We start from the raw sequence: 72,089 nt of genomic DNA, 5'->3' as shown, positions 1-72,089 counted from the left end.
GGAGACATGGTCTGATTCCCCAGATTCACTCCACTATTTGCCATTTATATTCAGAATGCCAATTCTCTCTGTCTCTGGTCAGCTTCTCAAAGGTGCCATGGTAGACTGAATTTGTAAATCTTCCTGCACCTTCTGTAGTTTGTCTGAGCTCTCATCTCTCCCTGGGTGGCAGAATGCAGGCTAAGGATTTCCTCCTCTGGTCACATTATTCCTGACTCTGTGCCATCTATGTAGAAACAGGGATTTACCTGCCTAACTCCATGCCCATGCCTCTCACCTAATTTGAAATTGAACATCTTCTAGAAAATTCTAGAAGTAAATATTAAAAAACAATGGGTCATCAAAGTTTAATTCTCCACCCGAGGTAAGCTAAATTGCACTGAATCTCCAAATTATGATTATGTTTTTAGTTTTATAATTGTTTCAGCTTAAGCAACTCTGTTCACATCACCAAGCACCCCCTGGGATCATGTGGGCACAGGGGGCACATGAACAGGCCAGTTGAGCCATTTCCAGTGGGAAACCATAACTGTGCCACTGTGACCTGACTACCCTCATCATGACAAAATTATAGTTCACTAAAGAAAGAAGCAGTGGCAGGCAGCACCCCAAGCCAAGAAAGGGGGCTGTTCAAAATCTTAAAATTCAAGCGAAGTAGCCTAATGGAGGAGAACACAGTGTCACAGGCTTGGTTTAGCTGAGTGTTTGGAAGCCTCTGCACTCCAGGGAACGCTGTGAGTTTAAGCTAATGCCCAATCAAGTGCTAACTTTTATGTTGCATTCAACTCTGGACATTAAAATAATATTGTTTGCCTCGACCCCTTTGAGCTGGTAAAGAAAACACTATGACCAGGTCAGGATCAGTGTGCCGTTCAGTTTCCTCTATAGAAAGATCTAGAAATCATTCTTGATTTTCTCCCCATCCTTCCTCCATATTTAATGAAGTCTTATTTTTTCAGTCAGTGTCCTCCTCCAATTTTTCTTCCTGCCCCAGGATGTCCTTGAAAGAAGTAACCCTACCTTAGAGGAGGCTCCTTGGCAAAGCAGCACCAGGGCCGCATGACACTTTTTTCTTTTCAAGTTCCTTAGGGACACGGCTGTTCTCTATCTAGGCCCCTCAAGGGACCTCAGCCTCACTCTGCAATCTGGAGAAGGACCCTCCTCTCCCCCTGTGGACGTCAAGCCCCATAGGGCAGCGATCCTGACTGCCACCGGGTGGGTCCCATGAAACAGGCTGAGAAGCCTCCATGGCCCCACCATAGTGTTTCCACACAATCTAATTGAGACCCACAGCCCATGGGGGCAGGGAATGGAGGCGGGAGAAGAGACATATCATCTTGCCCATTTTGGAAGCCCAGCCAGAACACCCAGGGTTGCTGGTGAGTTTCTTTAATTTGCCTTAAAACTGGAAGAAAAATACCAAAGACTCCTTGGATACTTCAGACTCTTACAAAACAACTGTTTTATGGTGAAGTGTAAATTAATTGGAACATGTGGGTTGGATTTTCCTTAAGATACACAGGGATTTTACAATTAAGTGGAAAATTCTCTTGCAAAATGCATTTTGAATTTGAGTTTTTGCCATGGTCCAAATATTTAAAACTGAGCAAAGATCTCAAAACATATTTTAAAACTGTCGAGAAACTCAAAACAGGTTTTGATTCTGGTATTCTGGTGCTAATAATTCTGCTACCACTGTTTCAGGCCAGGGTACTGAAGTAACATTCAAAAGGGTCTTGTTGCAGTTCATTATGTAATTGAATTATTCATGCATTCATTTAACAAACCGTACCTACCAATCACTACTGTGGATTAGACACTGTGATAAGATTTTTTTTTCTTCCAGATCTATAGTGACATTGCTTCCTAACAGTACTTTGGTATTGGAATTAGTTCTAAAAAGGATCAATCCAAAAGACATTCATTAAATACAAGGACTAAATTCCAGAGAAGTATGGATTATATTGTTTTGAGAAATCTTCAACCTAGTTAATAAAAATCTACCACCTCTGTAAAGTAAGTGTGAGGTTAGAGGTAAGGAAATAGGGAATGAGGGAATGTGCTGTTCATTTTCTTGCTTCTCCACCAGAACTGCACATATGAGTTCTGATATGCAAATGGATAACTTTCTGAGATAAACTGGAAGAACCCCTTTCAAGGGAGTGTTTGGTGCCCAGATGCAAGGAATACGATGAGCTGACACTTTAGCACTCTAGACTTCTTCGGGACCAGCCTCAGGACTGGAGCCAAAGCCATGAGTTATTCTAGGGTCCCTTAGCCAGCGACTGACTAGGCTATATGACCCAAGGGTGTGAGCCATTGAGACAAGGGCCAATGTGGGACTCTTCTGCTGGGCCATCTTTGCTCTGAAGCTCTCCATTGGGTTGGCCAAGACTTTGTCAGGCCCACGGCGCAGTGTGGTAGCTCCTCCTGCCCACTCCTGCTGTTCCTTCTCCTTTCCCAGAATCAGCTGTCTGCAGAACCCAGCCTGCAACACTTCATGACAACAATGGTACTGATGCTAAAGGCTGGAATGATGATGAAACTGTTTTAAAGAAAATGTCATTCCTTACACTGAAAGTTTGCTTTCCTATGTTGGAAAATGAACTATAGATACCTAGGCATCTGCTACAGATTTCTTCTCTATTTTTTGTTTCTCTGACATGGACATTTCAGGACAAGCATTCCAAAAATTCAACACTCAAACTGACAATCACCCCATGGGCATCTCAATAGAGCATAAGAATCAAAGAAGCCTCTCTCCAATTTGTCCAGGGTTTATAGGACAGAGAGAAAAAAGAGAAGGGAGGAGTGAAGAGGGACAGAAAGGAAATAAGAACCAAAGAGAGAAAGGGGGCAGGAAAGGGAGATAACTGGTAGCCAGGGATGCAAGGAATTTATAGTTTTCCTCTGAATTCAATAATAGCTTAGGCTTATTATTTTTCTTTGCTTCTTCTAATTTCCAAAAAAATGAAAAAATATGCACTCTAATTGCAAAATGTTACAAGACAGTTAAACTTTCTGGCTTCTCTGGGACAGGTATTCTATATATGTCTGACATTTTATTTAAATATTAAATGAAAGGAGACCTTTAAAATTGTCTTTTAGTACCCCTCAAATTCATGAAACACAGCAATCACATTTATGCAATTTTGCTCTTCTCATTTGAATTCTCTGGGTATAGCAGGAGCTTGTGAAAGACTGGTGGGAACATTATGACAATCCTCGCTTATCCTGTGTACGCAACAGAAACAGTAAGTAGCTGCAATACTCTTTTTTATTGGCTCTTCGATTTCCCTTATACCAATGCATATGAGAAAGGGTTGAGAGGAGGCATCTTTAAAAAATAAAATAAGAAGCCCAAGAAGGACTTGAATGAACATTTCTCTCCTCCCCCCCAAAAAAAATGTTACAGATGGCCAACAAGTAGGTGAGAAGGTAGTCAACATTATTAGTAATCAGGGAAATGCAAATCAAAACCGCAATGAACTACCACTTCATACCTGCTAAAATATCTACAATTTTTTTTTAAAAGGGAGATAAAATGGCTTGCAAGGATGAGGAGAAATTGGAACCATTGTATGTTGTTAGTAGGAATGTAAAATGATTCAGCACTGTGAAACACAGTCTGATAGTTCCTCAAAAAGTTAAACATAGGATTATCAGATGACGCAGCAATTGCATTCCTGGGTATATACACTTGGAAGTATTCAAAACAGTTACAAGTGCATGTGCACACATGTTCATCAAAGCACTTTTCACAATAGGCAAAAGATTAAAATAGTCCATATGACCATCAACAGATGAAGAGATAAAGAATTATGTTGTATCCATAGAATGGAATATTATTCAGCCATAAAGAAAATTGAAGTAACGATGAATCTCAAAAACATGCTAAATAAAAGAAGTCAGACACAAAAGATGATGTATGATATGAGTCCATTTCTGCAAAATATCCAGAATAGATAAATCCATACTATTGGTTGCTGGAACTAATAAGGGTGGTCTTTGTGAATATACTAAATGCCCCTGAATTACTTGCTTCAAAATTGTCGATTCTGTTATGTGAATTTCATTTTATTTAAAAAGAGGGAGATAAAGAAATCACTTGTAAGGGGGCTGGGGTTGTAGCTCAGTGGTAGAATGCTTGCCTACCTAGCATGCATGAGGCACTGGGTTCAATTCTTAGCACCACATGTCAATGAATAAATATAAAATAAAGATCTATCAACAACTAAAAAAAATTTTTAAAAAACGAAATCATATGTGAGTCTGGTTTCTGTTCCGGATTAAGTAAATAAAAATCTCTTAGTGACCAAGATTCAGTGATTTTTTCAAGTTCTTCTGGTGATTTTATGGTATAGCAAGGATTAAGTTGGGCCTGTAATTTCATCTTTATTAAGATGATAACTTAGATATTAAAAATCTTAGTAGTTTGAATTTTGAAAGTTACTTTTTTGGGGTAATTTATTCAGAAAATTAACAAAGCATTTGCAATGTGCATCAAACTACCTGATATTTTGGATAGATTATTACAAAGTAGGAAAAACAAAGAAAAGTCTAATTTTTGTTGAGAGCTGAAGTAAGTATGAGAGCTTTATCAAATATCTCAATGACTCCCACAATAGCTCCAGGAGATAGATTAGACTCTCCTTACTGATCAGAAAAAGGACATTCAAAGAAGTTTTGTGATTTTATTAGGGTCAACCATCTATTAAGAGACAAAGCAGGGCTCATCATCAGTCTTAAATGGAAACTAGCATCCCGAGGCTCCTGACTGGAAGCGAGGTGCCCACCTAGTCCAGGAGCTGGCCACGTCCACGTGAATTATGCATGAAAGCAGAGGCTTTGGAGCAACATAGACCTCGATTAAATCTCCAAATCTGCCAGTTACTCATCAGGCATTTGATGGAAGTTAAGCAAAATAACACAGCTTTCCTCATCTGTACAATGGGACGATAATTTCTGCTAATTAGTTATCGTAAGAATTACATGAGATAATGTCTACAGTTTGGCATTTGGCCTGGGGAACACCCCATGTAAGCACTTAGTAAATGGTAACCTTTGTTCATTTCTTTCTTTCTCTCTTTCTTTTTAACTAATAGTGCTACTAATATTATCCAGAGAAGGATGAACTCTGACTCACCAGCCATCCCTTTTCAAACTGGGCAGTAAATGTCACCAGGACTGAGCTCCTAACCAGCCCATTTATTTTCCTTAGGGCAGTCTAATACTATTGTTCTCTCCTATTGTTCTATCCAAATGCTAATTTATGAGAGACTTTAAAAAATTTAAATGGCAGAATTTACTGGCACAGTTGATCATAAATTCAACAGACATAGGAACTAAAGACATGCATCTATTTTAGGGATAAACAAACTAATTCTAATTTGTTATATTATTTCAAATTTTGTTTGTTATTATAAGCACACTTTTTTTGATAATGTGAATAGATGGATTTTATTGTAGGATTCAAATTTTCTTTTTCTTTTCTTTTTTTTTTTTTTTTTTTTTGAGATGTGCTAAAGGACACATTCCAAGAAACAAGAGTGTAATTATAGATTTAGCATCTCCTGTATGGCCTGACAGAAGTCTACCATCACTTAGGGAGCCATTACAGCATATATTTAATGTCAGCCAGTAGAAAAAAACACTTTCATAGGTTCTCTTTGATTGACACATTTGAAATGACATCAGTTTCCAGCTTTAAAACCTACTGTTATTAGGTCTCTGTTGCTATTTATGTTAGAAATATGTGCACGTGTGTCAAAACAATATATCAACTTTGCTGATTGGCTGCATCTAGATTCTGTTGCCAAGGGTAACAGAACAATTGCTTTTAATCTTTCCTAAATTGCTTCTTGTTTTTTTTTTTCTTTTTTTTTTTAAATACTTGGGGTTTTCAGGGATTTTTGTTTTATTTTATTTTATTTATCCTAGAGCAAAAATAAAGAAATTTTATTTAGGAAGAAAACAAATACATACTTTCTGTAGGTGCTAAAAGGAAAATTCAATGCAAAAGGTGTAGTTGGTGTATATTGTGAGTTTGAATAACCATCTACCATAAGTACTGTGGTAGTGCTAATTTCTAAGGCTGGGCTGATTAGGAAAAGACCATCTTTACTTCCAAATGATGAAGCACATGGTCATTTGCCCTTCAAGTTAAAGGTCTTCTCTTTTTTGGTGAAAGCCCAACTTCATGCATTCTTCATTGAGGAGTAGCAATATATATGAGAGAAAATAATGTGTCTTCAAAACATTGTGTCAACTTTCCTGCCTCATTAACAGAACACAGCATGGTGAATAAATCCTATGAATCATGAATCCCAATTCCAGCCTTTGAATTTTTAAAAATTGTTATACATACTCATAACTTCTTCTATATAATCAAAACTTCTATGAGTTATGTCTTTCTAGACATAATAGTCCACAATACCACCCAAGGCATCTTTAGCCCAATGAGAGAAGCCAGAAATATTCCCTTAGGAGGTACTATGTCCCCTTACCTGTAAAATTAATAATTAATCAATTAATTTTTTAAAAAACCCTCAAATTTACTCTGCTCCATGGTGTCTTCCTTCAGTTTTACCACAATTTAACATTTTAAGACAATGCAAGTATTCCTGGGAGGTATAACACATCAATCTACCATCTATCATCCTCCCTTGAAATAGTGGAAGTTTTGGTTTGAGGAGGGAGAAAGAGAAAATAGGAGACAACTGCATACCTAATGTAATGGTCTGAATTGTGTTCCCCAAAAATTCAAATATTGAAATCCTAATCCCCAGAACCCAAGAATGGCACCTTATTTGAAAATAAGATCACTGCAGATGTAATTAGTTAAGATGAGGTCATTAGGATGGACCACAATCCAATTTAACTGATGCCTTTATAAAAAGGAGAAATTTAGAAAGAGATATGTCTGTGGGTTGTCACAAGGAGAACATCATCTTCAGCCCAATGAGAGAAGCCTGAAGCAGATCCTTCCCTTACAGCTCCTGGAAGGAACCAAACCTGACTGTACCTGTATTTTTGGACAAGTAACCTCCATAATTGTAAGATAATCAATTTTTAAAAATTAATCAATTCCTGTTGTTTTAGCTACCCAGGTTGTACTATAGCTTTGTTCTAGCCGCTCTAGGAAACTAATACACCTGAGAGCAAGTCACCAGAGGAAGCATGTGGGTAAAGATCAGTGTTTCTAAATACAAACTTCTCCTATGTATACTTGATTCTGTCTGAAGCTATCTTGCTTAATAGGATGAGATAAAAATCAGTATTCCCTATTAAATGTGTTCCTGTCATCCTAGAACTGGAGAGGTTTTTCATTGTCCAGAGGCAATTTCAAAATCATAGCTTCTATAAGTTATGCCTTTCTAGAGGATGATAATAGTCCACAATACCACCCAAGGCATCAAGCTAACATGTTGCTAGCCAGTGTTTTATATAAAAAATAAAACACATTTTTAAAATTTGGTGAAGGAATGTATTTTGTAAAAGAGAAACAACCCCAAACATGAATTGCAGGAACCAGATTCTCATGGGAGACATTTCATTTCGGCAAACAGTGAAATAAATCATTTGGACTTTTCCTAGGTAGCTCTACAGGAATCAAATTTCTTTGAAACCGTTGCTTGCATTGCCACGTCTGTGTTCAATGTTGTCTCGCCTCTGCTTCTACTCCCTTCCCAAAGACATCTGTTAGGGTACAACAAATGGCCCAGAGCTGATGTAATCTCCAAAGCCAAGCGCAGACTGCAACTCATCGGGCATGAACCTGCTCACAGAGGACTTTAGGAAAAGTTTCTTGGAAAAGGGATTGAGTCATGAACTTAAAAAACCAAAAGAGGGTACAGAGTATGTCCAGAAATTTCACCAATGAAGTGACCAATGTGAAAAGCTAAAGGGAAAAGAACTTAAAATTGATGGGCGGATAATAGACAATTCTTGTATCAAATATGTGCTTAAGGCAAAACAGGCAAAAGAGCCACTGTCTGAGACTTTTAGTTACCTAAGAAAATGAAGAAAGCAGCATCATCAGATCAACACGTAAAGAGTGACAATTAAATGTAATAACAATGTGTTCTTTAATTACTAGGGGAGGAAATGAATGAACTAAAGACCTGTTATCTGTTCAGTAGAGTTGTTAAAAAATGTCAAGCTTGGAAGAAAAAGAGAATTTGTCTCATAAAAAGAAGGAAGTGAGGAGGGTGAGAAAGATCCTGAAACATCTGTCCTATTTCACAACCTGAGCGCTGTTCACAGCCTCTTTATTACGATCCCAGATGCAACTTGGGTGTGTGGGGCTCAGGGAAGTGAGTGGCTTCAGCGTTTCACACATTCGCACCACCACTTTCCCACATGACACGAAGTCCCTCAGCAAGAACACGACAAAGCTTCCATTTTTATGCCCACTGCTGAAATGGGAACACGTAAAAGGAATTTGCTTAACCCTTTCCCCCCACAGAATTAATCCCAACCAATCCAATAGGACAAGGCATTTTTACACACCCCCTCCCCAACTTTCAGCAATTACGTTAAAAAAATGGAAACAAAAACAAAATCCAAAAGGAAAAGAAAAACTCCCAAACACCTGGAGACTCTTCCTTGAACAATCAATTTGATTTTGTTGCTCATTATGGCTTATTGTAGAATAAGATCTAAATTATGTTCAGTTGAAACAAGAAGCCAGTTCCGTGCTTCCAATTCTCTTGACTTTATTTCCTTTCCCTGCCTGTCGGTCTCATTTCCTCCCTCTCCTTCTCTCTCCTTCATCCGTTCTCCCAATTTGCTTCCAGATTTTAAATTTACCCAAGTACCCGACATTAGGAAGGACATTTTACTCAGTCTCCAATTTTGTTGCTAAGGGTTACCACATAGAGAACAACATGGCAGAGGGTTAGAAGGAGGGTCGAAATAGATGGAAGATACAGCCAGCAGCACAAAGCTCCCACAGTATCAGCTAGAAGCACATATTTGATACAAGAATTGTCTAATATCCGTCCATCAATTTTAAGTTCTTTTCCTCAGATTCATGTTTTACGATGGCTGCATAGACTTATGGGGAGGCTAGTGAAGATCCCAATGACCAAAGGTGGGAATCAGCTATTAAGGCAGAGAGCACAAGGTCACCAGAATTCATGACACTGAATAGGGGCAGGTATGCAAGTGAGGAAGTGACATCAGGACCTGCTTGGTCAGGGAGATCCCAGAGGGTCTGATGGGCAACACCGTGGTTCTTCCTCATTGGAGATGGAGGAGGAAAAGGAGGCAGCAAACAAGGTGAAGCTTTTCGATAAACTCAGAAGCATTTTCAAAATGAGAGTTGTGTTAAAATAGATTCAACCTAAATGTGACCTTCGAAAAAGGGAATCCAGGGCTTCCTGGAGCCGCCTGCCCTGAGCATAGAGATCAAAGGCTCAGTCACTTTTTTTTCACCTCTGCACCAAGGAATAGCACCACTTCTGCAGGGTGAAGAGGAGCCCCTGACGGAGGCAGATGAAAGCAGAATGTCCCAAATCCATCCACCTTCCTCTGCACCCCTCACCCTGGAGGGCCTACAGCCAGATCACTTTCCTCATTAAATGCGCACATGTCTGTTAATATGTGACTCCAGGTGGGTGCTCGGTATATGCTGTTTGAGTAAGTGAACAAATGCACATCCCTGAGGACCATTATAATAACCCTTTCTCTGTTCTATTCTTCTCCCTACTTTTGGCAAAAATCTAATACAAATTTCCTGGCCCTCTAGCCTCAGTCTAAGGGAAGATGAGCTGTCTTTCCAGTCTCCTTGCCAGTCCCTAGCAAACGCTTGGTTCAGCTCCTAGTTCCACTTTGGGGAACTCCCTAAGCCTTATGCTTCTTCACTGACAAAATGGGAATAGCAACTTCTAAGTGATTCTTTTGAGGGGCAAAAGAAGTATATTTAAATTCTTAGAGCAGTGCTAGAAACACAATAATTACTCAATAAATATAACTGCCCCTCCCTCCATATGTTTGAACATTTATCCCTTTTACCATCTCTCCATTGTGAGAGATGACATATTAGAAAATGCGAGGAAAGGATATTAAGTATTTGACCCCCCATTTTACACTAGAACCTTTGGGGAAGAAAACAATAAAGCCAATTAAATCTATTAGTGCATTGAACATAAAGCATCATATTTTTATATAAATAGATTTGCTCAATTGGAGGAGAAAAAACTTGTACCCAAACACAAAACCAATATTACAAAAACAGTAGCACCCCCAAAGAGGTTACTTACAGATGAATCTAGACACCACCGTTAAACCTTTCACAAAATGAGTCATAGACCGAAGAGTAAAATACAAAACTATAACATTGCTAGAAGATAACTCAGGAGAAAATCTATGTGAGTTTAAATGTGGCAAAGAGTTTTTAGGTACAACACTCCCCCCTACACACACACATACAAAACAATCAATGAAAGTGATAACACTGGACTTTGTTAAAATTTAAAAACTCCTGCTCTATGGATCATTAAAGTGATAAGCCAAGCCACAAACTGGGAGAAGATCTTTGCAAAACAGGTATCTGATAAAGGACTTGTATCCACTATCTAAAGAGTTCAGTTAAACCTTAACAAGAAAATAGCCCAATCAAGAGTGGGCAAAAGATCTAAACAAATAGCTCACCAAAGATACATAGATAGCAAATAAGTAAATGAAAAGATACCCAGCAAAATACACTGTTACAGGATTACAAATTAAAACAAGATACCCCTATATACCTTAGAACAGTAAAAATCCAAAACAGGGACAACACCAAATGCTGGAGATGACGCAGAACCACAGGAGCTCTCAGTCACTGCCGTGTGATGCAAAATGGCACAACAACTTTTAAAGGGAGTTTGGAAGATCTGAAAAAGGTAAACATATAGTCACCATAGGATCCAGGAGTCAGGCTGCCTAGTATTCAATCAAGTGAGTTGGAGACATATCCACACAAAAAACCTGCATGCAAATTTTATTTCACCTTTATTAATAATTGCTAAAAATTGGAAGAAAATGGATGTCCTCTAATAGTGAATGGATTAACAAATTGTGATACATTCATAGTATTAGGATATAATTCAGCAATAAAAATAAATGAGCTATCAAGCAATGAAATGCCATTGAGAAGTCTCACATGCATGTCACCAGGTGAAAAAAAAAAGTCATTCTGATTTCAACTATGTGGCATTATGGAAAGGGCAAGACTGATGGGGAGAAAAAAGAAAATCAGTGGTTGCCAGGGGTTGTGGGGAAGGAACGAGGGCTGAACAGGCAGAGCACAAGGAGATTTTTAAAGCAATGAAACTGTTTTGTATGAAACTAAAATGATGGATACATGACATTATGCTTTTAGCAAAACCCATGGAACTATACAACACAAAGAATGAACCCCCGTGTAAAATGTGGACTTCAGTTAATAATAATATACCAGTAGGTTTATCACTCAATAAATGCAGCACGCTAAGATGTTAATAGTAGGATAGTAGGTAAAATAGGGGGAGGAGAAGAAGGAGTAGATGAGAATCCTCTGTACTTTCTGTTCAATTCTCTGTAAACCTAAAGCTGTATTTAAAGAATAAAATTTATTTGAGAGAGAGAGAGAACTAACTGGAGCCTATAAAGTCTCATTGTTTGCTTACTTTTGCAAAATTTTGATTCTAGATATAAAATATGGTTTGCAACACTTGGAGAGTGTCATGGCTAATTCAAGATTGTCACTCCATAAGTTGCCTAAAAGATAACCAGACGGCCAGACCACTCCCCATGTTATATTAGAACAAATGTCAATATAGGGAGTATATGTAGAGGGCTAGTACAAACCCAAAAAAAGACATTCAGAAGTGGTATAATAATGCTAGCTGAGTCAAAGAGGGAACAAGAGGGGGCCGGGGTTTTGGCTCAGTGGTAGAGTGTTTGCCCAGCATGAGTGAGGCACTGGGTTTGATCCCCAGAACCACATAAAAATAAGCAAATAAGATAAAGATATTGTGTCCATCTACAATTAAAAGATATTTTTTAAAAAGAGGGAACAAGAGAGCAGGGAGTTGGGCCACACAGGGGTCTTCCTGGGGACTTGAGATTCCAGTGAGGTCACTGCTGGACTTCTCTGTCTGTTAGAAGTCTTGGCCTACAGTGGCCAGTGGCTGTCCTGGCAGGGGTGGAGCAAGCCTGGCAAAGATTCACCCTGAGCTTCTCTGAACCCAAAGCCCTTGCACTTTCTGCTCCAGCCCCCTGTTCTCTCTCAACAAATTTTCCTGTTTGGGAAACTATCTTGAGTCCTCTGTGTCTCCTTTACACAAACCTCCAGGTATACAAGTGAGGCCTGCACCCCTCTGCACCTCCCTACTGGGTTTCTAATTTAGTACACATTTATTAAGCAATAACTTTTGCCAAGCACTTCGTTAAGTGTTGGAAATAAAGATTAGATTCAAGGATCGCACAGTCTAGTGACAGAGACGTGCTATTTAGAGTGGAATGAGATATTGAGTGCCATAAACAAAGGTAGGAAAATTTTCTTGGAACTACAATAGCCTAGTACTTTGAATACCACAATGCATTATAAAACCATATTGAAAGTCTACATTGTCAGCTATTTAAAAATACTCCTCTATTTGCCATGTTTCACATGTAAAATTCCTTTTAATTTCTCTTCTTCATATTCTTTTAGTTTTTTACTTCTTCCTTAAGATCACTAACATGCCCTGGGCGTGATGGCCCACGCCTATAATGGGAAGCTTGGGAGGCTAAGGCAGGAGGACCACAAGTTCAAGGTCAGTCTTAGCAACTTAGCAAAGTCCTCAGCAATTTAGTGAGACCCTGTCTCAAAATGAAAAAAATAAATAAATAAATAAGAAGAGCTGGGGATGCGGCTCAGTAGTAAAGCACCCCTGGGTTCAATTGCCAGTACCAAAACAATAAAAAAAAAAAAAATCTAACTTGACAATTTTCCAATTCCATCAAAACAGTTAGGCCAATGTATATATGTTCATCCAAATACCCACTGTGATTCCAACTGAGGAAGGAAGGAAGGAAGGAAGGAAGGAAGAGAGGGAAGGAGAGAGGGAGGGAGGGAGGGGGGAAGTGGCTTTTTTGGAGGCATGGTGTCATGGGGCAGGAGGGTTAGCAACACATCCTCACGGCCATATTTCAAAAGGAGGGTGGTGCCATCCAGAGGGAAATAGTGCTGTGCAGTGCAGACTAAGGAGCAGCTCAGGGCTTCCCAGGGGAAGCACTAAGTGGAACTGAACAGTCAGGGACACCCTGGAGCAATGAGCCTGTGGCAGACAAGAAGGAGAATCAGGTGCTGACAGCTTCTGTCTTCCGCATTGCCAAGGGAAGGCCATTAAACACTCTTGACTTGGCCTTAGGAATAGCCTATCACCCAGTGTCTCCAAAGCCCCTACTTCTCTATATTCCTTTCCAGCCACTGTGGAGATTCCCATTTTACAATTCAGTAATACCACAGGGGGCGAGTGTCACACCCACACTCTGACTTCTGGTTTTCTGCTTCCACCCGTGCTTCTCCTTACCTCCAGGAATCCCTAAACTCTCTTCATCACCTGCCTGAACTTCTACTCAGGCTTCATCTGACCAGGTTCCTGTCTCCAGGAATCTTTCCCCAACCATCCTCAACTCCCAATCTCTTGGCATTGAACTAAATTATCTTCTCTTCCAGTCACCACTGGACTGTGAGCAACTCAAAGTCAGGAGATTCTTGTCTTTCCTCCCTAATGCCAGCACAGTGCCTAGAACTGCCTCCTTCCTATTGTGTAAATTTATGTGTACTTTTAGCATTTGGTTAAAAGTATAGACTTTGGAGCTGTCCTGCCTAGGTCTGAATCCAGACTGTCATTTACAAGTCATTTATTCTGATTTCGGGGTAGGGGGTGCTGTACTTAATATTCTAGTTCCCCAGTTTCCTCAGGTGTGAAATAAGGATAATAATACTTACCTTACAGGTCTGTTGTGGAATTTGAATAAGTAGAGAGATGATAGGTAGGTAGGTAGGTGGATAGATAGGGTGTTTGAATGATACCTGACACATTAAATGCTGGGTGTTAACTATCACCATTGCTATCATCATCATCATCAGTATCAGATTTGTAGTCCTCATAATAGGTTCTTTCCCCCCTCCCCCATAATAGGGTCTTGATTCCCCATAATACATTCCTCGAGGTTACCAAAATACACATTTACATTTGTGTGAATCCAGGGTTATTTAGATTGAATGGTGAACACTGACCCTTTGTGTTCCAACCTTCTGACACAGCTTTAATCCAGAGGGGTTCTGGTGATTTAAGTAAGCAGAAAAACTATTCGATAGTATCCTAGACAAAACCATGAATTCTTCTCTCAAAGAATATTTATGATTAAAAAAAACTAGCTATTTGTACAAGGGAAAAAATATACCAGGAAATAAAGACACAAAAGAGAGAAAAAGGAAATTGTGGTATTATTGGAAATGACCTTGGAAAGATAAGAAATGTTTCTTAAAAGGAGAATTAGTAAGATTTAATTTTATGAGACTGTGTTCAAAACGCTGAGTTTCTTTAGAAAGTTACAGTTGTTAAGAAGAAAAGTACTAAGAAAAAAGAAAACTTAGAAAAAAAAAAAAAAAGCTAGCCAGGGTTCTGCAAGAAACTCAAGCCAATATGTAGCTTGCATCTGCTGGCAATACCCTCATCAAAGAAGGAAATAAGATACAAAACTGAAATTGCTATTCAAAGAAACTTGATAAACAAAATAATCCATTCAATATAACAGATGTCTGTACAATAGTGTGTGCCATGACTAAAATATCTGACCCACCCACCTTCCCACTGGCAGTGCTACCAAACACAGCAATTTAAGCCAGGCAACCTGAAATGTGCACAGAAAAAAAAAAAAAAAAAAAAAAAAATCAGGCTGTAACTATATAACTACAATGTCAGCAAAATTCATTCCCGATGAAAAGAATGGAAATACTCAAAAGGCCTCATCTAAAATGTATTATGCTATATTCTCACAGTCTATTCTTTTGCCATTTTTACCTTTAATTCACTCAATTAGTACAATAATTTTGACAAGGAAATGGAAGCAACGTTCAACCTAGTTAACCTCCAAAGATATTTGTTGCTTCTGCCGTACTCCTGGCCCTCTGGCAATTGTTGAAATACTAAGGGGAATGAAATAGTTCCCAGATCTTAAAGACTTTACACCTCAGTGATGTTTAGATCGAAGCACCACTTTGATTATATTTGAGTCTCTGCAAATCTGGAGTCACCAGATGAATGGCTCATGTTGATCTGTTTGATGCTATGGGTCAGAACTTTCTGGAACAGCATTAAGAACATGCATATCACCTAGTTTAAGATCACCACGATGGGCTGGTTTTAAAAGATTGGGTATAAGGCAAGAGAAATTTTATTGTTTTGCAACCCAAATCTGATCAATAGAAAAGTTACTTATTTTTTAATGCTTTCATGTACAAAACAGAATTGAACAATGGCTTTTATACTTGCTGTGCTTTTCATGGACACCGTGAATATTATCAGGGTGAAGCAATGTTGTACTTCAGGGGAAAAAAAAAAAAAAAAGACAAAACCTAATCCACAAATGAAAACTGTCAAAAAAAATTAATCATCACATTTCCCTGTTGCCTAATTTCCTGATTAACTTCTGATGGGCCCCCGAGACAATGAATTAAAATGCTCCAACAAGAAAGACCTTAAAAGGAGGTGAATTTTCACTGCACAGTATTTCTGACAGCTTGTTCCTGAGCAAAGCAACTGGTATCCCTGGGGACTCATTCAACATTCATTTGAATCATGGAGAAAGAGACCCAGTTTGGAAGATATTTTTCTGGAGTACAGAGGGGGACTTTGATCCTAGCTCAGATAACAGCTGCTCTCCCTGAGAGGATTTTCTGGTGGCTCTTTCCCTCAGGCCAGGTAAGTCTCAGGGGAGGTGTCTAGTTGACCTCAAAGCTCAGCCAGGCAACTGATACCTGAGGGAGGGTCTTTGAGTGGGCCAGGGAGCCTGGCATCGAGTGTTATCGTTCTGTCAGTCTCTCTCCTGGCTAGAGACAGAGCACACAGGAAAGGAACTCCTAAAGGGAGTCAAGTCTCACCTTGATTTTCTCCCCATTGTAAAACTACAGGAAGGCAGGAAGCCAAAATACCATGATAGATTTGAGTCTCTGTCATTGTGTTTTCTCACTATTCTAGACTCGTAACGAAGTGTTTTCTTTGAAATTCCTGACCCCTAGCTTTTAAATGCAGAAATAAAGGTGGAATATGTGTGATAATCTTCGAAGAAAATAAAATATGTTGCAAAATAGTCAAAAAAAAAATAGGCATGGACGAATATAAGATTACATCACTTTGTAGGAAGCCATTTTTCTTTTAGAATTAGGTGGATTTGTTAATGAATTGGATCATTCCCTTAAAAATATAAAAGGTCAGAATATTGACATGGTGAGGTGATATTCTGTCTCTGTATTGTTGTTGTATTTATGATATGAAACGACAAGGGAATCACTGAAGTTACAAAGACATAAAAAATCACTTTAATGATAATTTGTTTGAAAAGATAACTATCAAATGCATCTTCAGCCATCACAAAATTATCCTGCCATTCACAATTTATAGGCTTTTATTTATTGTTCATTCATACACTCATGCAATAAATATTTATTAAGCCCTTAATAATTGCAAGACATTGTTTAAAATGTGGCAGGAAATAAAAATGTCCATGACAGTTTCTAAATCTAATGGGAATATTAAGACTGTACCTTGTGGGAATGATAAATGTCAGAGAAATGACATGAACTGGAGGACTTCAAAAGTCTCCCAGAAATCACTGGTCTCAGGACCAGTTTGGGTTCCAATTATTTATTCAGTTAAAAATCTATCTTCAGGATATCCAGGTCTGTAGCTAATCTTCTCCCCTTTCACAAAAGAAGAAATGGCTGTCACCTCTCACCAATGGCTGTGAGAGGCTAACAACTCTCCACAGATTTATTTATTAAGGCAAGTGAAGACAACTCATCCATCTTTCTCTCTTCTCCTCTCTCCCTCTAACCTTCATCCTTAGGCATGAAGTGCAATATTGATTGCAGTAATGGATGCTGAGATAAGGGGAAGAAAAGTACTTCTGCAGTCTTCTTCCAGATCTTGCATATTTAAACAAATCTCCCGGATTACCTAGGAATATGTATTGGAGGACTGAATGGGCTTTCCATCACTGTGACAACATACCTGAGAAAAATAACTTAAAAAGAGGAAAGATTTATTTTGGCTCATGACTCAGAGTTTTCAGTCCCTGTTTCTGGACCTGTGATGAGGCAGAATATGGGTATAGAAGGGTGTGGCGGAGCATAGCTGCTCACTTCAAGGCAGCCAAGAAACAGGGGTGAGCGGGGGATGGAGAAAGGATTCAGGGGTAAGATCAAGGACATGACTCCAGTGACCTACTTCCTCTAGTCAGGCTCCACTTCCTAAGGCTTTCACCACCTCCCAATAGTGCCAGCAGCCTTTAGGTAACTTCCCAGATCCAAACTATAACAAGAACCCAGTACCTAAATAGAAGACTAGCAATCTCCAGGGATTCTTCACCGAACATCTTCATCTTTTTAACAAGAGCCAGAGCCTTGATGAGGAAAAAGAGGAGGTATTTACCTCTGTTCAAGGAAACCACCTTTCTTTGAGTCCCTGAGGCTGAAAAGGTTGTCATTAGTAAGAACGATTGGAAAGCACTCAACATGGTAGGAATGTGTGTTCGTTGCACAAATGTATAGGAAACAAACTTCAGATGGGAAGAATTTTGTCTTTTAACTCAACAGACCAGTGACATGTGTTGCATGATGTCATAGAATACAGGGTAATACTGCAAACTTAGCATGACAGGCAGGTAGGTAGTTCATAGAAATAGCTGTAGCTCTATAGACACAGGTACAGGTAGATAGGCAGGTATGAAAAAGCACTATGACGTAGCAAGGATTTAAAACGATATTCTCCAGAAGAAAGGTAATATCAGAAAGGGGGCTAAATGATAGAATAACCTGCTCAATGATTCTATTTGGAGATTTTTTTTTTTTTTTTTTTTTTTGGCACTGGGGAATGACTTCAGGGGCACTTGACCACTGAGCTACATCCCAGCTCTATTTTGTATCTTATTTAGAGACAGAGTCTCACTAAATTGCTTAGTGCCTCACTTTTACTGAGGCTGGTTTTGAACTTACGATCCTCCTGCCTCAGCCTCTCAAGCCACTGGGATCACAGGCATGCGCCATCATGCCCAGCTAGAGGAGGAAATTTTTGTCACTTAAAATCACTAAACCAGTGGGAGAGATCCACATTCTTACTCTACCATTTATGCCAATGATATCAGATGCATCAATTATTTCTCCTATTTTTTCCCTTTCTCTCTTTTTAGCCCTTTAAATTGCCCATGATAGGATTCAGTTGGGAAATCTGCTTAGTGTTTTGACTTATTTATCCTTGTGACTTAACTAGGATTCTTAACCCTTTTTTTTTTTTTTTTTTACTTTTTTCCCCTTTTATGGGAATTTTAGCCTCCTATCTGACATTACCTTTCTTCTGGAGAATATCATTTTAAATCCTTGCTACGTCATAGTGCTTTTTCATACCTGCCTATCTACCTGTACCTGTGTCTATAGAGCTGCAGCTATTTCTATGAACTACCTACCTGCCTGTCATGGTAAGTTTTCTGTATTACCCTGTATTCTATGTGGACTCCTCTTACAGTCAACCTGAACATTCTTGTTTGTTTTTTAAATGCATCTTACCTTTTCCTTTCTTACTTGGCCTCATTTAATTGTTTGTTTTTCCTGTAGGCTAGGTACAGTAATGTATTCCTATAATCCCAGCAACTCAGGAGGCTGAGGCAGGAGGATTTCAAGTTTAAGACCAGCCTGTACAACTTAGCAAGACCCCTGTCTTAAAAAAAAAAAAAAAAAAAGAGCTGAGAATGTAGCTCAGTGGTAGAACATCCTGGTTTCAATTCCCAGTACTGTGCGGAAGGGGGGGGGCTTCTTTTCCTTCTCATTATCACTGTTGTCCAGTTTATGCTCCTTTGTTGTCCCTTCAAATACATCAACTCTCCAGCTATCCCTGTGTCATAATTTAGTTTGCAGTGATCTTGAATGCCTTTCACTTTCACAAGACTTCACACTGGTTCATTAAGTTGAAGATCTTATGCTGTTTGGACCTTCTTAGAAATAACAACACTCTAGACTTATTAGTGAGACAGCCGCATGTTACAGGGTGTGAAAGAAATTCAACTAAAATTCTACCTCAGAGAAATTTCTAGGGGTTCCATGGTGTCAAGATGGCCCTTCCAAGGTGAAGGAGAAGTTATTGCACCTATCACCTCCTCAAACCAAGAAAGAGGCCCTATGCCTACCAGGCTTTTTTTTTTTTTTTTTTTTTTTTTGATTTTGGAGATAACACATTTCTTATGTTGTAGTAACAATCTATTAATCAAGTGACGACAAAAGCTGCTAGCTTTTTCTGGGGCCCAGAAAATAACAAAGCTCTACAACAGGTTCAGACAGCTATACAAGCTGCTCTGCCACTTGGGTAATAGGGTCCAGAAGATCCAGGGGTGTTTGCAGTGTTGGTGGTAGGCAGGGATGCTGCTTGGAGGTTTTGGCAGGCTCCATGGGTGAATTGCTATTCAGGCTTTTAGGATTTTAGAACAAGGCCCTGCTATTATCTGCAGAGAACTACTCTCATTTTGAGATACAGCTCTTGGCCTGCTAGTGCTCCTTAGTAGAAATGGAGCTTTTGGCCATGGGCCACCAAGTTACCATGTGTCCTGAGCTGCTTATCAGAAGCTGGGTGTTATCTGACTCACCAAGCTCTTAAGTTGGATGTGCACAGCATCAGTCCTCCATCATACATAAATGGTGTATTTGTGATTAGGCCTGAGCAGGTTCTAAAGGCATTAGTAAATTACATGGAAAAGTGGCCCAAGTTCTCAGATTCTTACTCCTGCTGTATACTGCCTTCTCCCAGCCTGCACTTAAAACCTCATGAGGAACTGCCTATAATCAGTTGACAGAGAAAGAGAATAGCAGGGCCTAGCTTACAGATGGGTCTGTACAGTAGGTAGGTACCACCTGAAAGTGGATACCTGCAGCCCTTCAGCACTTTTCTGGGGCATCCCTGAAGGACAGAGGCGGAGGAGGATTCTCCCAATAGGCAGAACTTCAAGCAGTGCACCTGGCCATCCATTTTGCTTGGAAGGAGAAATGGCCACATGTATGATTTTATAGTGATTCATACACTGGGGCCAATGATGTGGCTCCATAGTCTTATACATAGAGGAAACATAATTGGAAAATTGGTGACAAAGACATTTGGTGAAGAGGTATGTGGATAGACCTCTCTGAATCAATAAAAACTGTGAAGATAATTATATCCCACGTGAATACTTACCAACAGGTGAATTTTTATAATCCAGGATGACAACCACCTGCCTGGTGACAAGTTGATTACATTGTACTACTTTTATCATGTCAGAGGGCAATATTTTGTCCTTGCTAGAACAGACATTTTAAATATGGATCTGGCTTCTTTTTACACAATGCTTTTGCTAAAACTACCTCATTCAACATCATGATATTCCATGCAGTGTTGCCTCTGGTCAAAGAATCCACTGCACAGCTTAGGAAATGCAGAGATGAATCCATGCTCATGAAATTCACTGCTCTTACCATCTTCCCCATCTTTCTGAAGTAGCTGGCTTGATAGAATGGTGAAAAAGCCTTTTGAAGTTTTGGTGGCAGTATTTTACAGGACTGGAGCAAGTTCCTCCAGAAAGCTGTATATGCTCTGAATCACCATCCAAAGTATGGTACTACAGCCAGGATTCATAGGACAAGGTATCAAAAAATATAAATAGTAGTGGCATCACTCACTATTACCCAAGTGATCCACTAGCACATTTTGCTTCCTGTTCCCATGACTTTATGTGCTGCTGGCCTGGAAGTCTTAATTCTAGAAAGAGAATTTCACCCACCAAGAGATACAACAATGATTCCATTGAACTGGAAGTTAACTCAAGACACTTAGGGCTCCTTGATCCTCCAAGTCAACAGGAAGAGACGGCAGTTATGGTGCAGGCTGGAGTGATTAATCTGGACCATCATGGAGAAATTAGAGTATTATTCCACAATGGAGGCAAAGAACAGTATGTCTGAAACACTGGAGATTCTTCCATGCTCTGAGAATAAGGTCCATGGAAACTCTAACTGCCTGATCCAGGCAGGACTACTAACTAGTCCAGACCCTTCCATAATGAAGGTCTTGTCATACTACCTGGTAGAGAACCATGAGGTGCTTGATGAAGGCAAAGAATACAGTAGAAGAAAGTGGTTATAAATACCAGCTATGACCACATGACTAGTAGTTACCGATGGTACTACAATTGTCATGCCTATTTATTCTTTTCATTTTGAATACATTAGTGGACTTATACATATATATTAAGAAAATAGGGGCTGGGGATGTGGCTCAAGCGGTAGCGCGCTCGCCTGGCATGCGTGCGGCCCGGGTTCGATCCTCAGCACCACATACAAACAAAGATGTTGTGTCCGCCAAATACTAAAAAAATAAATATTGAAATTCTCTCTCTCTCTCCCTCTTTCTCACTCTCTCTCACTCTTTCTTTAAAAAAAAAAAAAGAAAATAGCTTTCTTTCCTTTCCTTTCTTATTCTCTTATCATGTAATATAAGATGTATTTAGTTGATATTAGTGTTTCAGTATTGTTAGTTCTATATCATAGTATCTAAGCTAGGCTACATCAAGGAGAGAGTAAACATCATTCAAGAGCTTTGCCTCTTCATCTGGGAAAGGTGTGAGTACATTTTTGGTTGTAGGCAGGATAGTTGTATCATGTTAGGCAGAATTATGACCTTGTTCTTTTTTCTGTTAGGAGCTGAGTATGGCTTACAGAAATATATGGATGCCAAGGTGACAAGGGATAAAGTGTGCCAACTTGACTAAGCTAAGGAATGCTAAGCCAGCTGGCAAAACATAATTTCTGGGTGTGTCTGTGAAGTTGCTTCTGGAAGAGATCAGCCTTGGAATCAGTCGTAGACAAGATAGCCTTCGCTGGTGTGGATGGGCACTAATCAGGCCTTGGAGGGCCTGACTAAAACAAAGGGGCAGAGAAGAGGTAGCAGTAGGGTAGATTCTTTCTCCCTAAGCTGGGGCATTCATCTTCTTCATCTTTTTTTGCCCTTGGACAGCATTTTTGGCTCTCAGGCCTTCAGACTCTCACACATCATTGGTTTCCCCCCAATCCTGGGGTTTCAAAGCTTAGTGGTTTAGTCAGTTTGTTCACTGCTATGACTAAAGACCTGATCAGAACAATTGTAGAAGAGGAAAAGTTTATTTGGGGGCTCACAGTTTCAGAGATCTCAGTCTAAAGATAGTCAGTTTCATTCCTCAGGGCACCAGGTGAGACAGAACAATATGGCAGAGGGAAGCAGCTCACATGTTGATCAGAAAGCAGAGAGAGACTCCACTCCAGACTCAAAATATATACCCCAAAGGCAGAACCCAGTACCCTCCTCTTCCAGCCAGACCCCACCGGCCTCCAGTTACCACCCAGTTAATCCCATCAGGGGATTGATTTACTGATTGCATTAAGACTCTCATAACCCAATCATTTCTCCTCTGAACCTTCTTGCATTGTCTCACACCGAAACTTTAGGAGGACACCTCACATCCAAACCATAACACTTAGACTGTGATGACACCATTGGGTTTTCTGGGTCTCCAACCTGTAGATATCAGATCATCGGACTTTTCAGTCTCCATAGTTGTGTGAGCCAATTCCTCATAATAAATCTTTTCCTGTATATCCATGTTTGTGTATTGATTGATTCTGTTTCTCTGGAGACTAATGTACCTTTTATAAGGGTTTTGCATTTTTCTCCCTTTCTGATATTACCATTTCTCTGGAAACTTCCAGTGTGAACATCTTTTAAACTCATCCCTAAACTACAGTGCTTTCCCACCTGTCTATCTAACTGCATCAATATGTCCATATCTCTCTCTGCATTTGTCTTTCTATCATTTTGGAGGTGAAGTATTGCCATTAGTCTGTATTCTGTATGAACTCCTCTTCTTATACAGCCAACCAAAACATATTTGATTGTTTTCAAGATAGAGCTTATCTTTTTCTTGTTCTTCTTTCCTACTTTTCCACATTTTGAATTTTTTCTTTTGTTCTTTTCATTATTATCATAGTCAAGTTCAACTCTAAACTCTGCTTTCACCATGAGATCACCTCTTCTTAATTTGTCATCAGTTGATATACATAAAGCAATTACAGTGTTTCAAGAAACAAACTCTAAAAATTTTATGGTGGAATTTACAAAAGTGTTTCTAATCTGATCTTACTCTCCATGTTATAAATAATAAATAATATAACAGTGAGCAGAATCAGTGCTCTTGATTGGAAATGCCCCCATTTCTTTCTTTCTTTGTAAAAGATGGCCCATCTCGAAGGTTCCTTTACAATATGACTTTGCCTCCTTCCATCACATAGTGGTCCAAGTCTCTTTTCCCTCTTTTTGTATCTGGGCTGACCAAGCAATTGACTTTGACCAATACAATACAATGGAAGTGTCTCCATGTTGACTTCTAAGTCGCAACTCTGTTCTTGTTCTCTTGGAACACTGCAGCCACCATGCTGTGAAGATACCCTAAACAGTAGACCACTTGAGGAGAGAAGCCAGGACCACATTCACTAAAGTTATTCCAAATGACACTCCAGAAAGCCTCTTAGACTATGTACCCCAACTGAGGTCCTGTCTGAGTGCACCCACAAGAATGAGAATGGTTGAGACTAGTGAGACATGCTGGCTAGCACACAGAAGAGTGAGAAAAAAATGAAGTTCTGTTGTGTTAAGAAATGAGTTGCTGGTGCTTTATTACATTAGATAACTGACAAAGCCTCCATCAAACATCTATCCTACTATCTCACACTGGGTGCTCAAAATTCAGGATTGAAAATGTGTATAACAAACAGATCCATAAAAATGAAGAGACCACTGCCTTCTTTTTTTTTTTTTTTTTGTATTTCCTTCCAAAACATTTTTTTATTTATTTTTTATTGGTTGTTCAAAACATTACAAAGCTCTTGACATATCATATTTCATACATTTGATTCAAGTGAGTTATGAACTCCCATTTTTACCCCATATACAGATTGCAGAATCACATCGGTTAGACCACTGCCTTCTGATGTACTCATTTAATCAACATATTAAATCATATACATATCAATAAATGTTGATATATTTTTGATACTGATATCTTTTGATTTATGTAATCAATAGTCAATATAATTAATGGTACATATAAAATATACAATCATATATATATATGGAGGTGAAGTATCACCGTTAGTCTGTATTCTGTATATATATTATATATATAATCATGTATATCTTAGACCCAGTCTTTAGCATTGGGATACAATATTAAAAAAAATTATGTTCTCACCCTCAGAAAGTTTATGACCTGGTAGGACTTGGTATGAATGAAAATGAATATTTCCATGGGTAGATGGGAAAGTAAGGCCAAGTACTATAGGAACACCAGGAGTGGACAGAGGTGTGGTGGAGAAAGTTGAGAAAAAAAAAATCCAAAGAGTAGTCTCTGGGTTTGCAGTGGCAACAGCAGCAGAGGCATGGAGTGCAGGGCACAACTGGAGGACCAGGCTGTTGGTTCCATGTACCACCTTTTGCCATAAGAGTCTGGAATTGAGCTATTTAAACAAGAAACAACCTGGAATTCTCCTACATGAAGCTCCCTCCTCTCTTCCCTTGCCTACTTCAAACTTTATTCCTAGAAGCTGTCTTCAGCACCATATGATTTGCTTCTACTACTAACCAGATGGTCTTGCTAGTGTTAGCTATATACTTTAACGCTAATTTTCCACATGATAACATACATTGATTCATTCAGTTGATATCTAGCTGTGCACTACAGCGGGCACCCATGAGACCACCAGTACCTCAAACTCAACATTCCCGAAGAAATCGATTATTGCCTAAAATTCAGTCTCCTCTACTTTCCATCAAGTGAACAGCACGACTAGTCACCCAGTCACTGCAGCCATGCACTTGGCAATTGTCCTTAACTATTAATCCCTCAAGGTTCCCCCACAAGTTTCATCCCCGTTTAACCTCTGAAATACAATCAGTCATCAAGGCCTGTTGATTCCCACCTCCTAAATACATCTCAAATCCACCCAGTCCTATCATTCCCACTTCCTGAGTTCAGGATTCCTGTTGGCTTTCTTGGTCCCTGCCATAGCCCCATTATCTGTCATTCTGCTTCCATGCCTTCCTTTCCTTCAGTCTACTCGCCAAATCACCATCTGAAGCATCTTTAGAAAATGCAGATGTGATCATTCTTAGTTCCCTACTTAAAGCCTCTCCAGGATTCCCCCTGCCTCATAAAGGCAGGATTCTAGGCACAGTGTTTAAATTCCTTCATAGGGACCTACCTCTCTGGTCTCATCGCTCTACTTTCTCGTCCCCAACATGCACACTTTACCTTCCAGCCATGGGACTTACTCTTTATTACCTGAACAATGGTCAAAATTACCATTTCTGTCCCTGAATGTGTCATATCTGTCTGTAAATGCCAGGTATAGCCTGATCTGGATCCAGAACAGTAACTTATTGTTTGGGGTGCACCTCATTTCTTTGGAAATTTATCCCCACAAATGTGTTGCCTCTTTGTTGGGCCCCAGGATATAGAATGGAGCATCTTACTGTTGTGCCCCCAATGATGTTCTGAGCATGCTTGTATCACAGTTCAATTATACTTTATTGTGTTTATCTGCTTATGCATCTGACTTCTCTCCCTCAATTCTGCCATCATCAGGCCAATCTCAAAATGCCTTTTACTCCTTTGGTATTTACATGACACCATGCACTGCCTACTTACAGCAGGAATTCCAAAATGAAAATGAGTTAATTGGGTACAACTAATTCAAACAAAATAAAAAATTACATCAAGCATAAGTTAAGCTTGCTTTCTTGACTTCTGATTTTGTTAGTCTTATTCTAGTTGTTTAAATTATAAGTGCTTAAATTTTAGATAAAATTTAAGGCATTTCCTAGTTGATATAATCACCAAATCTTTCTACATAATAGTGCTTCTTCTGTAGAATAGCTGAATTGCAAACCAGTACAGCTACATTTTGAGTATCCAGAAATCAACTTTCGGACAAATTGAGAGCAACTTCCCAATGAATAATGAAATGCCTCAACATTCTTGTCCTAAAACACACACATAGGAAAACCCATCTCAGAATATGTTCCAAATCTGCCACAGATTAAAAACAGAAAATAAAAATGAGAGCAAAATTGCTACAGGAGAGCCTTTAGGCTACAGCAAGAAATGACAGATGTTAACCAAGAAGAAGATAGAAAATTAAGAAAAGAAGATCTAGGATTTCAAAAAGGGTGATTATCTAGAGCTAATCAGAGAATTAAAATATAAAGAAATAGTAGCCTCTACCTTAACTAGCTTATGGACATTGCTGAATTATCCCATACTGTAGTACACATCATATAGCATATAAGCTACTATGTACTTTGATGACCATTGATGACATTGGTGACTACACTTCTTTAATTAAAATTATGTTCAGTATACTTTACATAAAAGGAAGAGGGATGGTGTAAAAACATTTAGATTTTTTTTCAAATTTATTGATCCAAAAACTGTTTAAATCTTATTTATCAAAACAATCCAGAATTACCTATTCTTAAGTTTTTATTTAACATGAATAAATACTGAATACAGGTGTTATTTATTTGATTTTCAAATACAATGCACAGTGCACCTTATATCACAGCCTATAGGATGAATATTATGATTCCTATTATGCAGATGAGAAAACTAAGGCCCAGGAAGGTAAATTAAATAGGTTCATATAGTCAGTCAGCAACTGACTAGAGATTTTTTTTTTTTTTTGAGAATACAGAAACTGTATTAGAGTAGTAAATCAAGGCATAAAGGGTCAGTTCTCAAAATATATAGTCATGTGTCAATTAATGATGTGGAGACAATCCAAGAAATGGGTTGTTTGGCAGTTTTATCATTGTGTAAACCTCCCAAACATGTACAAATTTCAGGCATGTCATCTTACGGGACCACCATTGTTAATACAGTCCATCGTTGACCAAAACATTGTTAGGCAATGCGTGATTGTATTCTGAATAGAGACTTTAATGTGAGATTCTTTTCATTCTTATCATCATTGAAATTAGAGTTCATAAGGTTATTTATTAATAAATCAACCCCTTCAAAATCTCAGCATGAGTATTTACCTTCAGTTCACAAATCTGTACCACAATTGAGTTTCCTTTTACAGTGAAAAAAAAAATATTTAAAATAATTCCTTCACCAAGATAACCTCAACAAAAACACAGATCATTCAGGGTAAAATGTTTATTATATAATGCCATGACTATTTGCTAATAGGGATATAAGAATTTTCTGAAAGAAACTATCACCTAAAAGCACATAAAGATATTTCTATTTCTCACAGATGGTCAAGAGCTGAACAGATATGTTAGTTAGGATTTAAGAAGTCACAACTCTCTACAAACACTAATGGCTCTTCTAAATGGACACATGCAAAACATACTAGGAATGTGCAAGGCCCTGAATTTGATCCTAACTACTGCAAAACAAAACAAATAAACAAAAACCATGCTAGGAAAAGACTTGGAAACCAAAACACCTGCTAGAATTTGTATCTTCAGAAAAAAAAAAAAAATGGGGGATGGGCAATTTTAATTTAAAAAAATAAATTAACTTTTTCAACAGTTCGCGTAAGAGTTAAAAAACAGAAATACTCCTAAGAGTTATTTATTTAAGGGCTTTGTTCTTTAAAGTCATTACATTATTCCAATAAAGATGAAAGAGGTTATTTTCTCTAAATTATTTAGGTGTAAGAGTTAGCCTTCAGACAGGTGTTCTATTTATGCAGATGGCAAAATAAATTATTCAGAAATAGAGACAGGTAAAACAGATGGAAAAGCAGGGTAAACCAAGAAAGCCATGGGCAGCTGCTTAACAGGCCCCCAGTAAGGCACTCAGTTCTACATACTGTCCAAGCTACTTTGTTAGCAAGAGTTCTAGATATATATACACCATTGTCCACTTCTCAAAAACACCTCTGGGACCCTGTTCCCCCTCCTGTGCTATTGTGTGTAAAGGACAGCATCTGAAATTCTTTATAGAAACCTAATTTTAAATGTCTTCACTTAAACTGTAAAATATTCCTGAAGACACTTCTATCAGATCTGATAGTGCACTGCATTTCCAAATCCTTTTGGAATATGGTTCTTGTATCCTATCCAACAGGAGCTGTGTTGGGTTTCCTCCTAGCACCTTCCACAAACTGATAGAGTTGTGTCTTCAGACTCCTTCAAACATGAAAGTTCTTTCTCTTGCTCCACTGATCCACTGATTCAAAACCCAAGGGTAAAGATGACAGAGGAAAAAAATATATGCTTTTTGATAAACTCTTTTCTAGGAGAATATTATAGTAGCATGTCAACATGTAACATGATGGTCTGCTAAAGAAATTCTGGAGAGCACAGAAATGCACCACTAAGACAAAGCATTCAGAACCATATACATCCTTGCCTTAGCTCAGTTCATTTAATAATGCAAACAAAGTCAACTCTATTCTCTTAAGGGGAGGAAGTCAATTCAGGCACGGGGATTTTAGGAACAGAGAAGAAATGTTGAAGAACAGTGGCATTTCCTAAAGTAATACCTTCCTGGCCCAAATGCCAGGAGATCTGACTTCTAGTCCTGACTCTGCCTTAACCTGGCTTCTAGACCAGTGCGTGTTAACCTCTCTCAGCGCCAGTGTTTTTATTCACTGAATGAGAAGGTGAGATTCTTAACAAAACCCCTTGATCTCTTATGCTACACAAGTCTATGTGAATTTGGAAAAGGCAAAAAGGCAGGTTATATATTATAAAAAATAGAGCACTTAAAATGCATCTTGTAGACATTCTGTGCTTTTGTTTTTAATCTAAATTTTAGAATTTTGTGCTTCCTTTTTAATCTATTTTGTAGAATTTAGAGTAATTATATCAGAGGACAATGTTTTTAACTGAAAAAAAAATACTATACCTACTTATAACCTGGTAATAAAGGACAAAAGAGACAAGTTCTGATATAAGTTAAAGATTGAATCTTCTAAATAGTTTCTACTACTTGAGGCCAAGAGAGTTGATCATTCAAATCTTTGATGCATTTTTCACCTTTCCTGAAACCTTTTGATATTATCTGGATAGGACCTAGAAGATTTGCTTTGAACCAATTTTTTAAATGCGTATTTAAATGCTCTCTGACAACATTCAAAGGTTGGGTAGTAAAGATGGAGTTTATTGATATTATTATTTTGTCTAAACACAATCTTAGTAATTTACATTAATCCAGGTCCTTATCTGGGCCATGTCCAAACTAAATTTGACCTCAGTCACTCAAGAAGTGTTTTACTTTACCACATGACCAGCAATGTGAAAAGACCGATACTGCTCTAGAGGAACTCATGGTCTGATTGGGGTAGAAGCAAATAATTACAACTCAGTAGAATGGGTGATTATTGGACTGACTCTTTGATTTTGGCTTTGGCCCCCTTTCACCTATATTGTTCTTTACTAACATTCTTTCTAAAGATGAGTGTGCTATTATAATCTAATATATCGATGTTTAAGTATATTTTATCACTTCTATACATGCAACATCAGTAACTTTACCAATAATGGACATAAATTCACAAAATTTAAATATATAACCACTGAAGTAAATGTATTTGTTAATGAATTACCCTCCAAGTTCCCTTGCATATCATCAGTGGAGTGCATAGTTTAGAAGTACAGGGGTGGTCCTTACAGGTCATGCTAAGGATCTGGGCTTTCGCTTTAAGCTTTCATCTTTTCTTTCATTTAAAGAACATGTATTGCCCGAGGCCAACATCATTCTAAATTGAGAAATATTGAAGGCATTCCCTCTAAAAACTGGAACAAGACAGGGATGCCCTCTTTCACCACTTCTATTTAAACATAGTTCTTGAAACACTGGCCAGAGCAATTAGACAGACAAAAGAATTTAAAGAGATACCCATAGGAAAAGAAGAACTTAAATTAGCACTATTTGCTGACGATACGATTCTATACCTAGAAGACCTAAAAAATTCCACCAGAAAGCATCTAGAACTAGTAAATGAATTCAGCAATAGCAGGATATAAAATCAACACCCATAAATCAAAGGCATTTCTGTATATCCGTGACAAATCCTCTGTAGGAAAATGAGGAAAACTACCCCATTTATAATAGCCTCAAAAAATAAAATAAAATACTTGGGAAGAAGTGAAAGATCTCCACAAGGAAAACTACAGAACCCTAAAGAAAGAAATCAAAGAAGATCTTAGAAGATGGAAAGATCTACCTTGCTCTTGTTTAGGCACAATTAATATTATCAAAATGACCATACTACCAAAAGCACTATACAGATTTAATGCAATTCTGATCAAAATCCCAATGGCATTCCTCATAGAAATAGAAAAAGCAATCATAAAATTCACCTGGAAAAATAAGAGACCCAGAATAGCTAAAGTAATCCTTAGCAGGAAGAGTGAAGCAGGTGGCATCGCTATACCAGAACTTAAACTACACTACAGAGCAGTAGTAACAAAAACAGCATGGTATTGGCACACACAAAAAAAAAAACCAGACTGATATACCAATGGTACAGAATAGAGGACACAGAAACTAATCCACAAAATTACAATTATCTTATATTAGACAAAGGTGCCAAAAACATACATTGGAGAAAAGATAGCCTCTTCAACAAATGGACAACTGGAAATCCATATGCAACAAAATGAAATTAAACCCCTATCTCTCACCATGCACAAAACTCAACTGAAACTGGACCAAGGATCCAGGAATTAAACCAGAGACTTTGTGTCTAATAGAAGAAAAGGTAGGCCCTAATCTTCATCATGTTGGATTAGGGCCCAAATTCTTTAATAAGACTCCCATAGTGCAAGAATTAAAATCAAGTATTAATAAATGGGATGGATTCAAACTAAAACGTTTCTTCTCAGAAAAAGTAACAATCTGTGAGTTGAATAGAGAGCCTATCTCTTGGGAGCAATTTTTTTAAAAAATATTTATTTTTTAGTTTTTTTTAGGTGAACACAATATATTTATTTTATTTTTATGTGGTGCTGGAATTGAACCCAGTGCCTCACGCATACTAGGCGAGTACACTACTACTTGAGCCACATCCCCACCCTCTGGGAGCAAATTTTTACCCCTCACAATCAGATAGAGCACTAATCTCTAGGCTATATAAAGATATCAAAAAGCTAAACACCAAAAGAACAAATAACCCAATTAATAAGTGGGCCAAGGACCTGAACAAACACTCTCAGAAAAGGATATACAGTCAATCAACAAATATATGGAAAAATGTTCATCATCTCTAGCAATTAGAGAAATGCAAATCAAAACTACTCTAAGATTTCATCTCACTCCTGTCAGAATGGCAACTATTAATAAAACAAACAATAGTAAGTGTTGATGAGGATGTGGGGTAAAAGGCATACTCATACATTGCTGGTGGGACTGCAAATTGGTGCAGCCAATTTGGAAAGCAGTATGGAGATTCCTTGGAAAACTGGGAATGGAACCGCCATTTGACCCAGCTATTCCTCTCCTTGGTGTATATCCAAAGGACTTAAAAACAGCATACTACAGGGACACAGCCATATCAATGTTTATTCACCATAGCTAAACTGTGGAACCAACCTAGATGCCCTTCAGTAGATGAATGAATTTAAAAATGTGGTATATATACACAACAAATATTACTCAGCATTAAAAGAGAATAAAATCATGGCATTTGCAGGTAAATAGATGAGAGTTGGAGAAGATAATGCTAAGTGAAGTTAGCCAATCCCAAAACACCAAATGCCAAAAGTTTTCTCTGATATAAGGAGGCTGATTCATAATGAAGTAGGGAGGGGGAGCATGGGAGGAATAGAAGAACTCTAGATAGGGCAGAGGGGTGGGAGGGTAAGGGAAGGGGCAGGGGGTTAGAAATGATGGTGGAATGTGATGGACATCATTATCCCAAGTACATAAAGACACCAATTGATGTGAATATTCTTTGTATACAACCAGAGATTTTTTTAAAATGTGCAATATGAATAGTAATGCATTCTGCTGTCATATATTCTTTAAAATTAATTTTAAAAATTAACACATAAAAAAGATCATGTATTAACACAATGGAATATTACTCAGCATTAAAAGAGAATAAAATCTTGGCATTTGCAGGTGAATGGATGGAGTTGGAGAATATTATACTAAGTAAGCCAATCACAAAAAAACAAATGCTGAATGTTTTCTCTGATATGTGGATGCTGATCTATAATGGAGATGGGGAGGGAGCATGGGAGGAATAGAGGAACTCTAGATAGGGCAAAGGAGGGAGGGAGAGGTATGGGGGAATGGGGGTAGGAGTAACATCATTACCCTAAGTACATATATGAAGATACAAATGATGTGACTCTACATTGTGTACAACCAGAGACATGAAAAATTTTGCTCTCTATGTGTACTATGAATTGAAATGCATTCTACTGACATGTATAACAAATTAGAATAAATAAATATATTTTTTAAAAAATGAACATATATTAAGCACCTATTATGGACTAGGCATGATAATGATCTATTAAGGGACTTTAAAAAGCATTATGACAGGAACAGTTCTGTATTTAGAAAGCTTGATTTCTACTTTGGTGCAAAAGATTAGTTGAAAGAAGAATGAGACTAGGAGATCAGGCATTAGTTGTCTACTGCAAGTCCTGACAAAATAAGGACTCTGTGATGACATTAATTGTTGCCATAGAGATAGAGATAATGGCTTCACTGTACAGTAGGAGGTAAAGTCAATAGGACTGAGGACTATTGGTTTGTGGCAAGGCAATCACCAGGTTTCTGGCTTGGGTGACTAAATGCAGTTTGGTTTCAAGTTCCTGATTCATCTGGTACCTGGCATGTTTAATGGATCATTAAAGGTTGTTATCTCTACCTTAGAGATTTACTGATGAGATACTATGGTGTTAGTTTCACTACACACTACTATAAGGATAAGTTTACCAAAATAACTATATAGCTATTGGTAGGTTCAGGCCATGAAATAAACTGAATCAATTGCCCTAAGACATGAACTAGACTCCAAACTGCATCTCCGTCTTCCTGAAAATTGAATTCACTCAAAGATTTTGTACAGAGACAGCCTATGATGGCTGGTGGCTCAAGAATAATGTACTTGGCCAGTTATAAGAAAACGAAACTCCAAGACTCAAGAAATAATGTGGTCCTTGACTTGCTTATTCTCCTTTTAAATAAAATATAAGAAATGTTGTAAATGATGAGGAACAGATGGCAATATTGTTGCTATTCCAGATAAGGTCATTGGAAGCCTTTCCCAATCCTTCAGGTGTGGCCCTGCTTCTGCTGCCTCAGTCAACAATGGATATTCCTGATGAATCAAGCAAAGATATAAAGATACCTAATTATTACTCATCACAGAGATGTCAATCAGCACTGCAAAGACAGGTGCATTGACCTTCTGTCAACAAGAAGAGGGTCCCATTACAGTCGCTTATTGCTGCATGATCCAACAGGTTATTCTTCAGAGTAAAAGCAAACAAGTCAAATAAATAATCACTTTCAGTAAATTGACATATAAATTATGGGGACACCCTATGCATACTCTTAAAGTAATTACTTTCATCATTATAAAAGCATCATTAAATCCTCTAGGTAGGGCATATAGAAAGTTGGAGATGTAAGGATGTGATTGACAGAAAAGAGTAAAGTGTCAGAAACCCCAAAACACGAAGATTATTTTAAATGTTTAGGATCTTGATATTTTAAAAATTGTGTGTGTGTATTAATAAGATATATAGAAGATAAATGACAGGCATAACTAGAAAGTGGCAAGACTTGGGAGAAGACCCAGACAGGCTGATTTTTAATCCATTCCACACTAGCAAGAAGCAATTTTCCAGAATGTCTCCCAGGCATGCATCCAGCTTTTAGCAATTAAATTCAAACATACATCTACTCTTCAGGAAGACCAGAGCTTATACCCACAGCCCCAGGCTGTCATCTTCACATGTGGCTCCAATAGCATTGTTGGGAAAACAGCCCAAAGTGCCAAAGACATTTAGACAGGATCCAAAGCATCACCTTTATATAGGACACACAGTGGACTGAATTTTTTTTTTTTTAGTGCACCTATTAATTTCTACAGGAACTTTTTAGAATTTCATTGTAATAACATCAACACTTCATTATTAATAAAAGAATGACTTTCAAGCAAACTTTTGATCCAGGAAAGTCATTTTGGTTCTGTGAAAGAGCTAGTGTGCTACACATTTGCAAAAATGAAACTAGCATTTAAACATTTCTTTATAGAATCTTACTGGAGAAAGGAGCACCAAAAATGACTGATCAGAAATTTGTTTCCTTGCAGAACTGCCTGTTAGAAAAAGCTAAACCCAGATCCCACCAATTTTTTATTGCTGACATAATTCAGGAGCTTTTCTTCTGCTGGAGACTTGGAAGTCTATCTTTACAGATAGACTGAAGAGCAGGAGTTGGAAAATGAAGTGTTATTTAGATAGATCTATGAACTAGAGAAACACCCTCAAGGATCCAGGTAAATATTTTTAATCCTTGAGATATTATATATATATATATATATATATATATATATATATATATATATATATATATATATGTGTGTGTGTGTGTGTGTGTGTGTGTGTGTGTATGTTTACATAAAATGTAAACTTCAATTAGCCATGTCGTATAAGATGTGTGATATGTGTATGTGTACATAGAATAACCAAATCAAATTTAGTATCACAGTCCTCATTACATTTCTTAATCTAGATAACTACAAAAGTTGAATTGCATCAGATCGCTTTATTTAATGAAAGCATAAAGAGTGTACTAGGTGCCAAGCTTAACACTTAGGGAATAAGGGAGAAATAAACCAGTCTTAGGGTCACCAGTTCTCAAGGCTCCATAGTGTAATGGAACAGAGAGGTGAAAATAGATAACAGGAAGATGTGCTCCATGTGAAAGTGCTTACAGGCTGACCTGTAATTGTGTTCACAAGTGCTGTCTTGATCCAGAGGATAAGAGGAAGTAGTTTGCCCGGTGCAGTGGGGCACACCTGTCATCCCAGCTACTCAGGGGTCTGCGGCAGAAGAACCACAAGTTCCAGGCCAGCCAGCCAGGGCAACTTAGCAAAAGCCTGTCTCAAAAAGGATTGGGGATGTAGCTCTGTGGAAAAGTGCCCCTAGGGGTTCAATCCCCAGTACTGAACAACAACAAAAAAAATTTTTTTAGACAGTTTCTTTATAGCCACTGATTCCTTTGATCATTTAATCATTCATTCAGCAAATATTTATTGAGGATCAACTGAATGAACAAAATAAAGTCAATAGCCCAACAACACTTCATTCTAATAAAAAGAAGACAAAAAAAATAAGGAAAGCAAACAGACTGAAAAAAAAAAACAACAACTGTGTGTTTTTTTTTTTTTTTTTTTCCTTTTGGTAATAATAGAATGGGAGGAAAGTCAATATGGTATGCAGGAGTATGAGACAGTGTGCAAGAATATAAGAGCAGACCTCACCAAGGAGACCTCAGCTGAAAGGAAAAGGTATTGAGGGAGTGAGCCCTGGGGTCCTGGGGAAACAGTGTTCAAGGCAGCAAGTGTGGAGGCCCAGGGACACCCCAGGCCTGCTTGGCTGGAGCAGAAGGCACAGAAAGCAGAGGGCTAAACTATGAGATTAGAAAAGCAAAGCAGGTCTAGAACCTCTTCCTAGAAAGAGATATTAACTTAGATCTTAGGCCACATAGTTACATGAATCCCCATTCTATCTAATAAGAAAATAGTAGATAGATAAAATCACAGAGGTTGTGATCAAAAGGTTTCAGAGGAAAGTACCTTAAAATTAATATTTTTAATCCCTGACAATTCAGGCACACCATGAGGAAGAGTTGACTAAAGGACAAGGATCAGTAACAATCAAAAGAAAAAGAAATAGATGAATAAAATATGGTGCCACACATTTCAAGAACCCTACACAACCCCACCCCCAGCTCAGTAGGTTAACCTTCACAGCAACCTAGCAAAGCATCCCACCCCCTGCTATCTCACCGAAGTAGCATAGGTAAGCAGCATGCTCTAAGGGACATGCACAGGGGACCAGACAGAATTTAACCCACTGATCTTTTAGCTCTAGTCTTGTGCGCTTTTATTCTAAAATGCTCCCTGTTCTCAACCTCGCCCTTTCTCTTGGCCTTGGCTTTGTGTAGAAATTGACTTAAGCCAATTCGCTTGGGAAGAAAGTCATATAAAATAGAACTATTTTATAATCAACAGTGTGCTTTTGTAGAGAAGGGTCAGAACTAAAGATAGAATGTTTTTCATTGTGGCTATGAGATCTTAATTATTTGGTTTTATATTATAATAAAAAAGAAAAGTCCCTGCATTATATATAAAGTGCCCAAAATGTTGCAGAGAGACCCATTTCAATTCGTGATACAGTAAGGGGTAAGAGTTAGAATGTCTAGTATCAAGGGATTTTCATTGATGGAACAATTTATACAGAGCAAATCTTTTTCAAAAGTTAAAAAAAAATCAGAAATCCTCTTTCCTATTAGCTTTAAAATTAATCCCTAAGATTTTTTTTAAGTAAAGAAAACAATGTTCAGTAATTCTTTTCTAATATACTGTGCTGTCCCGCAGGGGATGTGGTTAGAAGCTTCAGAGGGAAAGCAAGTCCACTGAAATTAATAGAAGAGGGAGTACTTAAGCTAATTTCTTATAATCGATATCATTGCAAGATTAGCATACATGTAAGGTTAAAAAGTACTTTCTTCTATGTGCATCTACTTCTTGCACTCTGATAGAGCAGGGGTGTTTCACAGATAAGATGGTAAAAAATTTTAATTTCCAAATTAAAAAAAGAAACATAAATAACCCTTGTGTGTGTCCATTCACCACCATTATGTGATGAGTTCCTTCCTTAAAGAGCTGAAATTTCCCCTGCAGTTAAAAGATGTTCCTCTTCTTTATCATACTTTGTAATCAGATAAGGAAGGGAGATCACAAGTGTCATGTCCCAGCCTGTGGCTGTATCAGACCCAGCAAAAAGCTGTTTTCTTTGCTGTGGCTTGCCATATGCATTTTCACATCATGGGGTGATGCTTGAAAAATTAACACACATGAATCCCTTTAATTGGCGCTGACTGGCTGAACTCGGGAAAGGTGCCAATTACACCATCTTCCTGATTTCCAGAGTTTACAGAGTACACATTGTCTGAGAGACAGTCACATTTTATTTTCTGATTGACTTTTAAAGATGTATACCTTGAAACAATAAAACTTCTCAGAGTATTTTTATTAAGGGATCCTTGACTCATGAAGTGTTTACAGTTCGGAATGAAAAAATTTATAAGACAGATGTAAGTAGGAGGGAGAAATGCAGAAGAAATTCTAAGTGGGAGAAGAAAGACCCAAATGTCAGTTCTCTCATTGTAAAATTGCTGATGATGTTCATAGTTTTGACCAATTTTCTATTACTCAGCCCCAAGATCTAAGACTCCAAAAGAGATGGTTGCCACTGGTGAGCTTCTTGTTCCAGTGTCCAGGTGTGCCTGCCTTTTATCTACAGCTTTGTCGTGAAGCAGTGTTGGGCTGTTTTACTGTATCCCTGTTCTAGCATGTTGGGAGAATATTCTAGTTAAATGCCAGTGCCAATTATCAGGGAAAAGATAGGGCAAGTTGCTGTTATCTATCTAGAGATTTTTCTTTCATTCAAATTATTTCCAACGGTGGATATGTGCTTCTCCCTAGCTTTTGGAGGGAATAAACCCCCGATATATAAGAATAAGCCCTATATTTTAATGTTTAACTCCTCCAAATGTAAATAAACATATTTCTACCTTTATAGCCTTAAAAAAACACGCATTCTTATTATCTCATCAATTTAATTGTGACATGTGTTTGGCTGCAATTGTTCTAGATATGATCAAGTATTCAGTGTCTTATCCTGCCTCCTGTGTCATTTCCCACAAATTAGCCCTATTGGAATAACACCGTAGGGTCACCAGAAAACTTAAGTTAGGCAATACTGCCTGGAACAACAGCTATCGTGAACAGAGCTTTTAGCCCACATTGGACCAATGCATCCGCAATCCAGTGACATGTCGCATTTTTCCTATTTTCATTTAATGTCCTTTAAAGAATATTTTGTTTTTTCCAAATCGATGGGTGATTTCTTTTCTCTATTTTTATTGCTTTGTGATGGGAGAATATGTTCTGTATGAATTCTGCTTTCTGCAATTAGTTGAGATTTTCTTTAAAGACTAATAATAAATAGTTGATTTCCTGTGTTATTTATGTTTGAGAAAACAATGCAGTTAGTACAAACAAATATTAAACATGTTAGTAGGGTTATTTAAAACCCTAGACCCTTTCTGGTTTTTCTCTAATTGTTCTGGTATTTTCTAGAAAGTTGTCTCTCACTCTGATTGATGATTCATTTTTCTCTTTGTACTTTTAATAGTTTTTGATTTATATACTTTAAGGCTGTGCTGCAGATACCCAATGCTCATGATTGCTATATATTTTTATGGATTGCTCCTTTTCTCAATGTGAAATACTCCTCTTTTATCCCTTCTGGTGCTTTCTTTTTTAGATCCTGCTTTGTCTTATGTTAATTTAACATTACTTAAATGTTAATTTTATTAACATTAATCTGATATGTATTTCTTGATTTTTCAATTTTTATAACTAATTTATTTTAGATAAATAGAACATAGTTTTGTTTTGTTTTGGTTTTGGTTTGACTTTTTTATCCTACACTGAGAGTCATTTAGTAATAGGAATACCTTTATTGTGATTTCTTATGAACTTGGACTCTTCTTGTCATCATAATTTAAATTTTCTTTTTGCCTTCCTTTGTTATGGATTGTATTGTTCTCTATACTTTCATTTTGTTATATTGATTTAGGATGAGGTAGAATTATTGCTTTAATTTGGGAGGAGAAAGATTTGTTCTTTCTAAGTAGTTTGAAAGTTAAACTTTCTATTTCAATTTTTCCAGTTTTTAACTGGGATATTTCTAACACATTCTCTGTGTGTGTGTGTGTGTGTGTGTGTGTGTGTGTGTGTTTGGGGATTTTGTTTGTTTGTTTGTTTGTTGGATTTTGTTTTTGTTTTGGGCATGGGGAATTAAACCCAGGAGCATTTTACCACTGAGCTACATCCCAAGTCCTTTTTATTTTCTATTTGGAAACAACTCACTAAGTTGTTGAGGCTGGCTTTGAACTCACAATCCTCCTACCTCAGCCTCCAAGCCACTAGGATTATAGACATACACCACTGTGCCCAGCAAGAACTTTCAATATCTTACCTATAGAGTTTTACAATACATTCATTTTACAATAGAATGGCACCTCCATTTGTACCATATTTTATTTAATTAATCTGCTACTAATGGACATTTTGTTTGTTTTTAATCTTTTGCAATTACAATAAATATTTCAATACCTACTTCATACATTACTCCCTTTGTAAGTGTATTTGTACAACTACATCACTTATGTACAAGAATGTCTTACAATACATTCCCCGATGTACAATTATGCTATCTTTTTAATGTATGACTTTTCCTTATGTGGGCCTATTGTAATTTACTTAACTAGCTTTCTTTTAGAGATATTTTGGGTGTTTTCAATATTATTCTGGTACAAAAAAAAAAACATGCAATTAATTTTTTGTATACACACAAGTAAAATTTCCTTTGTGTGCTAACTTTCTCAAGGTGTGATTGCTGGGTCAAGGGCATTTCACAACTTGATATGTCATGCCTAGCTGCTCTAATCACTTACTGTGAATTGAACTGATCTTACTCTTGCCAGCAACATTTGGGAGTTTATTTTCTCACTCTCTCACCAGATCAATGTTATTCAAACATAAAGCTTTACTAATCTTTTAAGCAAGAAGAAAAATGTTATCTAATTATACTTTCAGTTTGCACTTTTCTTCCTATGAATAGAGTTGGCATATTTTCAAATATTTATATCACTTATATCTTCTTATGCTTGCTCATTTTCTTAATGTATTGCTGGTCTTTTTATTGATTTATAAGAACTCTTCATATATTGAGTACATTCATCTTTTGTGATAAATACTGGATCTTCAAAAGCTCTCATTTATTTTTGATGCACATAATAATCCCTTAACAGTTCTTTAACACTAATTATACTTATTCTAAATTCTTCTCTTTATTCTATTTCTCCAAGAATGTAAAAATGTTGTTTTAAAATCCCTGTACACATTTGCTTGGTGTGTTTACTTTAAGCCAACCTTCATGTTAGGAGATGGGGAAGGTAGGATGTACTGCCAAGAGCTTACTATCATTTTATCTTGTGGATGTGAGGTTCCCCAACTTTCCTGCGGGGAGAAGAATGACTGCCTGGGGCAATACCCTACCCATCTGGCTCCAGGAACCTCTCACATTAGCCTGGGGACCAGGTGAGCTGCTGCCTCCTACCCAAACACAAGTGGGAGAGAAAAGGTAGTTAAAAGCCTCAGTTGCCGTTGCACACGCTGAAGAATGCCTGGGGGGACATCTTTCTCTTTATCACCACTGACCCTGGGCTTAGACTTCCTCCTGGGGTATGAGTACTCTTCTGTGGGAATTTTGGGTGATCCTTTCTACACCTTAATTCTCCCACGACCTGATCATACAAAGTCATTTTGTTTGCTTGGGTTCATATTTTTAATTATTTAGGAATTCCTCTAGATTTCTGGTCTTCTGTTATCACTTATTTTTTCAGCACAGTCACTGATGCTTTCACTCTGAAATAATGCTTTGGTCATTTTGCGGCATTTCTGGCAGCAGTAGAAGTGTGTGCTCAGGAGGCTATCTTTATCTCAACTCCCCAAATGACTGAAAATCCAAAAGGACCCAATAGTACCTACCTTTGCTGCTACACAGATTTGCTCACTCTGGACTTCCTCAGGTCAGGTATGATGAAATATATATCAAGATCCTTACTTAACATGGTGTCTGGCTCATAAGAGAAACTCGATAAATATTTCTTGAATGATGAGAGAAAGGAAAAAAGACAAGAAGAAAGGAATTTAGGAATTATTTCCATTAGATTCAATTCAACATACTTTTATTGAATATATTACTATGCACCACATACCTCTATGTACAAGCGTAATAGAAGTGAAAAAAAAGATACATTTTCCTTGCCTCCCAAATCATGGGTGCATGGGTGAGGCAATAAAAAAGATTAGAAGTGTGCTTCCAAAGCTCTAAGGTTAAGATCCTAAGAAAAATCCTAATAGAAATGCAGTGTAGCTAAATCTGCAGACTTCGGAAGAAAGCAGAGAAGGTAATAACTTGGTAATTTGGACAAACAGAGAAGCTTATTTCTAGGTGACTGAAACCAGAGGTGGAAGAGAGAACAGAGGTCTAAAGCCCTGGTTTTTATTATATGCAGAGAAAAGGTTTTACAGATGTGTTACCAACTTTTCCGTAGGCTTACAGTCATAAAAAGGAGCAATAACCACATATTTTAAAAAGATGACCTCAAAGTAAATTTTCTTGGAAATACAGGTAACAGATTAAACCATAGCAAGCAAAAATAACTTCAAATGCTATTTTTCAAACTTTGTTAGTTTTAAAGTAAACTTTGCTTCTGAAAACACATCAGGCTTCTGCTCTTGTGTAGCCTAGGTATAGTATTGAAATTATACTAGAACAGTGGCTCAATATTAGCAAATAAAGGTTTGCTTCTCTGATGGGTGCTTCCTTCTGAGAAACTTAACAGCATGTCTACCTCAACATGACTAAATACTCCTGGGCCAACAGCTCTTACCGGCTTAGTATGATACAAAGAGCAGGGACCAGACCCCTGGGAGAAAGATACCTGGCAGTGAGAGGCAGGGCCCAGGAGGAAATTCAGGCATCAGGAAGGGCAAGAGAGGAGAGGGTCTTGTAGACCCATCTGAGTCGCTCATGGGACCAGAAAGATGACATGGTGCACTACACTCCGAAAGAATGTTTTCCAACATCCTCCAAATGTTGCCCTCTCGTGTTCCATGGCAGGAAAGACTGGGTTCTTCCTCAACAATAAGCACACCTGCGTGCCCTTCCGCATACTGTAGCCGGCAGCCATCTTTCAGCAGGATGTGGGAGATGAGAACAGAAAGGGAGGGTCAAGAGAGCCAGCACTGGGGACAAATACCCTGCCGAGTGTCATCAGGTTGCCTGGCCTCTTTTTCCTCAGCTTTCTCATCTACAAAGTAGAGACAATCATAATAGAACTTACTATTTGTGGTCAAGATCAAACCAAGTCATATACTTAAAACTCTCAGCCTAGTTTTGGCACATGACAAACATTTAATATTTGTTATCTTTTTCTTAAGATTTAATTTCTTCATCTTAACCTAGCTGCAACACCTAAGTTAGTCATTCTTAAAGTGTGGTGTGAGACTCCCCAAAGTTTCTGAAGCCCTCTCAGGAGGTCCAAACAGTCAAAACAACTTTTATATAAATATTTTCATTATGAAAATAAATACATGGTTATTAGCCTTTTACTCTCAGGAATGTACAGTGGAGTTTCCCAGAGGTCACAGAGTGTTTAATACTACAATAGATTAAATGCTGAGGCAGATGCAGCTTCACAGCCACTTTCTGTAAAGCCAGATACTAAAGAGATTTACAAAAATGTTGAGCAATATGAAAGGCTTTTGCTTTGGACAAGTATAGTTATTATTAATCAATATGTTAATGTGAAATGGGTTTATTATTGTTCTTTTAAGTGAATAAATACACAAAACTTTTCTAATTTCTTAGTTTAATTTCTGATGTAGTAAATATACATATGTGGAATTCACATAAATAAAACCTTTTTGGATTCCTTGTTAATTTTTAAGAGTGCAAATGGGTCCTAGGACAAAAAATTTCAAAACTTCCCTCTTTTTTTTTTTTTTTTTTTAGAGAGAGAAAGAGAATTTTTAATATTTATTTTATTTTTTTTTTTTAGCTTTCAGCAGACCCAACATCTTTGTTTGTATGTGGTGCTGAGGATCGAACCCGGGCCACACGCATGCCAGGCAAGTGTGCTACCACTTGAGCCACATCCCCAGCTCGAAAAACTGCCCTCTTAAATCAGACAGGAAATCATTAGGATACTTCCTTTTTTCTGTATACATAATAATTCTTTTTTAATGTCCAAATTGATACTAAAAATTTGAATATAAATAAGTAAAAGAAGGATTACTATCTTGTAATCAAACTACTCAGGAAATAAGTAATCATTAATATGTTGGCATGTACTACTGGTGATTAGTCCATGAATATATGATGAGTATAGAATTAAATAGGATGATTTTATTATACATAATATTTTGAAACCTATTTTTCTTTTACTTAAAATATACCCTAAATCAATTTTAAAAAATAACGGATTTAAAAAAAAATACCCTAAAGTCAATGAATGCCATTAAGAGTTCTTTTATAATGGTTACATTATCACTTAATTAATTAAGCTTCTGTTTTGGACCATTCATTGCTAACATTTTTGCATAGTATATACATGTTAAAATGAATATCTTTTCATAATACTTGATAGTTTCTCAGAATAAATTCTTAGAAGTAGAACTGTTGCATCAGGACATGCATATTTTAAAGTTACTAATATCCATTGCCAAATTGCTCTTTGAAAATGTTGTACCGCAGGTTACAAGTTTTATTTGACACCTTGCATTATTTCATTTCTTGGCCAATCTGACAGCTTTAAAATGGCATCTCATTTTCAGAATTTACATTTCTTTGATTACCGGCATGTTCGACTACTTTACATATGTATCTTGGCTTTTTATATTTCAGTTTCTGTAAAATGCCTATTAGATTAATACAATTTGGGAGGAGAGGGTACCAGGGATTGAAATCAGGGGCACTTGACCACTGAGCCACATCCCCAGCCCTATTTTGTATTTGATTTAGAGACAGCGGTTTCACTGAGTTTCTTAGTGCCTTGCTTTTGCTGAGGCTGGCTTTGAACTCACGATCCTCCTGCCTCAGCCTCCTGAGTCACTGGGATTTTAGGCAAGTGCCACCATGCCCAGCTAGAATATACATTTTTTTATTATCAAATGGATATAACTTTTACCAGGAATACTGGCTTGAAAAACAGCAGTGATTACATAGCTAATATAGTCTTATATGTTTATAAATGTAAATGAAATTCTATTGGGTAAGTTTAGCTGCTGCAAACCCTCACTGTTGTGTTGTATCTCTATGAAAATTTGAATTCCAAATAAACAGACAAAAATCCTCCCTATTGGGGCTGGGAGTATAGCTCAATTGGTAGAGATCTTGTCTCACAAGCACAAGGACCTGGGTTCAATCTCCAGCACCTAAAAAAATAAGTGAAAATCATCCCTATCTAACAATTAAGACTACTTTAAATGAAATTGTGTAAATTACAAAATGCATATTTAAAAGTATACAAAAATACCTTTTTTCTTTGAAAAGTTACTTTTTAATATTCAAATATACTCAAAAGTAAGTGTTCTTAGTTAAGTGTTTTAATTTCCCAAGCTTACATGATAGTATCCATGTTAGGCAAAGCTCTCAGGAATGGCAACTAAAGAGGGCAGGAAGCAAGCTTAGGTGGCACAGGAAAGAGGGAGGAATCTAAAGATAGAAATGACAGTTCCACAGGATGATACGCCAGGACAGTTCAGGACAGACCCTGGCAAAGAAGGGGACCCAAATGGGCTTAGCCTCATAGTTCTAGAATACATGACTTTTTCTTCTCTCTCTCTCTCTTCAACCCCCTTCCCCATCCACTATCTCAAGCCAAAGTAAGAGAAATAAAACCCTTGAAGAAACTGGGGAAAGCTGAGCAGAGCAGTAGACCTCAGATCAGAAGGTTGGGGCTCTTACGGCAATGACTTTAAACAGGGAAAGGTTTATTTGGGCTCATGGTCTCCAAGGGTTCATTGTTTGGTCACTTCACCTCATGACTGTGGATCCTTGGCAAGGTTGAACATCATGGCAGGAAGTCCATGGTGGAGCAAAGCCACTCACCTCATGGTGGCCAGGAAGCAGACAGAGAGGAGGGCCGTGAAGGAGGAGGACAAGGAGGAGGAAGTAGCCAGAGAGAAAATAGAACCTTCAAAGGCATGCCCCCAGTGACCCACTTGCACTAAGGAGGCTCCACCTCCTCAAGTTTCCATTAGCTCCCAGCAGCCCCTGTAGCAATGAACCCATCAACAGACTAATCCGTCCATGAGGCCAGAGCCCTCATGATCCAATCATCTCCTGGGCCCTACCTCTGAACACTGCTGCCCTGGGAACAAAGTGCTCAACACATGAGATTTGGTGGGACGTTTCAGATCCAAACCATGACAGAACTTCACACTGATTGTAAACAACAGGGCCAAAAGATTTCAATGGGACTAGGCTCCTGTCCCACCCACACCAAATCAACAACAGCAAGCTCCCAAGATCCTCCCTGTCCTTGTTAAAGACTAGGTAAGGAAGCCAGTTAGATCAAGGCTTCAGCTGAAGGGGGCTGGGGAAGGTACAAGCCAAATGAAACCAGCCATCTCTACCACTAATGCCACTAATCTCACTCTGCTTCTGGAACTCCAGGCAGGATCCTGCACATAGTAGGGCCTGCAATTAAAAAGGAAAAAACAAAACAAAAAAAGAGGAAATAAATGAATAAGTGACATTCTCAAAACCCATAAAACTAAGTGAAATAAGTGTCAAATGATCAGTATTCTTAAGAATTCTTGTTAACTGTTGAAAGATTTTTTAACTAAAAATAATGGGAGGAATAAAAGCTTTCCCTGGATTTATGTCAATGGTCACTGCATCTATTTAAAGTTTCCTACCGGGAATCCTAATAAATATTTAAGCCATTCCAATCTACCTTGCCAGTTGGTACTTAGGGGAATTAAGCAGTGGATTACAAGAATGGTTTCTCCAGAGGCTTTGAAGTCTACTGTTTTAGGCTTTATGATCACAGGAATGTCTCATCTACTTCCCTTCCTCCTTTATTTTTTAATCTTTTGTGAGAAGAAAAAAAACGAGGTATAAACACACCTACCTGTTGCTCTGATGATTTTCTTAGTGAACGCTGTAGTTAACATGCAGGCTTTTATTATAGTCCCCTATCTTCTCTGGTTCCCAAGTGTTTTAACACATCCCTTCAACCTAAAACTTTCCAGGCTTTTGTTTTTTTGTTCAGATCAACTTTAAACTTAGTCTGTTCAGCTGTTTCTGAGCAGAGAAAAAAAATCAGAGGTGTAATGTTTGGCCTCTGAGTGTTGGAAAGACTAACCTACAGAAGTTGACACATTCTTTATGGCCACCCATCACGTGGTAAAGATGTCATCATCTAGGGAATTATCAAGGAATCAAAAGATAGGAGAAATAATTAGGTAATATCGAACAGCTCAACTAATCTGGTTCTTTTGATTAAATCTACTCAGTCAAAATTTCAAAATATCAGAAGCCTATTGATAGATGTGTATACCATTACCAGAAAATGTTTCTCTAAGAATGAATATCATTAAGTGTGAGGCTCATTTTTTTTTTTTTAATTCATGTGCTTGAAAGTAGTTTTGTGCACATAGAATAACATTCTGTGTTTACTTTGGTTTTTTTTAAAAAAATCAATGTTCAATTCATTACAGTTACAAAATCAAAACTTCCATATTCTTTTGAATTTGTACCCGAGACTTATAAGTTTAACACATTTACCAAACATTTTTACCTAGTACCATTTACAGACTTAAATAAAATATTCTTAACTCTATTTATAAATCCATTATTTTCCATTTCCCTTTGAGTATAGTTTGTGACTCAATAAACCTTTCTGAAGTACTTAGGTAAATCATGTAAATGTGATAAACTTTTAACTTAAAAATCTCAAACTTAAATCAATTACTCAGTTTCACATTTATAATTTGAATCACAAATCTGATATTTACTCGAAAACAACAAATTCTTTTCAACAAACTACAAAGGCTTAAAACACCATGCATTTAACTTTGTATTAGGGGTGTATTAGTCAGCTTTCCCTTGCTGTGACAAAATACCTGAGAAAAATCAACTCAGAGGAGAAAAAATTTATTTGGTCTTATAGTTTCAGAGGTTTCAATCTAATACTTGGCCCCATCGCTGTGGGCTTGTGGAAAGGCAGAACATCATGTTGGGGAGCATGGAGGGGAGCAAAACTGTTTACCTCATGGTGGTCAGGAAGCAGAGAAAGAGGAAGAGGAAGGGGCCAGGACACAATATATACTTTGAGGACACACCCCAGTGATCTACTTCTTCCAGCTGAGACCTCCCCTCCTAAAGTTTTCACCACTTTCAAATAATGCCAATTATTAAATCCATCAAAGGATTAATTCACTGATGAAACCAGAGCCCTCATGATCCAATCACTTCCAAAACCCCACCTCCAAACATTGCTTTACTGTGGTTCAAGTCTTCAAACGAAGGATTTAAACTGTAATAGGGAAATAAAGAGCTGTTTACCTGCTCATGAGTAATTATGTCATCCCAAACTAATTTGGGAGCTTACTTCTCAGTCCCTCAAGGTAGATCCTGACTGCTTCCGTTAGGCTAACAAATTTTTCCTGAGTCATTTTTTTCTATTCCTTTCTGCTTTTCTGAGTTTGGGTGCCTGCCTGCTACCACCGGAAACCCCAGAATTACCATTAACTTCTTAATGCAGAGCATTTTGGCCATTCTGTCTAAACTGCTCTAATTGGGCCTTACTTAAGAAGGTCTTAGTCTTCTCATCCCAAAAGTCCTACCAAGATTAAAAGAAATCCAGTGACCTGCAATATCTGATTTCTTCAATAATGTTTCTTCTCTAGAATGCAGAAGCAGAGTGAGATATTTTGTTCTAACTAGCATTTATCATCCTCCCAGGTTGATTAAGTGTGAAACTTCCTCAAGAACAAGATCATAAGTTTTACTTCCTTTTTTAACTCTACACTTACAATGGCCTTCTAGCAGGATTCCAGGTCATTTGTGTGAGATCAGAAATCATGCTGGTCTCTATATGGTGTTACCTTTTCAGAGAAGGAGCAGCAACTTAAAGATAGGTATGAATCTTTTGCTACTCATCCCATTGAGTGATGGAGTCCATTGTACCTCCCCTTGAATTTGGGTTTAGTCCATTATTTGACCAAGGGAGTAGGATAAAGCTGGTTCAATTCCAGGCCCAGCCTTTGAGAGGATTGTTAGCTTCTGCCTTGCTCTCTTTGAGCCCTGAACCTCCATGATGTTTTAATATCATGTGAAATATATATTGAAATATATGTATTTGATCTCTGATTCCTGGTCCTGGCACAGAACTCCTAAAACTCTTCTAATTTCCTGAGGGATATGAGAAGAATGTTTTGTTCTAATATTTGCTCTCTGACCCCAGTTCCTGACACAGAGCTCCTAATTCCTTGGAATTTTGTGGGTGATTACTTATGCTAATGAGGCAACTATAGGTGGGCCCCTGGATGCAGACTGAGCACCAGAAAGAGCAAGACATGATTAGAAGTCTGGAACTTTCGGTTCCACTCTCCAACCTCCAGGAAGTGGAAAGGGGCAAGAGTTTGAGTTAATAGTCACTCATGTCTGTTGATGAAGCTTCAGAAAAATCCTTCAACTATAGGGTTTGAAAGACTTCTGAGTTTCTGAACATATGGAGGTATTGGGAGGACCACTCAGAAGGAACCTGGAATGTTGTACCCCTTCCTACATATCTTGTCCTATGAGTCTCTTCCATCTAGATGTTGTCTGTATCTTTCTTTTTTCTTTGTTTTGTTTTTTTTTGCCACACTGGGAATCTAACCCAGGACCTCACACCTGTTCGGCAGGTGCTCTACTACTGAACACGCTCCCTAGTTCCATCTGTTAATTATCTTTTCTAATAAGCCAATAAACATAAGTAAAGTGCCTTACTGAGTTCTGTGAGCCACTCTAGGAAAATGATCACATCCAAGGGGGTTGTGGGAACATCCAGCATGCAACCAAGTCAGCCTGGAGTTGTGGGTTCCCTGGGAACCTACTTACTACTGAAATGGGGGAGAATGTTGTGGGACTCAGCCATTGGCCTCTGGGATCTCATGTTATCTCCAGGTAGACTGTGTCAGAACTGAATTAAAAGGCAGGACACCCAGCTAGCATCCAATAGATAACTGGGTGGTGTGGGAAAATCCCCCACATTATGGCAACCAGAAATATCCTGTGTTCAGAGGTTATTAGGAGGAAACAGTTGAGGTTCTACATACAGCCACCAACAGAGAAGGCTGACATCCATCTGGAGGCTGCAGTAAAGTGAGGAAGTTCAAAGCACATGAAGAGGTCACATAGAGCCACAGAGGTCGGGAGCTCTGGCCAGTAGTCACCATCAAATACCAGATATTTGATGGGATCATCTTGTACAGCTGGTCAAAACTTCAGATTAGTCCAGCTGTACTCTGACTGCAACTATATGAAAGATCCCAAGCAAAAACTGTCCAGCTAAACATACTTCATTCACAGAAACAGGAAAGATAATGTATTCTTTCAATAAGCCTCTGAATAGAGGAGTTTTAGTAGGAAGCAATAGATATTCATAAGCTGAGAATCATGATTATGGTTTTAAACCCAAATCATTTTACTTAAGCCAAAGGCAGGGCTCGGGTGCTGAATTACAGTAGAGCCGTACAGCATATTCAGAAAAAATTTTGTTTTCACATGGTAGCTTAAGTTTCCTCCTCTTCCTTTCTTTTTTCCTATCTTTTGCTTTTATCTTTTCTTTGCCTCTTCATATCTCTTTCTCCGTTCCTTTCTTTTTAAACTCATTCATTTTTATTTATTTTTCTTTTTTTTTTCAGTCTCCTCTTTCTTCTTGTACATATCCTCTTCTTTCATGTTTCAGTATTTTCTGCATGCCAGCATCAATTCATTATTCTCATTTATCCTCACTGCTCCCCATGAAGTACAAGTAATTAATATTTCAATGATATAGGAGGAAACTGAGGCTTAAAATATTACCTGCAATCCTTGAGTATAATCATTTCACAAAACCATGATGTCATCTGAAGTCCCCTGGTATATCCACTGCCCTTAAAAGTTCTCAGTATTCCTTTTCTTGCAGTAGATATTTACTCTTTTAATTGTCTCAAGATCATTTACCTTATAGAGTCCGATAAGGTAAATATTCACCCTTGCAATTTCTCTAGTCCCTAAGTAGTACATAGTTTTAGCCATTGTTAAAACTCTCTTATTGGTTTCCTGACTTATGAAACAAGAGCTATTATGGTAAAAAAAAAAAAAAAAAAAAAAAAAGGGCCAAATGAAAGCTCCTATAACTGCACCCCATTTTCTGACTAAGATAGTAAATTAGTCACAATCATATGATCTAGCAACTATTGAAAATTTGTGTCCACACAAAAACTTGTACATGGATGTTTATAGCAGCTTTATTATTCACAATTTCCAAAACTTGGAAAAAACAATCCCTTAGTAAGTGAATGGATGAATAAACTAAGCTGCCGCCAGGAAGCATAATGTCATTCACCACTAAAAATAAATGAACTATCAAGGCTTAAAAAGACAGAGAAAAACCTTAAATGCATATTACTAAGTGAAAGAAGCCAATTTGAAAAATCTACTGTGTTAGTCAGCTTTTCGTGACTGTGACCAAAATACATGTCACAAACAACTTAGTGGAAGAAAACTTGTTTTGGCTCATGATTTCAGAAGTCTCAGTCCATGGTTGGCCAATTCCATGGCCCTGGGCCTGAGGCCAGGCAGAACATCATGGAGGAAGGACATGGCAGAGGAAAGCAGCTCAGGGCTTGGAGGCCAGAAAGCACAGAGAGAGAAGGAAAGGGGCCACAGGGAAAATGCACCCTTCCAGGGCTCACCCCCAGTGACCCACCTCCTCCAGCCGTGCCCCACCTACCGATAGTTATCACCCAGTTAGTCCATTCAAAGTGGGATGGACCAATTAGGTTGCAGCTCTCATAAACCAATCATTTCACCTCTGAATATTCTTTCATTAACACAAAGAGTTTTGGGGAAACATCTCATATTCAAACCATAACAGCTATACACTGTATGATTCCAACTGTATGATATTCTAAAACGGGTAACTACGAAGACAGTAAAAAGTTTACTTTATTACCAGTGGGTAGGGGAGAAGGAGATACAAACAGGCAGAGTGCAAAGGATTTTTAGTGCAACGAAACTATTCTGTATGAGGTTATCAGGTAGATTCATGCCATTATGCATTTGTGAAAGCCCATTGAGTATAAAACACCAGGGCAAACCCTAATGCTAACTATGAACTTTGTTAATAATGATGGCAATGTAAGTTCATTAGTTGTAACACATATATAGCTCTGGTATGGGATATTGACCATGGAGGAGGCTGCACTAGTGTGGGATAAGAGGCATGTAGGAAATCTCTATACTTTCCTCTCAATATTTCATGAACCTAGGTTGCTCTAAAAAAAGTTGTCTATTTAAAGTTAGTTTTGTTTCTAAGAGGGGACTGGGAAGATGAATCTCTTAATGAATCCCAATAAATCCATTTGGTCATTGCAAAATGCAAATGAGTTGTAAATGATGACAGTGAACTACATAAGTGATAACCAAGTGATAACCACAATCTATTTGTTATGCTGAATGTGGAAAAAAGATATTTTCTGGAACAGGATAAGTCTTTGACACCTGGTGTCATCTGGCCAATGTGTTCTTTTCAATCTCATGGGAAAGGATGATTACAAGCAGTTCTCATTCATGTGGAAAGGGTTTCAGTACACTTTCCCAGTCTCATCCAAAAGCTCTCTGTTAATCTTGCTGACCTCTATTATGGTATAGTCCCAAAGAACTTTGATCATCTTGACATTCCAAAAAATATCATGCTACCCCACTTTATTAATGACATCATACTAACTGGACTGCATGTTAGAAGTGGCAAACACTGTGGACGTCCTAATGAGACATAAGCATTTCACAGAGTAGAAGATAAACCCTATTCAGGGGCCCAATAACTTACTAAAGATTTCCCCAAAAACATTTGATTGTAGAAATTTAAACATACAGAAGAGTTTAAATCATTTTACAGGAAACCCTGAATATCTACAACCTAGATTCTATAATTAACACCTTTTTACACTTGCTTTATCATGTTTGACAAAGTGTTTAGGAATCTAGTAACCTGGAGCATGTCAGAATAACCTCTCTAAAGTTAAAAAACTGGTCATCATATCTTGCATCTCTTACCACTAAGAAAAAGAGTGCTGAATCATTCATTTTGGATTTTGGAGGCAGCATATACTACTCTTAGGAATATCACTGGCAGTTTCTAATGGAGCTCGGGGTTAGGGGTTTGGGCAGGAAACCTAGGATGCATTCAAACTGCCCATCCTTCATACTGTACCAACAGATTCAATGACATTACAAGTATCCAGAGTGAAAAGATTGATCCATGGTAAGCACAGGTATGAAGTCTTCAGAAAATGCCAGTACAAAACTAGAGCAGAGAGACTCTTTAGGGTTTGTATTAAGAGCCTACCTTCTGTAGCATAAACTACATGCTTTTTTTTTTTTTTGCAAAGCAGCCCTGCTGCTACTGAGCACTAGTAGAGACATGTTTTCAACTGAATGCCACGATATCTAAGTGTTGCTGCCCATGATCAAGTGGCATTTTCAGATCTACCAAGTTACAAGATCAGACAGGTACAGCAGCCATCCATCATAGTATGGAAATAGTACAAAATCAAGACCAAGTAAAGCCAGAGGGTACAAAAAAACTACATGCACAGGACTCCTGTCCTCAGTCACTCTAGTGCTGGCCCAAAGAGGTCAAGAATGGAGTCCCCATAGTGATGGGAACAGAGGCTATGCATGGATGGACCCAACAATAAAGGCACTCTCTCATCAGGCTGCCACTGAACACCCAATCTGCCAAGTGCTGACTACCTGACATGAAGCCCTTGATAAAGCAGCAGAGCTTGAGATCAGCCAGACACTTGGTGGCAGGTCAATTACATCAGATCTTTTCCACCTTTGAAGGGCAGTGATTCATCCTTGCTGGAGCCAGCATACACTTCCATCTGGGTTTGATTTTCCTGCCCATTGGGTCTCTGCTAGCGCCACCTTTCAAGGGCATCTAGAATGACCAATTGATTATCATGATATCACTTCAAATCAAGGGATCTATTTTATAGGAAAGATGTGCAACAATCAAAGCATAACCAAGGGATCCATTATCTCTTCCACATAGAATGTCACCTGGAAGCCATCAGCCTACCAGAATGATGGAATTGCCTCTTAATGAAGGTGCCCAATCAGAGCAAAGGCCTCTATGGATTTGGGACAACTTTACCAAGATAAAGTATACAAATTAAACAAATAACTGTGCTTTTCTCCCATAATTAGAATAAACAGTTCTATCCACTAGTTAACCCTCTTACCATTATATTCAGTGGGTTCCCAGGACTGTGCTTAGAGAATGTTCACTCTTATTCCAGCATCTCTAGGTTTCATAGGATTAAAGGCCTGGTACCCAGAGGAGTATTGCTTCCACTTTCAAGGGAAACAGCAAGAGTTCCATTGAGGTGGAAGCTACGTATATGCATGCCTCTTTGTGGTCCCCATATCAGTGACCCAGCAGGTAAAAAAAACAATGGCAATAATAATAATAATAATTATTATTATTATTAATAAATAATTAATTAAAATTAAAGGAGTCACTACAGTTGTGAGGGGTAATTGAATGTGATTATCTTGAGCAGTAGGGAAGCCTGCTATACACTGAGGGCAGAGAGACTATGTGTAATGCAGGGGGGTTACTGGAGGATTCTGGATCATTCCAGATGATCTTGGTAAATAGCAAATTATAGCAACCACAGCCCAACATGGATGAGTAAAGTAGGAACTTAGACTCCTCAACCAAGGAGATGCTGGCATACCACCACGCAAGATATTAGAGGCACTGAAGTGATGGGCAAGAGTGAGCAAAATTTAAAATGGGTATTAAAGAAAGGAGACAATGCAAACCAGCCATAGCCCTAGTTCTAGTGGGGACGGTAGCCTGTTATGCTAATCCTCTGTGTGAAGCTCCTTTCTGGAGCCAATGCAGCTGCTGACACTATGAAGATTCAGTGACAGATCCGTCTTAATAGATGGGCAGAGAACGGTCAGAGTCAGATGCCTCTTGCACTTGGCCTCACTTCCTCTCTGTCTTCCTTCTATGCCATTTGCAGTTGTGATGTGGTGAACAGTTACACTGAACAGGAGTGAAGGTTTCCAATACCAGCCACATGTCGCTTCCAGCATGTCTTTGGCTGAACAAAATGTATGTTTCTTTGCCTTTTACACCATGATATTTTTCTGATGCTGAGTGGGATTCCCACAGGACTTTCCCACAGGTCATGGATGCATTGGGAAGCACATGCTGCCTGGGGACAACTCTAGACCCACACAAGATGTAAGCAGAAGGACAAGTGCATCCCCCTGTTATTTCCTCAAATCGCTTCCCAAATGGACTTCTTGAACATAAGTGATTTATCAGTCTCCGCTTCCCAGGGGAACCCCAGTGTAGGAAAGATGCCCCTGAGAGTCAACTTGGTGCTTGCAAATAAGATAAAATATGGCAGCACAACATGATAAAACTTTTCATTCTGTAAACACATCAGCAGTCAGGGTAACAAAAAAATGTGATTTTTGATTCATTTTAGTTAATTCCTCCTCTTGTAAGCCAAAAGTTATGCCTTTATGAATTCTCCCTTGCCAAAAAATGCTAATAAGGAGTACATTTTGTACCTGATTACTATTGCTCCTGTAACAAATTATCATAAAAGTAGAGGCTTAAAACAATATAAGTTTACTATTTCACAGTTCTACAGGTTAGAAGATCAACACAGGTCTCACTGGTCTAAAATCAAGGGCTGAATTCCCCCCTGCAGACTCTAGAGAAGAATGTTCCCTTGCTTTTATCCAGTTTTTAAAGGTTTCCAACATTCCTTGGCTAATGTCCTCCTTTTTCCATCTTCAAAACCAAAAACATCAAGTCAACTTCTTTTCATATCACTTCACTCTGACCTCCTTCAAGCTCCTTCTTTTACTTGCAAAGACCCTTATTATTATCTCATGTCCACCCAGATAATCTCATTATTATAAAATCACCAATTCAGCAACTTTAATTCCCACTGTAACCTTAACTCCATCTTGCTGTGTAATTTTTTTTTCTTTTTTCTTTTTTTCTTGGTACCAGGGATTGAACCCAGAGGTGTTTAATAGTCACATCCCCCAGACCTTTTTATATTTTATTTAGAGACAGGGTCTCACTAAGTTGCTTAGCGCCTCACTAAGTTGCTGAGGTTGACTTTGATTCTTCTGCCTCAGCCTCTGGAGCCACTGGAATTACACTCATAGGTTCCAAGAACCAAGACAAGTGCCTCTTTGGGGATGGGGCAGAGAACATTTTTCTACCTATCACAATATTATAATTGGAACAGTAGAGAAAGAGGAAGTTTGTGAATTTTTCTACATCTACATTCATATTTACTTTAAATCCAAACTCTGACTTAATTTTATCACTTAACTTTAATCTCTTTACTGTACCTGTTGACATGTTGACATGCAGTATTTGATTACATGAGGCCAGTGAGTTCATTTTCATTTTACAGGTGAACATAATGAAATATGAAAAGTAAAATGCAAAAGAGAGGATTGGAGAGAAGAGAGAAGCGAGGAGAGAGAGATGAGTTGGCGAGGGAAGGAAGGAAGGAAAAGAGGAAAGGTGGGAAAGGAAGCAGGTGAAACTTCAATTTTATTTTCACATAGGAAAGTGTGCTTAGCTACTGGACCCTGAGGTTGGAAGCACTCTTCTGCTTGAAGTTCATAATCTCTTTCAAACTCTTTTTTTTTTTTCTCGTTGTTCCCATTTTTTTTTTTTTTTGGTTGTTCAAAACATTACAAAGCTCTTGACATATCATATTTCATACATTAGATTCAAGTGGGTTATGAACTCCCATTTTTTTCTTTCAAACTCTTAAAGCTCTGATGAGAAATTCTGGTCATCACAACTGGTCAAAACTCTGGACAAGTAGAAACTCTGTTAGCATTTGTTAAATTATAATGTAAATTATATGCACATTGTAAATTTTTCCAGCTTGAATTTTCTTGAAACAACTCACATTTTTCTTGATCCTGATAATATAGACAATACCAAACAGGGGATGATAGACCCTAGCATCCTTTAGAAAAACAAAAGGGCATTATCTGATAAAATTTATCTTATAGTCATTTTCAGTAACTACCATTCATTGTTCTTATGTGAATTCATATTTTCTAACCATCCAACCTGGTCTTTAAGATTAAATGTGATGAAGTGTTTCAATTGACAACATGTATTATTTTATTTTGCTATTGATCTCAATCCATGTGATTAAGAGTATTTCTGCAAGACATATTTCTTTTGAAGTAGTAATTCCAACAAAAGTGATAAAGAAATGTCAACGAGGCACTATCCTGAATTATGCATTTGGCACTTCAAAACAAGTGAATTGTTAACAAGTTATTTGAGATTAGTTGAGCATGAGTAGGTATTTATTGCTTTCTTCTTGGCCAGAAAAAAAAAATGTTAGAGAAATAAAGCTAATGGTAGAAATATTTCCTCTTGTAAAGCATAATTATCTTTTTTTTTATGAGAAGATTGACAGAAAATGTTTGACAAGAAAACTGAAACCAGGAAGCTGCCTAGGGGCAGCAGGTTGTGGAGGAAGGACAGTATATCTGTGTCCACCTAAACTCTACCAACTTCTCACCTAAATGCCTTTGTCTATTTGAAACTATGAATTTCCACTGCATAAAGTATCTATCTCTAGAGAAATATTCTCTCAGTCCCACTCTCAAATTATTTCCTTTTTTAATTGTCCTCATCTCTATTGGCAAAAATATCTATTGATAGGCACACAATATTAAGGTAGAAGGATTATAAGCGAGACTCACAATTGATCATACTTGTAAATGGAAATTGAGAGAGACTACCTGAAACAAAAACTGTTTAAAACTATTAATTTGGGATTTTTTCTATGATCTGGGAGGTAGAGAAGGTCACTATTGGGGAATCTAAGTGTGTATTGAGTAACAGAATATTTGGAGCCTGAATTTACTATTCCATTCTTAACAGACATTTCATTCTGAAGGATATTATCTTAGAAACTAAAAAAGCAAGCAGATTCACTTATTATTGAGCCAAGGGTTAAGTCCTCAAAAAGTGGAAGATAATTTATAAATAATTCTCTTAGAAATGACAAGTAAAATGTGTAATTCAAGCAATGCATTTGAATAAATGAAATGAAAACAGGTAACATATTTCATGATGTTGAGAACAATGTGACTTCTTCCCTTTTCCCTGTTTCCTTAATATAAGCAGTAATAGAAAGATTTTGGAGGAAACACAGCAAATATGTAAAAAAAAAAAAAATTCACAACAAATTGTGTTTTAAAAGTCACTGACAATATCTAGTCAATCTAAAGATGATAGTTGCCTCTTCACCTGTTTTACTTTTCATCATATCCATTAAAGAGATTCTCACAAATGATGTCTTTGACATCATTTGTTCACCAAATTTGAGTATCCTCCAGATACACCAATTAGTGCACTACAACTAGGAAGTTTATTTTACTCAGGAAAATGCAAAATTTCTTACCTCCATAGAGTGCTCTCTCCACTCCATGAATACTTTGATGACCACAGTCCCATTTGGCAAACTCTCTACAAACTTGGTCTGTACAATTAAATGTGATGAAGTGTTTCAATTGACAACATGTATTATTTTATTTTGCTATTGATCTCAATCCGTGTGATTAAGAGTATTTCTACAAGACATATTTCTTTTGAAGTAGTAATTCCAACAAAATTGATTCAGAAATGTCAGGGAGACACTGTCCTGAATTATGCATTTGGCAGTTCAAAACAAGTGAATTGTTAACAAGTTATTTGAGATTAGTTGAGCACCAGTAGGTATTTATTGCTTTCTTCTTACTGCCACCAGGGAACCATCTCCATCCACAGTTACAGAAGAAGTAAGGGAACTCAGGAAGTCTTAGTTACTTACCAAGGAAGCACACACAGTTAAGGATAAAACTTTGTTTTACTCACTCTAAGTAATTGCTCAGAGAACCCATTATCTAAAGACACACTAGGAATTGAAAGCATAGATATGCCTAAATAAAAGCTTAGGTAAAATACATATATACAAGACTAATGAATTGATATATTATTGTGCATATAGCTGGGTAATCAGCTTTCTATTGCTGTGGGGGGAGGGAAGCCTGAGAAAAACAATTTAGAAGGGAAAAGATTCATTTTGTCCAATGGTTTCAGAGGTTTTAATCCATGGTTGGCTGGTTCCATGGTTGGCTGGCCTGAGGTGAGGAAGAACATCATGGCGGAAGGGTATGGTGGAGGAAAGCTTCTCAGCTCATGGCTGCCAAGAAGCAGAAAGAGAAAAAGAGCCTAAGAGAAAGGGGCTGGAACAAGAAACACTCTTTCAGTGCACACCCCCAGTGACCTACTTTCATTAACTAGATCCCACCTCCCACAGTTTCCACCACCTCCCAATAATGCCCTTAGATCATTAATCCATCAGTGAATTAATCCACCAATGAAGTCAGAGTCCTCATCATCCAATCACTTTACATAAAGCCCCACTTCTGAATATTGCTTTATTGGGGACCAAGCCTTCAACACATAAGCCTTTGGGGGACTCTCCATATCCAAACTACAACAGTAACTATTTCATTTCCCCTTTAAGAGAACAATAGTTTCTTTTATGCAATATTTTTCATGCTTCATAGCTTTGTCTGGAAAAACTCATTCTATTTCTTGCAGTATATTTAGCATAAGTTTAAGCAGGAGAGCTCTTTAATACACATTATTTATATATACACATTATTTTGGTGATGAATAAGATCACACTACTGTATGTTCTTAGTGTACTTACTTGAATTAATCATAGCTTATTACTAATGCAAACATGAAGCATATCTTAATACCAATACTGATGTCTATCATAACACTTCCATTATATAAAGGGGCTTGTCTGGTATGTAAAGACTTAATGTAACAATCTTCATATATTCCCATTTCTATCCGAATTATCAAATTAAGAGGTTGGTTGATTTTCATTTCCAAATATCTCTATGTTGAAAAATATTTGTACATTATGATTGTTGCCCTTCATGGTTGTAAGAGTTTTTAACTCAGAATAATATCACCAAAGCCCAGATATCTAACATATACCAGGTGTACACACTAGTCAATTTATTTCATTTAGTCTTCACCTCCATCAACAAGCTCTATAAGTCAATATTATTATCCTATTTTACAGATGAGAAATTTAGGACTTAGAAATATGTAATACTTGCCCAAGAATTTCAGCTAAATGATAGTAGAACTGATATTTGACCAGGATCAAGTAACTCAAAATTCTTGGACTACAAGTCTAAATGATAAAAGATTATCCTTCCTATAATCATCACAGAAACTTTAATGAGAAAGAGTTTTATTTACCATAACATTAACATGCCACCAGAATATTCTATTCTGTCAATATTTTGCTTAAATGACAAACCACAAAAGAACTTTCAAATATTGTGTTCAAAACTGCATAACAGGAGGCAAGAAATATTTTGGCACACACATACATAACATTGGCAGATAACATTAAACTACATCTTGTTGTAGTGAATCACACAGATATTAAATAGGATTATCAGTTGAAAAGACACCCAACTCTTCTTTCGAATCATGGTAGACCAATCAAATAAATGCATGAAATTCCCTCATGGTTTACTCTAAGCAAGATCAAACATGACTAGTGCATAGAACCATCAAACTAAATTTCAAAATAAAATTATCGCAAAGCACCTATTTGTAGAAGACAGGGGCAGAATATACAGTTTGGCAGAATGAACAACCAGATTACCATCCAAAGACTTTTTTTCAGGTTTAGAAAGAATTAAGAAATTAAGAGTAGGCTTTTGACTCCTGGTGAATTATAGGACCAGTATTGTAACTGGCAGATGTTCCTATGATGGGGACATGTAGGTCAATAGCCCCACCCACAGTTGATCATGCTGCACCTGTCCTTTCCTCCTGGTGGATCTGAATATCTTCTCTCTTGTTGGCAGGTGAGTGGCCTCCTATTGAGTTCCCAGTTGGGAGGACACAGAGATCTCCCAGAGAGTAAACTCTGGCCTGGTTTTAGTTGGAGATCCTGGGATTGACATGAGCCTAAAAGTTGGGATAGAGGGAAAGAGGTCCAGGGTAAGACTAAAGCAGACAAATGATCTAGCTTCAAATACTCTTTCTGTGCTTCCGAGTGCACGTCTTTGGAGAAATTAGCCAACTTCTGGGAGTCTCTGTTGTTACTCCATAAAAATGAGATTGAATAATAAAAAATATAAATGGCCTTCTGAAGATTATCTCGACATGATGCCAAAAGCCTGGTACAATGGATTCTCAATAGCTTTTCCTCCCTGCCTGCCTTCTCTCCCTCCTGCACACCTACACGACCCCCGGGGCTCTCGCCCTGTCTCCAGGGCTTTCCAGAAAGACTTCTCTTCATTTATAGCTTGCTCTCCTCAACCTCCTCATTTGGCTCCAGGTCCACGTTTGCAGTTGGGTTCTAAACAGGGAAGTAGAAACTGGTAACCCTCCCTCTCTGCCTTTTCTGTGGAGCCCTGGGGTCATTGCCAGCAAGCCTGGGGAGGCTTTTTTCACTAACGGTGAAATAAATGACGGATTAAATTGGGTGAGAGCTGCCTTCAGGTGAAGATGAAAAGGGCCCTGGCTGCTCTGAGGAGAAACTGCTTGCTTCAGGGTGTTTGCAGCTTCCCTTTTCCCTTCCACTTTAAGTAGCGCAGGTGATAAGGACTTTATGTGCATAACCCCTGAACCAGCCCAGCAGCCCTTGTCACTTTCTGCTACAGAAAAGAAGGAAGGGAGGGTTGTACAGGAACAGACGGCTTTAGCTTTCAGTCTTTCTTTTCTTCCTCACTCCCCCCTTTGGAAGGAAAGAAAATACAAGTACAAAGAAGATACCACTTATATTACCAAAACTTCAAAAGATGCCAAATCCAGGTCTCCAGGTAAGTTTCTGGAGCATTCCAATAACCTTTCATTAGAGTTCCAATTAGGATAAATTTTGCTAGAATGAGTTAGGTATTTCTCTGTGTCTGCCATGGGCATAATAGAGACAATCATTTACTGTACACATCAGTGGAAGACCGAGGGAAGACTTTTAGAAGACGTGGGACTCAGTCTCTCCAAAGGGTCAAAGGGCAGAGAATGTCACAATAAAGGGCAGAGAGATTTGGACCTCAAGGTTATGGGAGAAAAACCTGCTATCTGATCAGAGTGCAAACTGCTCTAAAGTTGGCTGTCAATCACAACACAATAAGTAGACCATTATATTTTACTGTCTGCTGCTTGCATAGACCAAGGCAGTTTGTGTACGTTTTATCACTCTCTTTGTACTTTGTGCTATTAAAAAAATGAAATTAGTTTGTATCCAGTTTGGTCACAAGAGCTTCAAATGCAAAGGATACCGATAGAGTATTTTTAAAATATTTCTAAAAATCTTCCCTGGCTGCATAAAACATATAGAAGTTCTTTGGAATCATGTAAACAGATAATACAGTATTTAGCCATATAAATATGAATAGTGTCTAAATATAAGCTTACATATTTCTCTTAAGTAGATGGATGAGCAGGATTTAAATGCAGGTCTCATCAAACTACTACCTTGTGCTTCTGCCATGAAAAATAAAATGTTAACAAATTCTGAAATCTAACTCAGAGCAGTGCCTGGCTCTATAAAGGACATGCATGAACATACATATACTTCAGTTTTACATCTGTGCATCATGCCCTGCTCGTCCCACACTGCACACTCCACAGACATTAAACACAGTTACCTGGGTGACACGTAAGTTCTGCAGCAGGTTAACCAGCAGCAAGTGAAATGACAGAAGAATGGACAAAGGAGAAGCTCTAGAGAAGAAAGAGTTTTTAAGGTATGCTACTCAGATGAAAGAAAGCTCTATGAGATATCCTAGGGTGGGGAGAAAGAAGTTCTTGGAAAAAGATACCAAGAAAGGGCAGTGGTACTTGTTGAATGGCAGGAGGGGGACTACAGCATGCAGCCAGACCCTAACCCTTGGTAACAGCCTATCCCTGACTCCCTTTTTCTGCAAATGGAGGTCACAGGTGAAAAGAAGATCCTTCAAAACCCAGAGTGGGTGTGGAACAGGAATAGAAACAAGGTCTCCTCTTTGTTTGCCCTGGAATATCACCATGCTCCCTGCCTGGCTTGCAGACTATGAAGTTTTCCTATTTATTTTTTCCCTTCAGAAATGACTCACAAATGCTATATTATTCTACCCTACATAAATTGCTTTCCATAAACTCGGAAGAGAAAAAAAAAGAAGTTCTCAGAGCCATATTATAAACATGACGCATCTGTTTTTAATAAGTGAAGAAGTATAATAAAACCTTTACTTCGGGGGAATAACCAGAGTTTTATCCTGAAGAAAAATTGTATCCATCTGGTCCCAAGAGAGCTGGTTTTTGCATTAAGGGATATTTGTTGGTTGGGTGATTGGAGAGTGGGAGTGGGGAAAAGGGGGAAGTTGTTAGATCCAACACTTATCCTTAAGTGGAGCTAGTTTCTAAAAATGTAGCATCCAGAAACTGGTGAGTAATCCTTCTTCATAGTGCAATATTATGTCACCAGATCTGCTGAGCCAATGCACAATAAAATTAATCCTCCACTTTGCAAATGCTGGTGACATGGCAATCGCAGATGTGCTGAAACAGAAGTGTTCATGCCAGGCAGAGTTCACGAGCCACAGACCTAAGCCATTGATGAATTTCTGGTCTCGGACCCCATGCTATCTGAAGAGAGGAGAAGGTGGCCAAGGAGTCCCTCACTGGTCTTCCAACTCTATTTCCTCTCTTTCCCCAGATTCTTTATTGCACATTTTTCACATTATTTTTAAAACTTTCAGCCAATCTGGCAACATATTAATTGTAAAGACAGCATGGGGTGGGAAGAGAGACAGGGGAATAGAAGTAGGTAAGATAAAAGAACATTTGGAGGCCTGTGCACTGCAAGAGGCCCTTTCGATTTAAATCTTCCAAGAAGCATGTAGAATCCATGTTTCAAGTCCAGTTTCAGACCTAAGGAAATGGCTTGATAGGCAAAGAACTACCAGCTAACAAAGCTTTATTTGGGACCCAAATCTGTGTAATTCTCAAGTTCTTTCTAAGCTGATCTAATCTTCATGTCTATGCTTAAATTCTTCTTAAGAAGAAGGATCCTTATTGATTTCTAAAAGGAGGCACTAGGTAAAGTGAATTCAGGATCAATGTGGTTTAAAAACTCAGTTCTGTCCAGTTCATGATGTCTGTTTATGACTATTATGTTATATTACAGCTTACTTTCTTTTCAGAATCTGGCCACATGACCTCAGAATCAACACCCAGCCCCTAAAAATTCCAGGAAAGAAATACTGATTGGTTGAGCTTGGGTATAAGCCCACATCTAGCTAGGCTGGGAAAAAGCAGGATTCCTTGACCAATATAAAACCAAATGCCAAGGAAAATTGGCTTGCAATTACAAAAAGCCAAAATAAAAAATATTCACTGGAATGGTGCTTACAAGAACCTACAATTACCTTGTCCATTATTGAAATTTTCTAGAATCTGTCCCTCTCTAAAGAGAATGTAAACCCCAGGGGGAGAGGGCTATTGTCTGCCTTTGCTCCTCTCTGTAAAACAAAAAAGGTAGCATAGAGCCTGATACACAGTAGGGACTCAATAAATGTTTTGTAAATGAATGGACCAGGCAAGACCCACAAGTTGCCTGGAGGTTCTGTTTATGAAAAAAAATAGATAAATGGAGCTTGGTGCTTATTTTAAATCATGCAATTCAGACAGCCCCATTCAAATTTATTCTTCTGTCAATTGGATCTCAAAGTTGAACATGAATCCTACTAGGCCCAGAGAAAACAGACACAACTGCCCATCTACAGCCTTAGCCCTTTCACAGAGACAACACTCATCAATTCTTAGTGCTTGGATGGCCAGTCTGCCCAGCCCATTGAACTTCAGAAGTTCTCATTTCCCTGAAAATCATTTCATAGCTTTATTTTTAAATGGCTCAAGGTTAGCCACGTTATGCAATGTTATATCTTTATTTCATGTATTTATGTCTGCTTTAGCTTATGTCCATATGCCATAGAGGAAAATCTCTTTAAATTTTGTAAAATAGAAATCAGGGATCTCCCCCACTTCGTTTTTTAGCAACTCCCTCCCCCTTGCAAACGTCAGTTTTGTGTTTCTTCCCACTGTTCTTCTCTGAAACTCTTGGACTTCAAGGGAATGTCTATCTTATCTCCTCTTGTATCCCCAGCACCCAGTGCAGTCCCTTGCACACAGCTAGTACTCAATAAGTATTTGTTGCATTTAATGACTAAATACATCTGTGTACTTTTTCTTTAAATCAATGCCAACTAAATCCAGCTAATTATTGAATGCTAACTCTGTGCCAGGCAAGGCACTCTTGGGAACCAAGGGGGAATGTAGGCTTCATGTTCCCATTAACCCATAAGGTTATATTTTCTTTCTTTCTCTTTTTCCTCAAAGACTCACTCTCAATAAGACCTAAGTGAGAAAACAATAGCAAGGAAAAGCAGGGTGTCTAGTGAAGTCATTGACTTGTTTAACCATTCCCTCTCAGGGCCATTTGGGAAGTGTCCTCTGTGGATAGGGCCCCATGAGGACTTTCATAGGCCCCAGGGATTCTGCCATCATTCCTTCCTCCAAAAAAATAGTCAAAATCAAAAGTTATTCTTCGCAATGGCACTGGTATAAAGATGAATGTAAACCAGGCTAGATTCGACATCATACATTCAACTTATTAAATTCATTTTTATTGTTTTAAACGTAATTAAAGTTAAAACATGAAAAGTACCATGGGGTCCCATAGGCAATCTGCCTACAATGCCTAATGGGAAAGTCAGCTCTGCTTTGGAGCCACTTGAATGGAACTATTTGTCTACCAGAGCAAGGTCCCTCCACACTCCTTTCCTGATGGGATGAAGTTTCAAAGCATGGAGCCATCTAGGTTTCCTAGTTGGGATCCTCACTCAGGAGACTTCTTTTCTTGTCTGACATACATAAGAATAACACTGAGATCTAAGGGGGAAAATCTCACCGGCACCTTGTACCAGTTCTGAATCATGCTGAATCTCACCTTTTCTGTTGCTAAGCTATGGGACAATTACGCCTCCCCAACACTGCAGAGACCTCCTCTTGTTTATGCAAAGATCCCAATTATACCAGAAATAGAATTTAGTGCTGCAAACATTGTTTTAAAAATGTTAAGACATTCAGGCCAGTGCTCCTGTTCATTATTCTCTGTTGAAACCTAATATTAGTAACAGCATGTACCGAGGACCTGGACCATGAATTAATAATGAAGCACTTGTACTGGAAAATATAAGAGCACCTAGTTACTTTATTTGGCAGACACCTGTGGGGACAGGAGTTCACTCTGTCTTACACAGCACTTTCTGTGGTTGCTTTGCAGAATAAAACTAGAAATCAGTTCTTTCCAGGGGGATTCCCGCAGGGAAGAAAATAACCAAGCATTTACCCACCCACCCACCCACCCATTCTTCACTGCCATAGAACAGACATGGGTTCCTAGGACAGGTTCTAGTGAATCATTTCTGCCCTCAAAGTTTGACTTTCCTCAAGCGTGTAAATGCTATAGAGGCTTTAACATGTAATTTCAGGTATTTCTTCGTCTGGTTTACTGCAGCACAGGATTAAAAGCTTCTTAAGGACAAAGAATTGCATCTCTATACAACCCCTTAGACAATGTGGGAGAGCCTTTAAGAACACAGATCCCAGATTAAATCAGATGCAGATTGGAATCCTATTTCCACAGACCACCACAAAACAGCTGCATGATCTTGAGCAGATCATTTAACTTCTCTGATCCTCAGTTTGCCCATCTGTAAAAGGAGATAATTACAATGATCACCTTTCTGGATACATGTAAGGGATAGGATGAATATGATGTAGCTCCCAACAGAGTCTGGTAAGTAGTGAGCTCTAGAAAAATGTTCTTATCATCTTCTCTCCATCACCTTCTTTGTATCCCTACCACATAGCATAACAATTAGTATGTACTAAATTTGCTGTATAAATTATGGAATATATTTTACATGTAAAACTTTCATCCAAGGAAGGGCAATTTGCATTGTTTGGCTTGGATGTTGACAAAATTAATTTTCACCTGTGTTTCCTCCTTCTCCAATGCATCATCTCTGCTCTTGGAAGGTATCTTTAAATACCTGATAACAATTTGTCCAGACTGTTTTCCCAGTAGATTTTTCCACTTTCTGATGGATTTTATCCTCAAGAGAATTCAGAACACATTCTCCGTCATACTGATGACAACACCTATAGTAGCAATCAATAGAAATGTAAACCTGAACAGGAAAATAGGTTTGTGTACAGAGGTGTCAAGCTTTGGGCTCTGTTTGTGTTACAACTTTGTCTACAACTTTAAGGATTGTTGGGTTTATTTCTTGCAAGGTAACTCACTCACCTGTCCTCTAAGACTGGGGTTTTTGTTGCTTCCTGCACATGTAAAAAAATGCCTTTCTACATCTGCAGAAAACAAGTAGTTGTTGTCATCACTATCCCTGCCCTGTGAAACCTTAGCAAGGCGATAGAGTTACGCATTCCGCTCCTTTAAGAGAAGCACAGCATTTCAGCTCCATCTGGGGGAGTTGAGGACCTGACAAATTTGGCTTCATTTTTCGGATTTAGAGATGAGTTATTTTTTGCAAATTGAAACAAAAACCCAGAACACTTTTTAAAGACAAAAAATAAACAAATAAATAAAAATAAAAATAAAGATAAAAGGGAAAGAAATGGGTTTGAATTCTCTGTATGGGTGAAAACCAAATAATAGGAAATACCTAGTTTCTGTTTTGGCTTTTTTCTGTTCTGTTTTGTTTTTTAGCGATTACATAACTGAGTGTAGTATGTGGTACAGGAAATAATTTTGCCCACGCACCTGCACAGAAAAACCCACATCAACGAGTTGGCCTCGGCCGTCAATCCGTGGGACCAAAAGCTAAGCCTGAAAGCAAAGGTGAAATAAAATACGAAAATTGCACAGCAACCACGGAGGAGTCAGCTATCCAGAGGCCCCTGCTGAAACCCCATCTTTAGGCTAGAGTTTCAGACACATTTTGATGTTTTGGTCACCTGACCCAAGCTCTGGAGCCCAATTGGCCTGCAAATTTACAAGCTAAGTAATGATGTAACCAGAGTGTGTGGGAACCAGAAGGATGAAACAGATACAATTTTTCCCAGTCGTTTATTAGGCTTGGCTACTAATTCTGCTTGTTCCTCCGTTTGACTGCTCGTTATCAGGAAATTTGAACTACTTAAAGGACATAATGAGTTTATCTATACCTGGGGCAGAATTTAGTCACATTCATGTAAAATTAAACCACAATAACAGAAAATAGCAATTTGTGAAATTCAATTATTTATGTTCAAGTTCAACGGCAGATGTATTTTAATGTAGCTACGTTTTGTTCTGTGGGTTTTTAATTAAATGCAATTTATAACATCACAGTGTCATTCTTATGTTGCCTGAAAAAAAAGCCATCAAATAAGTGCGTATTTTTCTAATCCTTTCCTTAATCTCACAGAGTTTTTGTCCAAACAGAATAAATGTTTATACTCATGTAATTTGTCACTATGGGAACTTTTGGCCTTTAAAATGCTGACACCATATCAGAGGCAACCAAGAGAAGAAATTATCCTTGTTTGACAAGAATAAGCTGAACCAGTTTGGCAAACTTTGGGTATAACCAGACATAGCAGGGCCAGGATCCTAGGGACAGAAAGCATCTGCTATTGTATCAACATGACTTCATGTTAGTAAAATGAGAGCATATACAGGCTTCATGGCAAAAAAAAAAAAAAAAAAACAGAAGATCTAATATGGAGGGCAAAACTTAAAGGAACTTTTTTTTCCTCTGAATGTCTTATACTCCCCTACCACCATCACCACTATAAGAAAGCACATAAGTAATTTCTAACACAGGCAATATTAACTTTCTAAATGGCATGAGTTTGTTAGGAAAAAAAAGTTTTCTGAATCATAAATGCATTTCTCTTCAAGATATTCTTACAGTTGTACTTCCCAAGACTTTATCGATAATTTTTCAATAGACAGGTCTCCAAGCAGAGGGGCATGACTGGACTTTATACTAAGCTCTCTGCATGAATTTTTAAAATTAAGTGGTGCTCTATTTTTGTGGCTTTCCCATTCATAGAAAGCATCTCATATTCTCAAAATACTTTATCTAGTTAGTAAACATGTCTTTGGGAAAGAAAGCCCTTGGAACACTTCTTTATCATTCTCTGTTTGGGTGCATACCACGCCCAACAGATACTCAAGAGATATGGTGTCTGACATCTACTTAAACCTGTTGGGGACGATATCAAACATTAATGGGGATTCGTGTTAGAACTGGTGTAAACACATGCAAACGATCCGATCCGCTGAAAGTGCTTGCTCACATTTCCATATGTTATGCGGTAAGCAGTCATTTAAGAAGTGAGTAGCTAGGGAGATGGTGTTCAGGTAGTGAGTATTTGGCTGCTGAGAAGTAAATGCGCCCTGGATGTATTTATTTCATAACACCACCATATATACACCTCCCCAATCATAGTCCTTAAGTTTCTCCTCCAGAGACAAGTCAAGTTCAAGATATGCAACTCTACTATGCAGAGCTTCTAAAACAGATAAAAATGATTTAGTACTTCCAGGTGCACAGTAATTCTTGGCAGGAAAAGTTAATTCCAGGTGTGTAATCTCCTAAAGAAATCTGTTGTCAAAGCTGGATAAAACCATCACATTAGAAAAATAGAAGTTCACCCATGAACAAAGTCCAAGGTATGGCTAGGAAAACTCTCTGCTCCATGCAGAAATCACAGCATAAAAGTGAAACTCCTTTTTACTTATGTAAACATTGCTGGGTTTGGGGCATCATTTCAAAAGATGTAGAGCTGAACATGCACCAGCATATAGAAATATGACATACTCTTGGTGGGAGGTTTGGGGTGGGGTTCGACTGCCAAGCCAGACTTTAAGACACAGACAAAGGAAGAAAGAAGATGGATTTTATAGCTTGCAGATTTTTTTCTTCCTTTTTTTTTTTTTTTTTTTTTTGCCACAGGACCAACCAAATAACTCAATCAACAACAACAAAACTGAGATGTGCCACACAGTGGAAAATGTTATAACAGTTTGAATAACGAGGGGGCCCTGGCAGGAGTGGGAATGAGGGTGGAGGGGGCGGGGAAAGAGATCCCATATTATGGAATATTTAAACTTTGTAATTCAATGCACATTTATTAATTGGTTTCTTTTTAAGAGGCACTTATTTATGACAGGTTTATGAACAATATAGCATGTACAGAGCACTGAAGTTCTCCCAAGGCTTGTTTGGATTTCCATATGTTCAGATGAAATGAACATCACATTTAATAGTAGTACTGGCTGCTCTTGAAGTGTTTGCCAGGGCTACATCCCTTGGGAGGTGTTACCACCAGATTAATATCCTGTGGGTCACTTCATTTAAAAAACCACATTATAGAGGCATTATGTGATTAGATGTACTGCTTTTACAAGCCAGTTGGGGCGTGTACTTTGCATCTGGTTCAGAAAGGCTGGTGAGGCTAACTTATGTAGACCTCCAACCTGGAGTCTCTGAGAGGCCAAAGATGGTACAGACACATGGCTAGGCAGAGGGAAATGCGTCCTCCGTCTACTGGCGGCAACTGCCTTGAAAACAGGATCTAAGAGGAACAACTTGCTTAGTCAGAATCGGACCTGAACAGCTGGTAGGACTTGGCTGCAGCAGGGAGAGAAGGAGGCTGTTATCGTAGATCCCATCAGGATTTCTTGTCACCAAATGCTCACAGAAAATAGAGAACAAGCAATTTCCACACCATGCTATTGAAACGAAGCTCTATACAATTTTTGTTGTGAATTTTAAACATGCTCTTTATTCTCCTTGCTTAAACATTTTCAAATCTGGGTATTGGGCAGATCAATCAAAACAACAGGAAGTGTGTCTTTTGCATAAACAAGAGGAACTGGCCATTGGCTTTAAGGACACCTTAGAACAGAATACCCAGCACTTCCTGTGGGAGTTTCAAATGGCCTCAGGTGCAGTGACTTAAAGGCAACGTGGAAACTTTGAATATAATTTATGCTCCACTACTAACTATCTGTAAGGAAATCATTCTCCTAGGTTTCTTCCAAGTTAGACCCAAAGAGGCCTCAGGCCACCAAAAGATGGAAGAAAACCAGAAAGGCATCCAGGTGGGACACTAACCTAGAGAATCTACACAGGAGGAAGATTGTGGGTGTCTCTGATTATATCCACAATCAAATAAAAATGATGATTTCCTTCCTTAGGAAGATCTGCAATAGTCACTGGCAATTTTACTCTCCCAGACCTTTACAAATCCTATAGACAGAAGTGATGGTTTTAAAAATCACCTTGTTCAACCCTCCCAACTGTCAATGGATTTGTTCTTTAAAAGGCTTTTTAATTTTTGTCATCAATATAAATTGCATTGATCAACTGTAAAAAAAGAATATTTTAGGAGTTGAGACTGGAGGAGATGAATTGGGCAGCAGCAAAAGTGTGCCTGTGGGTTTGCCAAAGCAGAATAATGCCTCTTTGAAAGTACCATTGAGTTATTCCAGACAGGAAGGCAGGGATTTAGAGAAGAGAAGGAACTCCAGGGTTGATTTTGAAATCCTCCTTATGGGTTTAAACAGTCAGGGTCACCAGTCCTTTTGTCCAACCATAAGCTTCTGGGCTTGCCTGTCATTTTGTTTTGAACCTCATAGAATAGGAAAAATGTGGAGGTGAGGAAAGGAAGGGTGAAAAGATGAATCCTATTCTTTGCATCCTGTTCTGCCATTTGCCACATTTCTACAATACCAAGATTCCCAGTCCCAAGAGACTGCGAGGATCTTTTGCCCCATTCATTTTTGGATGTACTACTAATATTTCCCAATAGTTACTGAAATAAGTCCCATTTTCTTGCACTTGTATCTTTAAACTGACAACCAACAGGTGACAACTATTTCCAGTTCATACTCACCTAGACACTGGGATACTTGTCCAAACTCTGCTGCACTGTACTCAGTCACAGAATCTCTCTGTTTCCTTATCTGCAAAATCATAATATTTTCTCACCTTCCAAATCAAGGTTGTTAAGAAGAATTAAGTGAGTTCATGTTTGAAAATGCCTACAAAAATATGAGGCACTACAACAAATCCAAAGGAGGATGGCAATTCTGAAGAGGAGGAGGATGGCATCAGGTGAGGTGGATATTCTGAACCTTTATGAAATTATGACTTAGAATTTGCCATTTGAGAATTTTGATACTTTTGTACATCTGTGACTGGATAATAGTAAAAGTTCATAAGAATAATAGGGATCCTCAAATAAAAGCTATTTAAATACATAACAAACACTTTTCAAAAGAAAATTGATGATATGCATATTCCCTTATTCACTAGCACTATTAAAAGGCAACGAAGATTTTAATGCAAAGTACTGAGCATTGTGTCCTTGCAGAAGTTAGCTTCCCCTGCTTTCCAACATGAATTGCCTCACTTGAATGACCCTGGGGAAGGTCTGGTCACTATCATCTTTGG

Source organism: Callospermophilus lateralis, chromosome 10, assembly GCF_048772815.1.
Source record: "Callospermophilus lateralis isolate mCalLat2 chromosome 10, mCalLat2.hap1, whole genome shotgun sequence".
Taxonomy (NCBI): Eukaryota; Metazoa; Chordata; class Mammalia; order Rodentia; family Sciuridae; genus Callospermophilus; species Callospermophilus lateralis.
Note: the sequence above shows the minus strand (reverse complement) of the source record.